Source organism: Quercus robur, chromosome 6, assembly GCF_932294415.1.
Source record: "Quercus robur chromosome 6, dhQueRobu3.1, whole genome shotgun sequence".
Lineage (NCBI taxonomy): Eukaryota > Viridiplantae > Streptophyta > Magnoliopsida > Fagales > Fagaceae > Quercus > Quercus robur.
In genome coordinates, this window is record NC_065539.1 from 36,156,968 (window position 1) to 36,228,898 (window position 71,931).

At 35.2% G+C, this 71,931-nt stretch overlaps 5 protein-coding genes and 1 long non-coding RNA gene across 11 annotated transcripts in view; 1 reads left to right on the forward strand and 5 right to left on the reverse strand.

Moving 5' to 3' along the window:
- Positions 1-12,758: 12,758 nt before the first annotated feature.
- Positions 12,759-16,227, forward strand: LOC126688608 (polyubiquitin 11-like). Its single transcript, XM_050383364.1, has 2 exons — positions 12,759-12,985; positions 14,806-16,227. Exons 1-2 carry the CDS (start codon positions 12,896-12,898, stop codon positions 15,916-15,918), a joined length of 1,203 nt encoding a protein of 400 aa, XP_050239321.1. The 5' UTR covers positions 12,759-12,895; the 3' UTR covers positions 15,919-16,227.
- Positions 16,228-24,946: 8,719 nt separating this feature from the next.
- On the reverse strand, positions 24,947-26,170 carry LOC126688611 (uncharacterized). The gene is made up of 2 exons (XR_007644321.1): positions 25,598-26,170; positions 24,947-25,404 (listed from the first exon to the last, which is right to left on the reverse strand). It is a non-coding gene; the product is annotated as an uncharacterized LOC126688611 (long non-coding RNA).
- Positions 26,171-31,569: 5,399 nt separating this feature from the next.
- Positions 31,570-33,111, reverse strand: LOC126689709 (CRIB domain-containing protein RIC5). The gene is made up of 4 exons (XM_050384905.1): positions 33,054-33,111; positions 32,602-32,699; positions 32,171-32,249; positions 31,570-32,089 (listed from the first exon to the last, which is right to left on the reverse strand). The coding sequence occupies exons 1-4, from the start codon at positions 33,109-33,111 to the stop codon at positions 31,614-31,616; spliced, it is 711 nt and encodes a 236-aa protein (XP_050240862.1). The 3' UTR covers positions 31,570-31,613.
- An 8,537-nt stretch (positions 33,112-41,648) lies between these two features.
- Positions 41,649-46,385, reverse strand: LOC126688612 (glycolipid transfer protein 1). Of its 6 annotated transcripts, none has more exons than XM_050383372.1 (8): positions 46,237-46,362; positions 46,130-46,147; positions 44,739-44,865; positions 44,353-44,408; positions 43,789-43,919; positions 43,006-43,141; positions 42,551-42,679; positions 41,649-41,851 (listed from the first exon to the last, which is right to left on the reverse strand). In XM_050383372.1, exons 3-8 carry the CDS (start codon positions 44,854-44,856, stop codon positions 41,816-41,818), a joined length of 606 nt encoding a protein of 201 aa, XP_050239329.1. In that variant the 5' UTR covers positions 44,857-44,865; positions 46,130-46,147; positions 46,237-46,362; the 3' UTR covers positions 41,649-41,815. The 6 variants fall into 6 exon arrangements, with proteins under 6 accessions (XP_050239329.1, XP_050239328.1, XP_050239324.1 ...); XM_050383371.1 differs by having other exon boundaries at positions 44,739-44,868; positions 46,237-46,338; XM_050383367.1 differs by lacking the exon at positions 46,130-46,147 and having other exon boundaries at positions 44,739-44,868; positions 46,237-46,385.
- An 18,014-nt stretch (positions 46,386-64,399) lies between these two features.
- On the reverse strand, positions 64,400-65,629 carry LOC126688613 (uncharacterized). Its single transcript, XM_050383373.1, has 2 exons — positions 65,413-65,629; positions 64,400-64,753 (listed from the first exon to the last, which is right to left on the reverse strand). The coding sequence occupies exons 1-2, from the start codon at positions 65,548-65,550 to the stop codon at positions 64,529-64,531; spliced, it is 363 nt and encodes a 120-aa protein (XP_050239330.1). The 5' UTR covers positions 65,551-65,629; the 3' UTR covers positions 64,400-64,528.
- A 4,650-nt stretch (positions 65,630-70,279) lies between these two features.
- The window catches only part of LOC126688614 (cysteine-rich receptor-like protein kinase 26), a 4,136-nt gene continuing 2,484 nt past the window's right edge, over positions 70,280-71,931 (reverse strand). Inside the window, exons 4-7 of the mRNA XM_050383374.1 lie at positions 71,700-71,910; positions 71,370-71,607; positions 70,933-71,083; positions 70,280-70,827 (exon numbers count right to left, since the gene is read on the reverse strand). Of these exons, the coding sequence (XP_050239331.1) occupies positions 70,549-70,827; positions 70,933-71,083; positions 71,370-71,607; positions 71,700-71,910 (879 nt within the window). The 3' untranslated portion in view covers positions 70,280-70,548. The remainder of the gene's footprint in view (positions 70,828-70,932; positions 71,084-71,369; positions 71,608-71,699; positions 71,911-71,931) is intronic.

Below are 71,931 nucleotides of genomic sequence, written 5' to 3' on the forward strand. Positions count from 1 at the left end.
ATAGGGTTGACAACGACAGGAAATGACTTACAAAAAAACACTAGAGTCAATCTAACTTTACACAATTTAATTTACCAAAAAACAAACTTATAAATTTTATGTTAAATATAAAGAAGAAAGAAAATGTAACACTTGCAATAGTTTAGGGGGAAAAGTTGTCTGAAAGTTTAAGGATAAAAAGTGAACTATAAAGTCAAGAATTTATATACATATTATTAAATTTTTACATTAGAGTTTTTTTAATTATTATTCTTTATTCTCTTAATTGTATTGGAAAGAAGATAAAACAATATGTTCAAGTCTAATTTATTTAATATTTTATGCATAAAAGGGTTCATATTTAGCTGACATGACCTGTGAAAGATTGGCTAAGAGTCATAAATTTCGTAACATATTTTAGTTCAAACAATTTTTAACATTTATATGCAACGAAACCAATGAAAATATATGAATTTGAATCTCTCTCTCTCTCTCTCTCTCTCTCTCTCTCTCTCTCTCTCAGCAAATAGTAGGGCAAAGGAGAGTAGGGCTTGAAATAAACATGGTAATAAGTTGGATTAATTAGGTTTGGGTTAAAAATGGATCATCCTAAACAAGTTGCAAGTGGGTCGGGTTGATTGGGTTACAGGTCAATCTATATTTTTCACACGCAAAAATAAAATAAAATAAATGAATAAATTCTAAATGTCAAAAATAATAAAATACACAAAAAAATAAAAGTTAAATAATATATAGATTCTTAAGTTTGCTGAATTTAAAGTTTCCTAATGATATCATCACTATAAAAGTTAGTTGGTTGTGTTAAGTGCCTATAAGCAACATGCTTTTGGTTTAAACAAATTCTTGAATTTAAAAAAAAAAAAAAAAAAATTAGAAAATTATAAGTGTCTATAACTCAGGTGGCATTATCAAGTGACAACAACGCATTTCTTTGACTCTCGTCCTCTTAGATACATACTTTGTTTCACTTGGAAATACTGAAAGAGATACTGTTTCACTTGTAGTAGATGAGATTGATAATGATAAGTGATAGTTCCTTGGATATCAGTAGGTTGATAAGCCTCGAACGCTGATGATCTTTGGGCTATATCCTATAAATAAGAACACTGAATCAGAGGAGACCGGTGGGGATCGGCCAAAAGTCCTCCAATGATGAAGTTAGTGAACTTGGAATTCTCTGTAAGAAGGGAGTATTTTCTTGAATAAAAATGTATGAATGCCTTACCTCTCATCGAAGAATCCTTATATAGTATGTGTGGAACGGTTATCTGCTTAATAACCGTTCCTAATGTCGAGGAGTCCGGAGAATTGGGGGTAACTTCCATAACCGCTATGGAAGTTACCTTAGTTGGACAGATCGTTCCATAATAGTTAATGTAGAATTTGGCACTTAGTAGTTTAATCCAGTGAACTCGTCCATCTTTCATTAAGGATGGACGAGACTATCTAGGACGGCTTGTCCTTGTAAAAATGATTAAGGATGGATAAGATTCCCATGGGATCTCGTCAGTCCAAAGACGAACGAGGTTAGCAAGGATGCTTGGGACGATCACTTCGTTTGTCTGATTCGCCCTAGCTTGTCTTTCATTGGACGAGCCATATGGACGAGTTCAGGAGTTGATGTTTTTTGTGACACCATCAGTTGCCCCCTTATCCATGTGGGTCATCCAACGAGTTGGGTAAGCTGCCGACACGTCCTTGGACGTATATAATTGGTTAATAAATCAATGTGCCACGTGTTATTTTTTTATTGGCGACTGATCTCGTCGATTTAGTTTTCTGAGGTAGATGCCACATGTCATTTTCGTATTGGTGGTGTCGTTCAAATGCCCAAGTCAACATCCTATAAATAGTGGAATGCCTCCCTTAACCCTTCTCATTTCAGAAATTTTCTTCCTTGACATCCATCGTCTAGAGCCTCGTCTAGGAGTTTCTCTGCGTCTAGAGTCCTCTTCCGTCTAGAGCCAGGTATTCTTCTTCTCTCCGTCTTTAGGTTCTGAGTTTCTTTTGTCAAAAATGTCAATTGCTTCTTCGTCTACTGATAGCCTTGATAAGGCTATAGACGAGTATTATGAGGATAGTAGTGATAGGTCTAGTTCTAGCAATACTAGTGACGGTAGTGGAGGAAGTATAAACGAGAATTATTCTTCTGGAGCCCCTGGGTTCCCTATTGAAGTCGTCCAGGAGCAACTTAGAAGAGTTTCTGGCTCTCAGGCTGGCTCCTCGTCCAGCGTCCCTCAATCTAATCTGACGGACGAGGAGGAGACCGTCTTTAGTTGTGCAGTAGGCATTCATTCTAAGATGGATGAACAAAGATTAAATAATCTTAAATCCTGGTATCAAATTTCGGACGAGTTTAACCCTAGGCTGCTCGTTCGTGGAGAGTGGTGTTGTGATCCTCACTTTGGAATAGGCGTCTATGAAGCTTATTTCCTTGGTTGACTTAGGTTTCCATTAAATGCCTTTGCTAGAGAGTTGTTGGTCAAGTTAGGTTTAGGCATCTGTCAATTTAATCCTAATGCGTGGAGATTAGTTATCTCCATGCAAATTTTGTGGAGGGAAGTTTTTGGTGGGGATCGTCCTTTCACTGTGAATGAGTTCCTTTATTGTTATAAACCTTCCTAAATAAGTTAGTCTGAGGGTTTTTACCAGTTCACTGCTAGGGGGAATGATTGTAGGTTAATCAAGTCCCTAGTTTCGTCTGATAGAAAATGGAAGACGAAATTCATCTTTGTCTCTGGTTTCTGGGCAGGGAACCCTGTGGACATTGGCAGGGATCCCTTTCCTCCTTATACTGGGGACTTAGGGACCTTCGTCCAGAAGGTACATCCCTTCCCCTTGTTTATCTTTATTTTTCTCTTTCTATTTGAACTGTTTACAATTGCTAACCTTTGTTTACTCACTGTGTTGTAGCCGCCAAGCGTCCGTCTTTAAGCAAATTTCATTGTGATCACGTCCACAGGGCTCGTCTTCACACAGACAGGAGCTTTCATTCTCTTGTCACTCTTAGACGTCTTGCCAAGTGGGGTTTGGGTCCTGAGCCATCAAACGAAGCTATTGCACATGAGGTTACTGTGCGCAAAAGTAAGTTTTAAGCCTAGGGTTTTTTGTTTGTTTTTTTTTTTTTTTTGAAAGTTCTATGTTATACATTCCTGATCTGCTTATTATCTCATTTTAGGAATGTCAACAATGAAAGAAAACAAAGGGAAAGAAGTTGTGGGTGAGGGAAAACGTCCTGAGGGTCAGTCCCAGGATCGTCCTACGGCTAGGGATAAATATTTTGCCTAACTTTTCTGTCGTCCAGAGGTTGGATTGTTTCAGCTGGCTTTTGATTCTCACCTTTAAATTGGACGAAAATGCTCTATAAGGCTTTTACTCGTCCATGAGTTGGACGAGTGTACCTAAGGTTTTTTCCTTGTTTTACTTAGGAAAATTTAGACGTTACATCTCTATGTCCAGAGAATTTATTCGTCTTGAATCTTTCAGTCCCCTTGTGGGTTGGCTTGGACGAAAATAGCATGGAGATGTAAAATTCACACAACATTTTGTACATAACATAAATATCGTTTACAAATAAGGCACATGCATACTAATGCCTTTTTATTTAATAAGTACAAACTTCATAACTTTGTCCATAATCATGACACAATCATAATAAATAATAAGGTAGTAGTTTCAAACACAAACAACATCAAACATTAGTATCAAACACAAACAGCATCAAACATAAGTAGAACATAAGTAGACGGACAAGGTCCAAGCTCGTCCATAGGTTCACTTTTACTGATAGTACCTCCTCAGGTGCTCCACATTCCAAGGATGTTCCAATTTTCTCCCGTCCAGGGCCTCCAAGTAGTAGGATCCTTGCCTTTTACAGTTGATAACTCTATAGGGTCCTTCCCAATTTAGGCCTAACTTCCCATGTGCTGGGTTTTTGGTTGACAAAGAGACTTTTCTCAGGACGAGATCTCCTATGTTGAAACGCCTTGGCTTCACCATCGCATCATACTGCCTAGCCATGAGGTTCTTGTACTTTGCTGCCCTGTGTTCTACGTCTGCCCTTACCTCGTCTATCAGATCGAGGTTCAAACAGAGTTGCTCCTCATTATCCTTGTCTTGATATATCATCACCCTATGATTGGCCATATGTACTTCTACAGGTATGACTGCGTCGCTTCCATAGGCTAGCTTGAAAGGAGTCTCTCTCGTAGGGGTTCTCACTGTGGTCCTATACGCCCATAAAACTCCTGGTAACTCGTCTGGCCATATTCCCTTTGCCCCCTCAAGCCGAGTCTTGATGATTTTCAACAAGGATCGGTTTGCAACTTCAGCTTGGCCGTTGGCTTGGGGTGTGCAGGTGAGGAATAATGGTTTTGAATTCCAAAGTGTAAGCAAAAGTCCCTGAACAGTGCATTATCAAATTGTCGTCCGTTATCAGACACCAATACCTTCAGTACTCCAAATCTGCACACAATGTTCTTCCACATGAAATTTTTTACATTCTGTTGTGTGATATTTGCTAACGGTTCAGCTTCCACCCATTTTGTGAAATAATCGATGCCCACCACTAGAAACTTCATCTGCCTTGTGCCTAGAGGGAAAGGACCCAAAATGTCTAGTCCCCATTGTGCAAAGGGCCATGGTGCCACCATCGGGGTGATGTATTCTGATGGTTGTCTGGGGACGTTACTAAACCATTGGCACTGGTCGCAGACCTTGACGTATGCTTTAGCATCAGCTTGCATATTTGGCCAGTAATACCCTGCACGGACGACCTTGTGGACAAATGACCTGGCTCCTAAGTGATTGCCACATGCTCTTTCATGAACTTCTCTTAGTACGTAGTTTGCTTCGTTTGGAGCTAAGCACCTAAGATAAGGTTGGGAAAAGCTTCTCTTGTATAGCACTTCGTCCATAAGAACGTACTTAGCCGATCTCACTCTCAACTTCCTGGCTTCGTCCTTCTCTTCTGGTAGTCATCCATCTTTCAAGTATGATATAATCGGAATCATCCAATTTCCTCTACTATCCACCTGTTGTACTCCCGGGATATCTATACTTGGCATATACTGAACTTCATCAGATTCGTCCATTGATTCATTCGCTGAGGCTTCTTTTGCTATGGTATCAACTTCCACGTTCTCCTCCCTTGGGATTTGAACGAAGTCAGCTTTTTCAAATCTTTTCATAAGGCGCATCACCCTACTAAGATATTTCCTCATCCGTTCTTCCTTTGCTTCATACATCCCATTTACTTGCCCCATAATCAACTGAGAATCCTTCAGGACGAGTATAGACTTGGCTTCCACAGACTTAGCTAATTCTAGCCCTTTGAGAAGGGCTTCATACTCGACTTCATTGTTAGTTGCTTGGTACTGTAAACGAACCTTATGTTTCAGTTTGTCTCCTTCTGGGGATTGTAGGACCACACCAATTCCACCTACATGCCGTGTAGACGAACCATCCACATGGACGACCCATCTCTTACTATCTTCTGTCTCATCATGACTTAGGGTAAACTCCGCAATGAAATCTACTAGTGCTTGAGCTTTTATGGCATGCCTTGGTTGATATCTAATGTCAAACTCACTGACCTCTACAGCCTACTGGATCAATCGTTCTACAGCTTCCAATCTATTTATTGCCTTCTTGAGCAGATAATCTGTCATGACATTAATGACATGTGCCTAGAAATAATGCCTCAGCTTCCTGGAAGCGGTGATCAATGCGAAGGCTAATTTCTCCATTTGTGGATACCGTCCTTCTGCTCCCCTCAATACCTTACTCGTATAATACACAGATCTTTGCACTTTATCTTCTTCTCTTCTCATGGCATGCGGGGTTACTGCTATGTATAAATATAACTCCTCTCCTACTACTGATGAACTTAGTAATGGAGCCATGGTAAGGTATGCCTTCAGATCTTCGAAAGCTCTCTGACACTCATCGGTCCATTCGAATGCTTTACTAAGAACCTTAAAAAACGGCAAACATTTGTCAGTGGCTTTAGAGACAAACCTGTTGAGTGCAACAACTTGTTCAGTAAGGGATTGGATTTCTTTGGTATTTTGCAGAGGCTTCATGTCCAGTATTGCTTGAATTTTATCAGGATTCGCTTCAATTCCCCTGTGGGAGACCATAAAGCCAAGGAATTTCCCTGATGATACTCCAAAAGCACATTTGCTAGGATTCAGCTTCATGTGATATTGTCTCAATGTGTCAAATGTCTCCTGCAGGTCATCTAGATGCCTTCCCTCGTCCTGACTCTTCACTAGCATGTTATCTACATAGTCTTCCACATTCCGCCCAATCTACGGGCGAAACATGTGGTTGACCAATCTCTGATATGTCGCCCCTGCGTTCTTTAAGCCAAATGGCATCACCTTATAATAGAATAAGCTTTGACTGGTGACAAAGGATGTTTTCTCTTGGTCTGTCTCGTCCATCCTTATCGGATTGTATCCAGAAAAAGCATCCATGAAGCTAAGCAACTTGTGCCCCGCAGTTGAGTCTACCAGCTAGTCAATGCGTGGCAGCGGATAACTATCCTTGGGGCAAGCCTTGTTTAAGTCAGTGAAATCTACGCACATTCTTCACTTGTCGTTTGCCTTTTTGACCATTACTACATTGGCCAACTAATCCGAGTAGTACACTTCCCAAATAAACTTCGCCATCATCAACTTTTGAACCTCGTCTTTGATAGCATCATCTCTCTCAGGGCAAACACCCTCTTCTTTTGCCGCACTGGCTTGGAGGAAGAACATGCATTCAGACGGTGGGTAATGACACTAGGGTCTATACCCGGCATGTCCTCATGACTCCACGCAAACACATCAATATTTTTCTTCAAAAACTGGACGAGGTCCTTCTTAATCTTCTCTTCTAGATCTACTCCGACCCTGGTACAGCTCTTAGGGTTATCTTCATCCAAGGAAATATCTTTCAATGCTTCAGTAGGCTCTGCTACAACTCTCTTTTCTTCAATATTCATGGCTTGAACTTGTTCATCCATGGCCAACATGGCCAAGTAACATTCTCTTACTGCTAGCTAGTTGGTCCCCTTGTACCTGCCCTACTCCGTGTTTTGTTGGAAACTTGACTGATAGGTGATAAGTAGAGGTAACAGCCTTCCAACTATTCAAAGTTGGTATTCCAATTATGGCGTTGTAGGAAGATGGACAATCTACCACAAGAAAGTTCACATCCTTGGTGATTTGTCGTGGGTATGCCCCAACTACCACTGATAAGGAAATAGTACCCACGGGTTGCGCCTTCATTCCACTAAAACCTAATAGGGGGAGTTTACTGGACGGAGCTGGTCTCGTCCTAACCTCATCTGCTAAAAAGCTGGATAATATAAAATGTCTGCCGAGCTTCCGTTGTCCACAAGCACTCTTCTAGTTGTGTAGTCAACAATTAATAAGGTGATGATGAGAGCATCATCATGGGGGTGATGAATTCTCTCAGCGTCTTCATCCGTGAAGGTGATTGCTTGTTCATCCGTCCCTGTGGTCTCGTCCAAGGAAATTCCTCAACTTCCCTTGCCTTATGAGATTTTCAATTTGCTGCTTTAAATCAAAACACTCGTTTGTATCATGACCATGATCCCTATGGAAGCGACAATACTTGTTCCTGTTGTGCTTATTGGGATCTCCCTTCATTTTCTCTGGCCACTTCAAGGAAGGATCTGCATAAGGACCTGCTCAAGTGGGATGTTCAAAGGGGTATATTGCTGGTTCCGTGTTGAAGAGTCTGGCTTCTTACTATCTCGGTCTTTCCTTTCTTCCGTCTGTCCCTTCTTTGGACGAAGGCCTTGCTCAGGATGGCAACTGGGGTTTGCGTCTACTCTCTCAGACCTCTTCCTCTTCTTAGCAATGATCGCGTCTTCTGCATTCATAAAATTTTGAGTCGAATGGACAAGTTCGGCCATGGACTAGGGCTCTTTTTCATAGAGTTTATGTATAAACAAATCTGAATTCACCCCATTATGGAAGGCCGCCAATAAGAGCTTATCATCTGCTTCGTCCACACTCAGGGCTTCTCTGTTGAAACGGGTGATGAATGACCGCAAGCTCTCGTTCTCCCCCTGCTCTATGATCAACAAGCTGGACGAGGAACGCTTGTGCCTTTGTCCCCCAATGAAATTGTTAACGAACAACTTGCTCAACTCTTCAAATGAACTTACTGAATTTGGGGGTATTTTGCTGAACCAAACTCGTGCTGGGCCCTTGAGGGTGGTAGGGAAGGCTCTACACATTATTTCGTCAGGCACCCCTTGAAGATGCATGGTGGTCTTAAAGGTGGCGATGTGATCAAATGGGTTGCGTGTTCCATCATATGAATCCAGAGAAGGCAACTTGAACTTTGATGGTAGAGGGTGACCGTTGATGGAAGCCATGAAGGGGGAATCAGTTCTGTGAACCAAATCTTCTATCGGATTCACCCTCCTCATATTCTCTTTCATTTCCTCCATGACTTTCTTCATTTGGTCTATTTCTTCTTTCAAGTGTGGTACCGTTCGTGAAGTGGTGCCTCTGAACTAACTTCCAATTTCAGTATTCTCTCTATCACCATGACTCTGTGTTTGTCCTCTTTCTTCACGTTCTTCACGCATCTGGCTCCTCATATTAATCTCCATTTTTAACTCTTGGTTTTGGCGAGTCAACTCCACCATAGCGGCCGCCATAGATTGCGCATGTTGGACAGATGATGTTTGCATGATCGGTGCAGATTGGCGATCGCGATGAGGGTTGCTACTTCCCTGATGGCCTGGGCTAGTAGCCCTTAATCTAGTCCGAACCATCAACCTTTTGTCATGGAGAAGTAAACTGTAAAACAATCTCTTCCCACAGACGGCACCAATTGATAGTTCCTTGGATATCAGTAGGTTGATAAGTCTCGAACGCTGATGATCTTTGGCCTGTATCCTGTAAACAAGAACACTGAATCAGAGGAGACTGATGGGGACTGGCCAAAAGTCCTCCGATGATGAAGTTAGTGAACTTGGAATTCTCTATAATAAGGGAGTATTTTCTTGAATAAAAATGTATGAATGCCTTACCTCTCATCGAAGAATCCTTATATAGTATGTGTGGAACGGTTATTTGCTTAATAACCGTTCCTAATGTCGAGGAGTCCAGAGAATTGGGGATAACTTCCATAATTGCTATGGAAGTTACCTCAGTTGGACGGATCGTTCCATAGTAGTTAATGTAGAATTTGGCACTTAGTAGTTTAATCCAGTGAACTCATCCATCTTTCATTAAGGACGGACGAGACTATCTAGGACGGCTTGTCCTTGTAAAAATGATTAAGGATGGATAAGATTCCCATGGGATCTCGTCAGTCCAAAGACGGATGAGGTTAGCAAGGATGCTTGGGACGATCACTTCGTTTGTCTGGTTCGCCCTAGCTTGTCTTTCATTGGACAAGCCATATGGACAAGTTCAGGAGTTGATGTTTTTTGTGACACCATCAATAAGGATGTTATAGGTTTTATTGCAAAAATTTGGGGTTTAGACTAATGCACTGAGCCTTTTTATCAGATCAAAGTATGTAGAGATGTTATTTCATTCTCTTTTTTTAGTTGAGAAAAAAAAATGTTATTTCAGTTTAAGCTACCTGTTGCTTTCAAAACTGGGTTTTACTAACCTATGCCCTTAAAATATATGTTAGCAAAATCATTTTAAGAATTTTTTTATTGAAAATTGAAAAAAAAAAATTGACACATTTTTCAATTTCTAATAAATTTTTTTTTAAATAGATTTTTTTTTTTTGAGAGAGAGTTTTAACCTCTAGCGTTTGCTTCTAATGATAGCTCTTTATCAGCAGACCAAGACATCAATCAGTTTTTGGTGTAGGTAGGGATTGAACTCCAAATCTCTTATTCAACTATCAGAAACTTTACCAGTTGAGCTAGCTAGAAGTACTAGGGCTGTGCAAACTAGTACCAGAGCTGACAAGACCGACCAGCGTCGACCTTCCTGCACCGCCACTACAACCGACCGATAGAGCCGATGCCGGCGAACAGAATGCGAAGAAAGTTCCGACTTCGGTGCAGTGCAGTAATTGGAGCAGCAAATCCAAAACCAAAGCCTTGCCGAACCATACCGACCCCTGTTTCAGAAGTTTGGAACTTTGGATATGGCGTCGTTTTACCGAGATTTTGTCTTTAAAAAAAAAAAAAAAAAAAAAACTACAAACCCATTAATGGTCTCCACCATGTTGCATGCCGTCGTTCTTCTTCTTCTTCCTCTTCTTCTTCTCTTCTTCGTTTTGCACCGGTTCTTCTTCGTTCTGCAGTGCACTGGTCTAGTCTTTTATTACTCTAGTAATTCCTAGTTTCTATTGTCTTCTAGAGAGATTAGTACCCATTTAAAGTTTTAGTCTTTTAATGTTTCAACTTTTATGACCCCCATAAGTGTCTAGCTTGGAAATGACAAAAGAAAAGTTTAAAAGAAAAATCCAAGTGTCAGACTTAGATATAACTCAATTTTCCCACCACTGTGTAGGTCTACTGTGTAGGTATAGTGGTGTATAATATATACTAATATTTATCTATACTTAAAAAAAAAAAAAAAAAAGAATAATTATTAATGCTACGTTTACAATATTTTAACAATAGAAGCTATAAACTATAAACTTAGTAATATTTATCATTTTTTTTTAGTAAAATGTTTTTTTTTTTTTTTTATCAATTTTTCAGCACTTATTTGGACTTTGTAGTGTTACATTGTTACTTTAGTCTCATTGAACACTGAATAGGTTGAAAGGATTTTTTTATTTTTATTTTTTATATATACATAAAAATAAAAAATAAAAAAATAAAAACTAGAATTTTTAACGTTTCAAACCGACCAAACTGATTAAATTGAGTCGACCAAACTGCACCACTATAGGTTGGAAAACCGACCTTAATCGGTATGAATTGGTTTTAATTATGAGAAAACTGATCCCTATCAGTTCGGTAACAATTTTGAGAAAAAACTGAGCTAATCGAACCGCGCACACCCCTAGCTTGAACCCACTTTTAAAATATATTGTTAATGTATGTTCTGAGAGCATACATTAACCGGACTTCTCAAAATTTGTATTGTAAGCTCAATTTCTCTGAATATTATTGCCTTGTGGTCAAATTAGAAAGAAAAATTTTGGTAGTTGTTATTTTATTTAACAAAATCATTATCTTTGGATAGTTGACGTCATGTCACTTTTACATGATTTAGCATAAAATATAATTTTCGATCAATTGATTAATACTTCTTAATATGTAAATGGCCATTCTCTCTATCAAATTTTATATTAAAATATATATATAGAGTCGGATCACATCAACTCGTTTTTGCTTTAAATAAAAAATTTATGGGGATTTTGAGTAGGCTATTTAAGCTGTGGGGTTTGGTTAGAGTTAACAGGTTTTGTCTGGTATAGTTCAAATTTCAAAACCACAAAGCAAAAACAGCACAAAGGACAATGGAGAATGACTTGAACCGTGGGGCCTACTAAAAATATTTGATAACATTTTATTAGTATGGGTACTTAAGGCATGCTTAGACATGCTTGCAATGTTCTTGGCCATCCTCGGCATGCTTTACAACGTCCTTGGCATGCTTAGCAACATCTTCGGCTGACCTCGGCAAGTAGTGGTACACTACTCCTTCACTTCAAAACTTATAAGGTAGAAAGTGGGGGGATTTCTCTTCGATGTGGGACGCTTAAGACGTTGCAAAGCATACCGAGGTCGGCTAAGGACGTTGCCAAGCATGCCGAGGATGTTGCAAAGCATGCCAAAGACGACCGAAGATGTTGCAAGCATGTCTAGGACATTGCAAGCATGCCTAAGCATGCCTTAGGTACCCACAATTAGTATGACACGTTAACGAAAGTTAATTTTTTATTTTGACTGGGTTATCAATTTTTATCCAAAAAATAATAGTAAAGACTAAATTGACACGGTACTGAAAAGTTAGGGACCAAATTGATATAATTGAAAAGTTAAGGACCAAATTGAAATATGGTGTATAGAATAGGGATCAAATTCGTAGTTTACCCTTTATTTTTGCTAATCTGATAGCATTTATTATTAGTAGTACATAACTCCAACTCTTCCAATTGAGCCCGTTTGGTAGAAAAATTTAAGTAATATTGTTTGGGTATTTTTGATATATATATGTGAATAAAAAAGTATGTTAAAATTTGTGTAAGATTATTTAAAATATGAAAATATGTGTTTGAACTAACTAACCGGCCAAGTCCAGTCCAGTTGGAACTTGGAAGTCTTGTAACTTCACTGAAGTTGTTGATATATGTAGTGTATTTAAGGAAGGACAAAATTTAGTTATAAAATTAGTTGTAATCTTAGGTTACAAACTTACTTAATATTTTTTTATTGGATGTGAATTTTAACAAATCCACCATTAGATTACATCTTCTTCTTATATCCTTCATGCTTGCAAAATTTCAAGAAAATTAAAGATCAATAGCTATGTCATCAATAAATTTTTTAAATTGCAAGTTTTTATAATTTAAAATTATGTACAAAATATAAGCTTATAGATCATATAGTAAATGATATCCGATTGACACAAAATTTAACATGTGTATTAAAGGTGTAAAGAACATGCAATTCAACGGTTAGATTTTCAAAATATATTGTAGTATTTATTTTATTGAGTGAGTTTATAACCTTAAGTTACAACCAATTTTGTAACTAAATTTTGTCTTTTTAAGTAATACATTTATTTAGGATTAAAAAATACTAATAATTATCGAATTCGAAAGACCAGAGGAGTGGTCGACTTCATTCATTGACGATCCGATCCATCTGAGATACACATACAATAAAATACAATACAAATTCCAAGGATTTTTATTTTTCTTTTCAGTTTTGCTTTCCATGGGAACTCGGAGAAATCCCAATCGTTGGTTCCCGTCAAGCTCCTCCAACTCCAACTCTACCGCCGCCTCCACCTCTACCCAAGAAGAGGTTCCCTTTTTTATTATTATTATTATTATTATTATATGGTATCAAATTCCTCGTTTCAGTTACCCCCATCTGTATTTGTTTGCATTTTATGTGTTTCTGTGTATCTATGTTCCAAGTTTAAGACTTTTTCTTGTTGTTATTAATAATATTATTGGGTTTTTATTACCTAGTTTTTGTGATTCTTGAAGTGCGTTCATTGTTGACACTCTTGAGTTTTTTTTTTTTCCTCTGAAGTGTTTGGTTTGAGAGAAAATAGGGGAAAATTATGGAAAATGGAAGAAATTTTGTATTGAAGTTGAGGTGACCATAGGTATTTTGAAGATGAATATTCAGTACGACTTTGAGAATATCAGGGTCCATTTCTCTTTTTTGCTGGTTATAACTTATAATTTACTTCTTTGCTTTTTCCATATATATGGGCTAAACTGTTGGATTACACAGTTCTCTGTTCTTGCTTAGCCCGCTGAGTTTTGATGTTATTTTATTATTCAATCAATAAACTCATTTATGTTGTGTAAAATTAAAATACAAGGAAAAAAAAAAAACTTAAAATTTAAATATTTTATGGATGAAATAGTTATTGATCCCTGGTCATCTTGATAACGTTGTAAGCGCGGAGAGTAATAAGAGGCAATGTGATCAAAACAGTGGATTTGTTAAAAAAAAAAAAAAAAAAAAAAAATTAAAAAAAAAACTGATCCAATAGATATAAGAAATAGAATTGAGTGAAATGAAATTTAATGATATTCACAATGATCTTTATAGCTTATGTGTTTGAATTGTAGTTAAGCAGTTTGATGAAGGATGGATGATTGGTGTGGTGCCAAATGCACTTCCTCCTTCCATAATAATGAGATGGAGGGTAAGGTCTTGGGTTCAAAACTCACTGGGTGTGTATAATTTACCAATAAAAAATGGGTATGGTGAATTAATTGGCACATATACAAGTTTTTTGACTGTGGTAGTCAGTAGTTAAGTCATCCCTGCCCATTTCCATTAACACTGGCTTGAGGTTTGAGATTTTAGAGATTGTGAAGTGTATAAAGGGTGGAAACCCCAATTTAAGGGTTGGTTTTAAATGTGCCACTGACATTTTGAGACAAAAATAACTGCAGTAAAACAGCATGGTTAGCATTTGCTTTTATACTAAATTAAATGAATAGACTTAGGGGTGGGACATGGATATATGATCTTGTAATGTGTGAATTTTTGTTTGGTGTTTGATTCTTGCATCGCGCAGACATTTTTGCACAAAAATGTTGCTTGTTTTGTGTGTGATTGGCATGCCAATCTTTCTCTTAAATATCTGATTTGGTCATACTATCATTTTGCCATTATCTCATCTCTAGAATATATACATGTACAGATAACAATTACTTCTATCTCATCTCTTGATTATGTACATGTACAGATGACAATTTTGTTTGTACATGCATATGTTGTTTCTGCTTCTTCTATTTTTTTCACACATATCAAGAGGGAATAGACACGTATAGAAGTAATTCTTCTCTGTGGATATTTTGTATGAACTGAATTTAATTTCCCAGATAATTCCTATTATTATACATGCTATAAACTGCAGCTAAGTTTAGCTTCCTAGGTTTGTTGGGTTTCTATAACAGTGGTGGTCCTGCTCAACAACTCTAATCAATCTTCTGTTCTCATGGTTACAAGGCCTTCAGCAGTATATTCTTTTGTATTTGTCTCCCCCCCCCCCCAAAAAAAATGTTTGTTGGAACATTAAGTCTGTCAAAAAATATATGCTTCTTTTAAATAATCTTTGTGCGCTCTTAGTAAATTATACTAGCTTTTGGCCACAGATAAGTTTATACTTGAAGATCAAAAAGACAGTGGGCTTAAAGTTTAAACGGTATGGGAAAATTAGTGAACTCAAAGCATTTTTACGTGAGAAGGAAGGCATTTCTGAGAGTCATCAGCAGCTCTTTTTTTCTGGTAATCAGCTCAAGGATGACCAAAGGTTGCTGGATTATGGTATACAGCAGGGCTCCACTCTCCACCTTGTTAGCCAGGATTTAGCTGGAATGAAGATATATGTTAGATTACCATCAGATCAGAGAACCATTGTAGTTGAAGTGAGGACTTGTGATACTATCCAAAACATCAAATCAATCATTCAAGCCAAGGAGGGGATTCCGTCAGATCGGTACACTCTTATTTATGATGGAAAACTACTTGAAGATAATGGGATTCTAGCCTCACTCAATATTTCAAATGAGTCAACCCTTCATTTGGTTTTCAATCCAAAAGATGCCATACAAATTTATGTGGGAGTAGGGACTGAAGAGATTGTGAAACTGGAAGTTAAACTTTTGTTTACCATTCATGATGTCAAAGCAATAATTGGGGGCATGATAGGTGTCCCGGTGAATGATTGGGATCTGGTCTATGCTGGGAATAAACTTACGGGTTGCAAAACCTTGGCTTCTTGTGGCATTAAAGATGGAACTGTCTTATCGATGTTTCCTGCCATGATCCAGATATTTGTCAAGACATGGAGTGGGAAGACCATTACTCTTTATGTACAACATCATTATACCATCAGGAATGTCAAAGACAGGATTTTTCGGAAACTGAGGATTCGTTGTGATTTTCAGAATATTTTATTTGCTGGAAAAATGCTTGAGGATAACCGTGATCTAGCTAGTTATGGTGTCCAGATGCATTCCACTCTTAGTATGGTTTTTTCACCTTCACAAACAATCATTCCAATGCGAATAGATTGCATTGTGAACCCAATTCAGAGATTTACCACCATTTGCAATTTGAAGGCTATGATTGAGAAGAAAAGGCGATTTCCAGTGAAGGAAATATTCTTTCATGAAGAAGCGCTGCAGGATCACCGTTCACTGGCAGATTACGGGATTAACAGTGATTCAATTGTAAGGGTTGTCACATACAAAAGTAAAGTTTAACCCTGTAATGGAATCTGCATGGCGTTTGGAAACATTAACTGGACCTATCAGAGGTGGGCCGTGATTTATAGGACTTTGTTTTAGATGGTAATATTTGAACGGAAAGATTATTAAGGTTCTTTATTTTCTACTTATGTTTTCCTCATGTGCTTTTGTTTGACATGCACATGGTTTTTTGTTTGTCATCAAACGAAGCGTATGAGGTTCACTAGAATCACTACCTAAGAAACTTGTTTCTCTTTATATACCCTTTCGTTTTCCACTATAATATTTATTCAGTAAATTCGAGGAATGCATGTTTCTTATAAATTTTGAAGTTATTCAGGTTCTCTCTCTATTTACTCTTTGCTTTTCTCTATAACATTTAGAAAGGTAAAATATTGTTTGTACCTGAAATTTGTATAAAGTTCGATTTTCATCTCCAAATTTTCTAAAATTCATATATATATATTTTTTTGTCCTTACTATTAAAAATGTTAACACTTTATTTCTCCAAAAAGAGCTTTTCCATATTTGGATGAAAATAAAAATTATTAAAAAAATCACTAAAAACACTCAAAACCCAGATGATAGTTCAATACATGATCCAGATATTTGTAAAGACATGGAGTGGGAAGACCATTGCTGTGGAGTCTTGATGTACAAAAACGTTATACCATCGATTCAGCGATGTCAAAGACAAGATTTTTCAGAAACTGAGGATTCTTTGTCATTATCCTTTTGGTTATCAGAGAATTGTATATGCTGGAAAAAGCCTCGAGGATAACCGTGATCTTGCAAGTTATGGTGTCCAAATGAATCTATGAAAAAATACAAATAGCTTAGAAATTTAGCATAGAGACTGGATGACTTTACTTTTGGGGAACTGATACACGAACACAGCTCCTAGACCCATACCCACCACGTAATATTAGTGGTTTTAAAGTGGTATTTCTGTAATATTAGTGGTTTTCAAGGCTATTTTATATTTTTATAGGGGTATATTAATGGTTTGCAAGGGCATTTTTGCAATTTTCGTTTTATAGGGGTATGTTTGCAAATTTAATGGTTTTATAGGGGTATTTCTGTAATATTAGTGGTTTTCAATGGTATTTTTGCAATTTTCTTTGTTTTATAGAGGTATTTTTGCAATTCTATTGGTTTTAAAAGGGGTATTTTTGCAATTTTATTGGTTTTAAAGGGGTATTTTTGTAATATAGTGGTTTTCAAGGGTATTTTTGCAATTTTATTTGTTTTTAGGGGTATTTTTGTAAAATTAGTGGTTTTCAAGAGTATTTTTGCAACTTTCAAGAAGATGAAAGATCAATTACTATGTTATCAAACAAATGTTAAAATTTCAAGTCTTTGTGATCTAAAAATGTGTATATAAAATAAGTTTATTGATCGAATAGTAAATAATATTCGATTTGAATGAAATTTGATATGCATGTTAAGAATATAAGGAACATAAAATTCAATAATTAGATTTTCAAAATTCACATTCAATATAAATATATATGAGAAGTTTAAAGAGTTTCTCTTTAAACTAGTTTGGAGAAAAACTTTGTTCCCACGTGATGCCATGGATCTATTATGTATAAAGTACAACCATTCCCATTGAATTTGGTTTTATGGGTTTGTGTTTTTTGTATATGGAAATGAAAAGGAAGAAAGAAGAACACATTGCCCCAATCTTCTTCTTCTTCTTCTTCTTCTTGAAGTGTTCTTTGTGTTTGGGTTTAAAAATTTAGTGATGATTGATGATTGATGATTACTTCTCATCCTGGATTGCTAGTAGTAGCTATCCTTCCTGGGCTAGCCAATCATCGCCAGTCTCCTTCCTCATTGTACACCGCCATGAGCCATCATCAAGGTGGTCTCCTCGCTCTCTCCCTCTATTTCTGCTTTTCTTGGACTCACCCACTTGGTCTCTCCTTCTTTGATTAGTGATATATCTAAGCTATGGTTGAAATTTTATTTTAGGGTTGGTGGTGATGGATTTTGTAGTGGTGGATTTGGGTTTGGTGGTGGCAATTCAGTTTTGGAGGTGGTGGATCTAGGTTAATGGTGTTGAAGGCTGAACCTAATGCATGTGACACTATTTGGTTACCATGAAATTGTAAGAAAGTAAAAAAGAAAATTGAGAAAATAAAAATGAAGATTTTTTTTGGTTAACAAGAAATAGCAAGAAAGTGAAAAAGAAAATTGAGAATATAAAAATAAAATATGCTTGGCTACCGAGAATTTGTAAGAAAATTAAAAGAAAAAAAAAATAAAGAAAAGGATAATTTTGTTTTTGATTAATTGGTTAAAAAAATATATTTTTAAATCTTGATGGGCTATTTTTGCCATCTAAGAGGTGATGTTGACACAATGGCGGCTCCACATGCAAGCCAGGGTGGTCATAGGACCATTCTGACTTGCAAAATCATGTATATACACACTTGCCAATATATATATATATATATATATATGTTAAACTAATCTATTGTGACCACTTTAATAAAAATGTTGAACACGCTAACTTGAGAATTACAAAAATTTGAGTTCAACAAAAATAAGAGTAATGCTATATTCAAAACATTTTCACAATAATTTCGCAACAAATTCAATGTTGTAGACTGTTATTGATTCTAATTTAGGCCTAATACTGATATTATTTTTTTACCCACTAATAACAGCTTTTTGCATAAGATTTATTGTAAAAATGTTGTGGACGTAACATTACTCCAAAATTAATTTTTTCCCCCAAAAATAATTTAATTCCTTTAAAAAAAAATTAAATAACAACAATAAATATTAGCCCAAATAACAACAAACATAAACAAACAATAACAAGGCAAGACCAAACACCAAAAAGTGAACAAATTCTTCAACAAAAAGCCTATTATAAAACAAAAAAATAAAACAAAATTTTTAGCTTGATCAACCTATTCGATAAAAAAAAATCTCAAAAAAAAAAAATCTCTAACTTCATTTTTCCTTAAAAAATGGTACTAAGAAAGATGTTGTGGTTGTGAGTTTTCCTTGATGGTGACAACAGTTATATTCTTTTTGACTTTGCAATCGCAATAATTTTGCTCTTCTTAGCAACTCAACTTGCAGTTGTAGCAAATATTTAAGCTATCTATTAAATTTTGTATAATTAAAATTTTTTAAGGACCACCCTAAAAACAATTTTTAGAGCTGCACTATGTTAACACTAAAATTTAGACACATCAGCATTAAACATGCCAGCAATGCACACCGTTAGCCACGTAGGTATCAAATTGACTGTAAATAAAAAATAACAGTGATCAAATTGACTATTACCAAAATGTAGGGTCCGAATTGACTATGATCATAAATATAAAGACCAAAATGGTATTTTCATCTATTCTTATTTTTGACTAGCTCAATCCGTCTTCTCATAAAAATTCTATTTTATCTTGTGAGCTCTTGTGACTGTGAGCCCACTAACTGAACCTTGCTTCCTTATCAGCTCTTCATTTACTTGATTCTCAAGAAAAAAAGAAAAAGAAAAAATCTTCATTTGCTTGGCATGTATGCGTGCGGTAGATTGCAAAAGGAATGACAGTTAGTAAAAGAAGAGAAACACAATCGAATTAGGGTTGTAATTTGTTGTATGAAGAACAAAAAAATTATTAAAATAATAATAATAATAATAATAACAACAACGAATATACATGAGCAAACAAAAAGCCAAATCGACGGCTTCATTTTGGTTGTTAAAGACACAAATTATTTTATAAATTTTTTAACAAATGGTTGATGTGATAATTGGTTATTGGTAAGTAAAAAAATAATGTTAATAGTGAGCTCAGATAATAATCAGTAAAGATTTAACACATCAAAAATTTGTAAAATAGTTCATAATGGTTACATTACTCATAGGGGGCATTTGGTTTGCCGTGATGTGCCTTTAATGTGATGCGCATTACTTTAATGTCATATTAGGTGTTTAGTTTATTTAATTTTTTTTTAACATTACCGTAATCTAATATTACAAAATATATCATATTATCTTAATTATATTACTTTCTTAGAGGTGATCTTACATTATTCATGATAAACTCCAAATATGACATTAAAGTAACATGCATCAAGTGCATATCATGGACACATGGACACCACCACCAACCAAATGCCCTAAAAGGCTAAAATGTGATTACAGCTCATGCTCTACATGTATTAATACAGAGAGAGAAGTTTTGTTGGAAGAATTAGGGAATCTAAAGAGAGATGGAGGTTGACTAATGGAATTATCATGCTAGGCTACTAGGATACCACTCCACTAATATTATACTCCCTTCGTCCCAGTTTGTTTGTCCTCTATTCTATTTTAGGATGTCCCAAAATATTGTCCCGTTTCTAAAAATAAAAGTTATTAATTTACTAATGTTCCTATTATACCTCTTCTTTATTTTCAAAACTATTTGAAAAAAAAAAAAAAAAAACTAACAAATATTAAAAAAAAATCAATCTAATTGGGGCACATTTTTAGTTGCCTCATTAAGAATAACTCTTTTAAAAAAAAAGGATAATTACATTTTACCCACTTGTGGTTTGCCTCTAATTCTATGTGCCCACCCATGGTTTAAATTTTGACACTTTGCCCACCTGTGATTCTGACCGTGAGTGCTCCGTAACCCACCTCAATATTTTTCGTTACTCTAACACCAAATAAGTAAAAAACACATCCCAAAACGGATCAAAACTCACTCTCACTCCCAAAACTCACTCACTCCATCCAACCCAACGAAGATCCTACACAATGCAATGCGCTTCGCTTGAGACTCTAGACCAAGAATCATCTGGGCTTTGATCGTGCAAGTAACCCGAGGAAGAAGGAGCTTTGATTCTGGGTTCATCTGAAGCTTGGGTGAGTTCGGGTCAGTTCATTGTGCAGTAAATATTTTGTATTTGATCCGTTTGTTTTCTCTTGATTCTGGGTTCATCTATTGCTTGGGTAAGCTTTAAGTTTTGGTTTTTCTCTGTCCATATGCTCCGTTCATCTGATTTTTTGAAACCTAGGGTTTTAAAATTTTTTTTCGAAATTGGGTCATCCTTCAATTTGCTCTGTGCTTAGCTTTGTTTACTTAATCTTGTACTTTTACTTAATGATATTAAGATATGAATATGGCTGGTTGTTGTTACATATGTGGGGTAGTTTTTTTTCCCCCAGAATTTTATGAGCTAGGAATGCTATATACTTGCCCTTATTTCTCCGAAATGATGTACATTTATGAAGTTGCATTCAGATTTCCTGAGTTCATGTATATTTTTTTTTTGTAAAGGGAAGAAAAGCTCAATGCAGAGATGCCACTAGTGAAACTTACTATAGTATGGGGTTTACAACTTTTGAATTATAAATATGTTTTGTATTGACATTAGCCAACTAGTCTAAAATAATTTGTATGCAAGTTATATAATCTGTTTTTAGCTAAGAACTATATGGAGTTTCATCATGGCTGGGCAGTAACAGAATTTATAGGTTATAAATTGATTTGTAGTATCATGAAAGTGCTTAGTAGAGTTTGACTACTAAATAACCTTATATTCCTTTTATATAACCTTATTTAGTAGTCACTGTGGATTATTACACTGCAATTTTGTAATCTTATAATGACATGGTATGCCATAGTGTACTATCAAAGGTTATGGAGTTAATTTTGGAACTTGGGCTGTAATGAAGAGGAAGATGGAATAAGATGACATTGTAGCAAATATTGGAGTCACTTGCTTAAATGCAGGGTGGGACACGAAATTGGGAAGTAGGTGGTGTGTATGGAAGAGTGTGGCTTTGCAGTTGGTATAAATAGAGAGATTAAAGGCCCCACACTACAGGTAAGGTGATAAGTTAGTTGATGGGGGAGTTATTCATGTGGACAAAGTGTGTATACAAAAATTGTGCAACTTGTTGGATGTGCTACTCTCTTTTCATTCCTTGTAGTGACATTGGTTTAGTGGGCATCTTTTACATCTCCATCATAAATAGAGAGATTAGAGGCCCCACATTGTGCAACTGGTTTAGTGGGCATCTTTTACATGACACTGATTAGATTAATGCTGACAGAGATGACTAAGATAGCTAGCACTAGATCTATATCTGCATAGTTTTTTAAGCCTTATCAAATTATAAGGGTTATAACAGAAAGCATTGACATGGGATAAAGGTGAAAAGAATGGAAAGTCATTTATACAGCCTCTGTATGTGTATGTTTTAATTTGCCTCTGTTTTTGTAGTTGTAATTGAGTCCACAAAATATTACACATACAAAACCACAAATTAAAGCCAGATGGCAATACTAAGTGGTCAAATTGTTAATCAGTAATTGCTTCTTTCTTGGAATTTTGGTGTTTCTTACAAATTTGAACTATGGTTTATGCTATCACACATGCTGAAAATTTGAACTATGCCACTTGTAATAGATTTGTTGGTCTATAAGCTTGTAACAAATTTTTGTTATGTCTTCATCAACTTGCAATGGCTCTACAACTAGTGGTTTCTACCACGCCGAAGATGGTCATTTATGTATCCTTGAGAATTGTGCCCTACGAACAAGTCAAAAAGCTAGTAACTATGGAAGAAGATTCCTCGGTTGTAGTCAATTTAATGTAAGAAACAATTACATTGTTGTATTTGAATTGAATTGAATTATTAGTTGTGATTAATTGTGAACTGTGAAATTAATTGTTATAATTGTAATGATTAGGTTTGTAAGGTTGAATTTAATCAACCATCTTGTTGGCTTTATTCCGTGCCAAATTTGCTTGTATTTCAGCATTTAGTAACCCTGTATTTATGTGGGTTTGTTGTAAGGGTAGTGAGTGAGATAGAGTGATTGAATGCTCAAGAGTGTGCAAGAAAACAGAGTCTCGCGGCTTGATCTCACGGGTGACTCGCGGTTGTAAGCCGCCAGAAGCAGCACACGTGCCAAGCATGCCAGAAGTTGAAGCGTCATGCTAACTGAAGCACTACAGGACAAAATAGGACAACTGGCCGTTCTGTTATCGCGCGGCTGGATCTCGTGACTCAGTCAAGCTGCGAGCCACCCCTGTTTTGAAAAACCTGACGTTTCACATTCTTCTCTCACCCCAGTATAAATACCCCTCATACCCACAAAAGAATGAGAGCTTCTAGAGAGAATTTTGAGAGAGAAACCCTAGAGTAAAACAAGATTGATTCATCTACAATCTTTACATAAGAGTCTCTTCAAATTCCTCAACTCTTTTCCTCTCCATTGTCAAATCCTTGAGAGGCATTTTACCAAAACCTTTTTCTCACCATATCCATTACTGTGAGAGAGCTGTTTGGTGTTCTGGGAAACAGTTAGGAAGGAACCAATTTACATCGGTTGATGCTATGGTCAAGTAGCAGAATCCGGGAAGTTAGAAAAGAAATAGGTTCGGCGCAATCTCGTTGGAGCAAGAAGCTTGGAGGGCTTAGGTGCACTAGGTAGATTAGGCTTGGAGGGTCTATTGCTGTCCATGTATCTCAACTACATTTTCTAGTGGATTGTTTACCGCTTGGAGAGCGGCGGAGAGGTTTTACGCCAAGGGCTTCGGTTTCCTCTTTGATAACACATCGTGGGTTGTCCTTGTGTTTGCATCTTCCTTCCCTTTTATCTTTGCCTTTTATTATCTGCTGTGGGTTGTGGTTTTAATTTGGCTTAGATTGTTTTCCAATTCTGTTTTATAGCTTTTGTTCATTTTCCGCACACTAGTTGTTTGACATAAAGCTTGAATTGATTAATTTGTAAATTGAGGGTCTAAACGTTCAAGGGTATTTTTACACTATTTGAACTTTCAAGGTTGGTCCCAAATGTGGCTTCTTTCAGTGGGTGGATAACGAAACTTGTAAGAGTAACTGTGAAAGGATAAGTATGCTTGAGAATGAATTGCAGCTTGCAAATCAGAGAGAAATGACAACTAGGGAAATAGAAGAAAGAGCTAACCGGAGGGAAAGAGAAACTCATGAGCTTTATGTAGAAGCTAGGGAGAAACTTAAGAGGGTTAGAGAGAGTGAGAGATTGTACAAGGTGGCACTAGTTTTGTCATGGTTATTTTTCATTTTTGTAATGTTGTTGTTGTGTTTTGCCTTAGTGAACAATAATGTAAGGGTGAGGAACCTTAATTTGCCATGATGCTTGGGGTGGGGGGGGGGGGGTGTTGAAATGTGATTGGGTAATTGAAATGTTATTGTATCTATCTCTTGAAATGGGGATGTTGAAATGTGATTGGGATGTTGAAATGTTATTGTATCTATCTCCTAAAATGGAAGTGTTGTTTTTGTGCAAATATTCTTTAGTATAAATTTTTTTTTACTTCATTCTGTGATTGATATATATTGGCACAAAGTGTTATGTGGAAATGTTAATAACATGAATGGAACATGTTATTACATATTCATTTTGGTTCAATACATACGCATGTGTCAATGCAAGAATAATATTATGCTTTACAGAGGCAAGTTGGAACTTGGAACTTGCCAATGATTAATAATCTTCCATAAAAGCATTCTCATTTGGGTTTGTCAATTCACCTTTTATTTTGTGTTGGAAAGATTGTGCAATAATATAAAAGGAGCTGGGAACCCCATTGTTTTGGCCTATATAAATAACTCTGCACATTTCAAGGCTATGAAAATACTCTATCAAACAAAAAGATATTGTAGGTTGCATATAAACTTGTGGGATATATAATGAATAAATAATTGGTTCTAGACACAGTGTCCAATTTTTTTAGAACATACCAAAATAATACATAAAAATCACTCCTGTAACAACAAAATAATTTTCTTTGCCACCTATCATCTACACATAATGTAAACTTCACATAGACAAACAAGCTCAAAGACATAAAGTTAAGGTATGGAACATGGCACATTAACTTTGCTGTGTCATAATTTTGCTATGACATAATTTTCTTTGCTGTGTTAATGCACACCTATGTAAATCCACCAAAAGCACAACAAGACAAGCAAAACACAGTCCTGTGTAAATCCACTAAAAGCAAAGACAAGCACAACACAACAAAATACTTTATCTTGTGTCAATGCACATTAACTGCTTTTAATAGAAGTGAACAGTCATTGTAACTTTATGTCACATGCATACATAATTGCCAATATTGTTTTTGGCACATCCTGTGACTTTACACATCTTCCAACCAAAACCCAACTACTAGTCCACCACACATTAGACATATACATCTTCCAACCAAAATTGCCAATATTGTTTTTGACACTTGACCATGCTCAAGCAAATACTTTAAGCAAATACATTAAGCGTGGGAACTATAACAAAAAAAGTGGTTGAAACTTTAACTTCTTCCATCTTTATTTACTGCTTTTGGTGCTCTTGCCAACTACCTTCTTGCCCTTTCCACCAACTAGTTAAAATTTTGTTGGCCTTGATACACCAAACGTTTTGCCTTTAAACCCCCTAGCAGCACCACCACCACTTCTTGACTTGGTACACCACTAGTGCTCACAGATACACCTGGCTACATAACCAAAATCTAGCAGTTAGCAAGATGGTCCAACAATAGCAAGAGGAAAAAAAATAAACAAAATAGAAGAAGGCAGAGGTGCTTGAGATGGTAAAGAATCCCATGTCTCTCTAGGGGTATGGAAGCTCAGTTGTGAGGATGAAGAGAACCAGTTGGCCCTAAATCTAGTTGGAGGTTGAGTTGCTACCTCAGATCTATTGTTTGGTACAGGTTGAGATGCAATTTGACCAAAAGCTCTATATGCAAGCTGAGATCTAGTACTTGGTGGCTGAGATGCAGTTTGAGGTGTTGCAGTCTGCTTTGTTTTTGTAGATTTACTACCCTGTGCCTACAAAGAGGGTTGTACAAATTACATACACATGAAACATAGGAGGAAATGAATATAGTTCAAAGCATGGAAATACTTACAGCTTTTGATTTAGCAAGTCTATCTCTTTTCTACCATGGAGTTTCACCAGTGATGCCTACCTTGCACCCTCTTCCATTATATCCTTCTTTCTTGCACTTCCCACACTTGATTGTTTTGTTCATCCTAGAAACTCTATAAGGGTTCCTTAGCTCTTCAGGATCTCTTTTTCTTTACTTTGGTGGTCTGCTAGGTGGTTTATACACATGAGGAGCAACAGGAGCAGGTTGGTTAGTCTCAACCCACTCAGACTGGCCAGGCATTGGTTGTATTATCTCTTTGTAAGTTTCAACAAATGTCTCTTTCCAACAACAAGGATGCACATATTCCTTCACTTTCTCCAGGTTCTTAACAATAGCAAAGATCCCATGTTTGCAAGGAAGTCCTGTCAAATCCCAAATCCTACAACTGTATGCTTTCTTAGCCAAGTCAACCATATGTCTCTCACGACCATTATCAACCTCATACATGAAGCTGCCTACTGGAGTAGCACTGAAAGGTATAGACTCATGTTTTAACTTCTCTAATATGTCTTGAATATTAGGACACACCGTTCCAGTGTATTTTTCTATACCTTTTTGTTTTTTGTATTGTTTGGTCATGAGCCTAACTTTGATCCACTCCAACATTGCTAAAATTGGCTTATCCCTAACTTCTAAAATCATGGCATTAAAAGACTCACTCAAGTTATTAGCTAAACAGTCACACAAAGCTCTACTACTAAAGTGAGACTTAGACCATTGTGCAGGGTTGATGTCAGCAAGATACTCCCATGCCTTGACATCCAAATCCTTCAGTTCCTGCATTCTTCTCTCAAACTTCCTGATTGTTGTGGCTCCAGCGCATCTCCACAATGCATCCTTCAACTCCAAGCCCTTATGATCCACTTTAAAATTATTATAGATATGCTTCACACAATACCTATGCTCACAAGTTGGGAACAGCATCTCAATTGCAGATATAAGGCCCTAATTCATATACAAAACAGATCAAGTAAATATGTTAGTTAAACATGTTGAAATGAACTCAGGCATGTATTATTGAACTTTAAATATGTGGGTTAAATATGTTAGTACACTACTAAAGTCATACTTTTTGTCTATTAGTGATGAAGACTAGATTAAGTTGCTCTAGATTCCCAATGTAATCTGAAAAATGCTGCAGAAACCATACCCATGAATCTTTGTTCTCTTACTCAATAACAGCAAATGCAACTGGGAAAATGTTATCATTTGCATCTCTAACTACAAGAGAAAGTATTTGCCCCCCAAACCAATGATTGGTCTACAACCTCCCAAAAAACCAACTTTTTGTGCATTATACCTAATATACATTCTCTTAAATTTGGGCAGTGCATTTTCATCTTCCATTCAGTTTGCAAAATAACCCTACTTCCTTTATCATTCAATCTTATCATCTCTGCATAATCATTAAGCTTCCCATATTGCAGCTATTCATCCCCAGTAATCAAGTCAGTAGCTTTCCTTTTTACCCTATACACCTGACTGTAACTTATGTCAATTTCAAGTGCTTGCTTCACATGATGTTGAACACCAGCCACTTTCCAATCAGGATTTTTGTCAAACTCCTGCATAAACTTCTTTGCAACATAACTTGAAGTCACTTGGCTGTGTTTGAAGGATTTAGGGCAGGTGCACTCTAGATTGAATGTTTTTATTTGGAATGTTAACTCCCCAGGTAGTTGAGATGCATAACACCTCCATCCACATTCATTTATGCAATAAACTGATATCTTCTTCTTCTCGTTTAGCTTGAACTTGATATCTACTAGCTTCTTTATAGCATATTCCCTCAATGCCTCCCTAAATACCTTAGAGTTTGGAAACTTCATTCCTTTCTTTAACTCTGGTTTTCTTATGTCAGTTTGGGCATTAAACTCAGGTTCTTTTGCAGCAATTGGTGCTGGCTGATCATCATCAAACCCTGCTAAACTTTCCATGTCATCTTCAAGAGGTGGGTCAATCCATTCACCCTCTTCAAGAGGTGGGTCATTGTCAGCTGCAGTAGTCCTATGTGGAGCTACATACACAAGTGGATCCTCATGTGTAGATGACCCATCATCTCCCTCAGAGGGCCTATGTAAGGTTGTTGCATTGATACTAACTCCATCATGTGTAGATGGCCCATCATCTACATTTCCAAATACATCATCATCAAAATCTGGCCCCTCAAACCCTTCCTCCAACCAATCAAAATCTTCTCCACCACCTCCTTCAGCATCCACATTACCTCCCTCATGCAGCACAGTAACATCATCATCATCATTCTGACCCACCTCATGCACATCATCATCATTTGCTACTTTCTCATTACCAAATGGTTGTTCAACTGCAAGTGGCTCCTCACCACTCTCAACATATAGTATTATCTTATCTGTAGGCCATGCAGCATGAATCTCACACATATAAACTACATCATTATCTCCATTTATAAGCCTGAACCCTTGCTCCAAATTACCTCCAGGAATAGATAATGATATCTACTTGTATTAACTACCCTCACATCATAACAAATATCTTGTATTTCAAAATAACTAAGTTTATCTGGGTCAACATTATCAACAAAAGAAGTACTACCTCCTAAATATACCAAATCTGGGTTCCACACAAACTGGCCACCATGATGAATCTCAAAATTGAATGCCAAGTCAACCATTTGCATATAAAATACAACAGAATAAAGTATGAGATGGGCTTGCATGTGAAAAAGTATCATGTGGTCTTGTGGTCCACACAAAGCACAACACAAAAATAGACAATATTATTAAAAGTTTTTGTTCTGTTTTTGGGAGACAAACCCTTTTTTTATGACAAGCATATTCCTTTTTTCACATTTGGTTTGAAAAGCACAGTATATATGTTGGCATATATACTCTCTCTCTCTCTATATATAACTTAGAATAATGAAGTGCTTTGTATGGGAGGAATGGGACCAGAGAGGAAATTTCCAAGCTAATCAGTAATTTAATTGAGTGCATGTGTATAAAAGGCACTTCCATCCATTTTTCTTGTTCAGATGATCATGCAAATATAGAATGGAGTGCATGTGCTCAACTTTCCCATCCAAGAAAAATAAGTATGCATTGTATGCATAAATGCAAGAGTTGATGTTACTTGAGAATCAACTTCCATTTTTTATTCTTGAAAGCTTATATAATCGAAGTGGGTGTACAGACAGTCATGTATCCTTTTTTACAACCAAAAGATGGTGAGTGAAAAAAGAACAATATGCAGTCTAATCAGTAAGAGATATAAGAACTAAAAGAGGCTGAATGAAAAAAGAATAATACGCTTAAGAAGAAAAATATTTTGGTGTTGCCCGAGTTTGTGAGAAGTTGTCTGAGTTAGAGATGAAAATGGGTCAGATGCAACACTCTTCATCTCAACAATTAAAAACCCAATTAAAAACCCAAATGCAACACTCTTCATCTCAACAATGGGTCAGATGCAGCACTACCAGTTTCATGGTTTCAAAAATTAAAAACCCAATTTGGAAGAAAGAATTAAAAACCCCAATTTGAAACCCTAGGTTTCAAAAATTAAAAAGTAAAAAAGGTTTTGATCTACCTGCAATAGTTGAACAGAGGAGGATGCACAATCAAAACCCAGGTTCAATACCCATGATCAAAACCCAAGAGCATGCACGATCAAAACCCAAGTTCAATACCCACGATCAAAACCCAGGAGCATGCACGATCAAAACCCATGATCAAAACCCAGGAGCATGCACGAATCAAAGCCCATTGTAGGATCTACCACAGCTAAACAGAGGAGCAACTGTGTCTTTCTTCCTCAGCTCAGATCTGCCACAGTTGTCTCAAGCGAGTGGGAGTGAGTGAGTTTTGGGAGTGAGAGTGAGTTTTGATCTGTTTTGGGATGTGTTTTTTACTTATTTGGTGTTAGAGTAATGGAAAACATTGAGATGGGTTATAGAGCACTCATGGTCAGAATCAAAGGTGGACAAAGTGTCAAAATTTAAACCACGAGTGGGCACATAGAATTAGAGGCAAACCACAGGTGGACAAAGTGTAATTATCCCAAAAAAAAAAACTGATAAATTTATTTAAGAGTAGTTTTGTAAACTTTTGCATTTTTATAAAGCAGACAAGATAATAAATAATGTTCCCTTAAAAAATTTGACTTTTCAAAAAAGACAAACAAATTGGGACGGAGGGAGTATATTTTTTGGACAAGGCTGTTGCTTTTGACACGATCCCAACCCTTAATTTATGGGGTGATTCCACTAATATTGCTCAACATGAGTGGCTGCGGGTAAGATATTAGCTATCATTTCCATTAAAAAAAAAATACTAGCTGTCATTAGTTTAGGTAACCGTTTGGATTGCACAACTACACGTCCACATTTTAGCATTTTGCATTTTTTTTTTTTACCAGCACTTGTTTAACTATTCATGAGACATTAACAGTGTATTAAAGCAAATGAACAGTATTTTCATTTGTGAAAAGTAATCGAAAATTATTTTTTTATTATTTTCAGTTTTCAGCAAAATAAGTAATATTCAAATACACCTAAGCTAGTATGAAAAGAGCCATGGTTGTGGTCACGTTTTTTATTTTCTGAACGCATCCAATTAATTTGTACCATTGGTTATATCCGCCACCCCACAACGAGGCATCATCATGGTGGATACCGTTTTGGCATCCAAGGTACCAGTGGCCTTCAAATGGTAATTTAATTAGTTGGTAAGTTTTAATGGCCAACTCCAAGAGTTCATCGAAATAATTGACATTGGCCAGAGGTGGAGGTTTGGTAGACGACTTACAAGGTTCACGCCATATAAAAATAAAACATCCATTTCCAAGATCCGATTGGACGTAACCTAATTAAAAATGTGGTTTATTTTATCTAGGATCTATAAGATAATGCATGGTTCAATAAAGTTATGATCTAATTTTCAATTTTGATTATGGAATTAAAAAAAAAGGTAGAAATTGACAATTTACTATATAGAATATTGGTTTACAAAAATTAAAACCTCATGTTGTATCGAGAAATAAATTATTATTGATGATTTGGCAGATTTACAACATTTTTTATCAAACAGTATGAGATTTCAATTGTATTAGATTTCTATTAGTATGTATTTAAATACCACTTATTTTACTGAAAACTGAAAATAATAAAAAAATAATTTCTGCAACACTGTTCATTCTTTTGACATTGTAGCTTTGCCTTAATGCATTGTTCATGTCCCATGAATAATGCAAGAGGAGCTGGTAAAAAAAAAAAAAAAAAAAAGAAAGGCAGATGCAAACGTTAATGAGAAGGGAATAATAGTTCAAAACATTAAAAAAAAAAAAATCACTAATTTACTAATTGTTTTCATAAAATTTTGGGCATTTTTATAATTGGAGATGGATCCTTTTCATAAAGGGGTCTTGCTGGTGCGTGCATGGTCAACATAAATTTGAGAGTTGGGTAAGGCTTGGCCGCTCAAGTACAGTGGAGGTAAGCTGAAGCTAAGTCCTTGGAAGTTATGTTGGAAATGTTCACTAGTTTCTTTGTGCCTGCGTTTGAAATCATTGATACAGATTCCAATTTGAAAACATCTAATAGAGTGTTAATATCAGATCAAATAGGTGATAACTGTCGAGATGAATGAGTCTTCCTCTTGAAATGAATGAGCTTTTCAGTTAGTCAAATTGAGAATTTATTTTTATTTTTTTGATGAATATAATAGTGAGTGAGAGAGAGAGTAATGAAAAAGAAGATCAATTATAGTCACGTCTTCAATTAGATTAGATTAAATTAAAAATCACATATGTCCTCCTCCCTCTTCCTTCTCTTCCAAAACTGAGATTAGATTACTCTCATTGTTCTTCACATCATGCCCAGATCCAGGCCCGAATACCGTGTCCGAGAAAGGAATGTCTGGTAATGAATTCTGGCCTTTACTCCTCGACGACCTTATTGAGCCACCACTAGATCCAGATGATCCCTTTGATTTCCTCCGTCGAGAGTATTTGGGGACAGGAGGCGAGTCTTGTGATGGTGAGTCATGTCCATGGTTTGAATTCCGGAGACGCCTCGTGTGTCGTGTTGTGCTAGATGGTGATGGTGATGGTGATGGTGATGGTGTTGGAGAATCCAACGAATCCATTAAGCTGTGATGCCTCGAGGACTTTTGTGCATCTAAGCTCCAGCGTGGGGAGATACCAGGTGAACCATTACTTGATGATCTAATATTTCCAAGCAGTGGTTCTTGAATTTCAGGGCCACTTGGCTTTTTATCTATAAATGTGGCAACAAGTAATGCAACATTTAGTGTTAAGTCTTTGTATTGGATAAATGATTTTAGAAGAAGAAGCAAACCTTCAAATGACAATGTGGCTTCTCCAAAAGAATCCAATGTCCCGGATGAGTCTTCTTGGGTAGATTTATACTCCCTCATCTGCACAAATCATATTATCATAATCATAGTTTTTCAGATAAAGTACATAAAATATGTTTATACCTAAGCTTGGTTGTTAATGAAGCATGGCAAAGACACTCTTGTTTTTATTAAAGAAGTGTGGCATCCACTCATTGTGCGTGAGATATCCCGAAAACTCCCACTCCCACGAGTCGATAGTGTGGTAAACGAAACTTAGAACGTCTGGGTTTACAGCATGTTTTTCATGTCTATTGAGCTCACTACTCGGGCTATCCCTAAAGGGACAAGTGGCAAAGACTTTGAATTGGTTTTGTTCATAACAATGAATAAATTGAGGAGGCAAAAAAGAGGGAAAATGAATGCAATATACCCAGCTCGGTGAATCTGCAGATGGACCGTCCCATCCAATATGCGCAACGTGTTTTACATCTGTGGGATAGCCAATTTGCATTTCTGGTTCTTTTTCATCTGCAAAAAATGACATTTTTTTTTGTCAGCCCATATTTTTCAACTGCAGATTGAGGAAATGATTTACTCATTATTGAGGATACTAAAATTAATGCCCATTTTCCATAGCTGATTAAACAGAAATATGCAAGACAACCAAGAAAAAAAATTAAATTAAATTACAATGGTACGTACAATGATATTTTATAACCTGACCAAGAAAGATTGAAAAGAATAATTACAAAAGAAAAATGATATACCATAATTGTAGATTGCTGGTTAATTTTGACAACATAATTGAGAGAAGGAAATTAATATAGACCAAGTACACTTTTGACAAAAAATATTTCAATTCAGAATAGTTTTCTTACTTACCAAATATTTGTGATATGTATCTTAGGCCTTTAAAAATACCCTTCACCTTGGTCGCCATTTTTGCTGAAGGACTTGGCTATATACACCAGAAAACTTACACTAGGGAAAAGTGCAGGTGAGCGTTCGCGTTGGGGTATCAAACTTTACACTGCAATATTTTGGAATTGTTAATAACAATGGTGTAAACATAAACAGAATATAATTGCAACATGAAAATTTTGTTGTCCCACTTATTTCCACTTGATATTATGTCAATTATCTATCACAATAATCTTAAGACATCTTTGTTTATCTTGCCATCATCCCATTAGCTATTAGATCTTTTGCTCATGTGATTTGCAATGCAAGATTATCCAATTCAGAAATAATTCCATAATTTTTTTTTTGGTCAATCTATGCTTTGTGGAAACTTGACAAAAAAATTGGCAAACTTTTAAAGACTGCATACATGATGCCCAAGATCAATTATAAGAAGAATATCTATTATGAAGAGGGAAAAGTGTCCAACAATGTAGGTGTCTCTCTTCAATGTCAATGACACTTCCTTCTTTGTGATCAAATATCAAAGAAATTTTCTCCGAGGATCAGACAATCGGTCCAGGACCAAGCCACATGAAACGGAGGTCATTATTCAGTAGTTCAAATCTCCCCCTCCACCTTTCTTTGGGATCAAAACTTATTAAAAACTAGAATTTTATTATTGATGAATATTAAAAACTATATAATATATACAACTTGTTCATGTTTATGCATTTATAAGTTACCGCAACTCTCTTAAAGGAGTTATGGATTTCTCATCAATCAAGAAAAAACAGAAAAGGTCTTTAAGAGAAATCATACCTTTAGACCAAAAATGAAGATGAACCTAAATTGGTAAAACTGCATGATATTCTTGGCTTTTCCATCTGGTGCTAAAATCACATCACATTTTCTGACCAAACCCTCACAATACTTGATTCTAAAAGCCTCACTATTGTGACCAAACGATAAATTTTCAAGTTATAATAAGAAATTCAAGAAAATAAAAATGCAAAATTATTCTATAGCAATTAATTCTTAGTTGTAAATTGTGTATGGTCAATCCAGAAGAGAAGAGGGAGGAGACTTTGAATTGGAAAATCCAAAAATATGGGTTTTGATCGATGGACCCGTGACGCGGTGTTCGTTGGGTTCCAAGTCAAATCAAAACCATCAGCTCACCGGATTTTCAGGTATAAAATCCAGAGAGGTAGAGCTAAAAACCCCCAAGGACATGGCCTAAATTTGAGCTGGTCTCTTAACTGTCATTGGTGTAAGCGTGGGAAAAACGGTTGTGAAAAAAGAAATGTAAGCCAATTAGGGAATGGACAAGAATAAATAAAAAGAAGATGAGTTAGTGTGGGTTGTAAAATCAGTACAAGAATTCTATTTTTGGTAAACGAAATTTTTTTTTTTTTAATTATTATTTTAGGTTCACAACAACAAGAAGTTCTAATAATTTACTTAAAGATTGTTCGAATTAAACCAAAATGGTGATCCGGTTTTGAATGAACACGTTCAACATATCTAATTGTAATTGTTAGATAGAACTTTGGAGCTTTCTTTCTTTTTCATTTTATTATAAATTATTTAATTTTTTTTCTCCGACCATGTCAAAGGTATACAAAATTTTTTGGTTCAGGTTTAAGTCTAGTATCCAGTGGTACTTGACCCATTGAGATGGCGACATGTGTCCACTTTTAGACACGTGTCACGATTTAACCGGTTCCAATGCACTGGATGCATCAGACCTAAACCAAGTCCAAATTTTTTTTGGGGCAAATTATGTTCTTCCCTTATATATAACTAGACGATGTCTCGCGCGATGTGCGAATACGTTATGATTTTATTTGAAATCATTTTTATGTATATTATGACCTACTTATAATACTTATTTTGTTGTATAATATTTATATTTGCCCACAATGTTGTTGAATATTTTGAAACTTGATTTTCTTAATTCATATATATATATATATATATATATTTAAATTGTATAATACTATAAGACTATAACATATTATAATATTTACTGTTAAAAGTTGACTTTATTTTAAGCTCATTAAATGATTTTGAAATCTATAAATAAGAATTTAAAGCATAAAATGCTTTTATATCCTAAAATTAAATAAATTTAAGCAACCTCACAAACACTTCCTCAACCACTTTATTCTCACAATTAAATATGGAGACTTCAATCTCAAACACCCAATTCATTAACTCAATGAAATTAAAGAAATCATTTGTAAATATCAACATAAAGTTAACATGATTAAACAAAGATAAATTGGTTAAAAACACATCCATTTATCAAAATTTAATTGCCTTTAGTTGGGTTCCTGTATCCTTTAAAAAAAAGAAAAAGTAAAAAACACTTTGAAATCATCATCAATTTTTATTTTTATCACTATGGCTCATATCGCAAAAAATTAACAGTAAAAAAACTACAAATAAACATACAAAATATGAGTTCTAAAAAAAAAAAAAAAAAAAAGCTAACTTTATAAATAATCAATTAGAATTTTCTTTTTCTCTCTCTTTAGTTCTCAAACAAAATACATTTATGATTTTTCCAAACCAAAATCTCAAGCATCCAAAGACTCAGAGAATCATAACTTTCACAAAATTCACAACGTTTGACTTCAACATCAAAACCATTAACTATTGTCACTAAATAAAATTGCAAGCCCCCTTCCTTCGTCATCCTACTCATGTGGGTTAGGATCAAATGGTATGACAATATTGGAGTTATGTAGGTGTCGTTGAAAGGTTGAAGGTAAATGAATTAAGTGAAAAGAATATATATATATATATATATATATATAAAAGAGTAAAAGTGAAAAGAGTGAATGGAAAAGTCTTGAAATATTGAACCAAATGAAATATATAGTAGTCTTTAAACATTGAACCAAAGGAAATAAAGAATCTCTATTTTTAAATTTATTTTTATCTCTGATATGGGCTTAAGAGTATTTCAATTCTTCTTCTCAAAAAAAAAAAAAAAAAAAAGTATTTCAATTCTCTTCATAAAGTGTGCCACATGACAGAGTCTCATGCTCTCACGCATGAGGTCTCTTCTTTTATATATATTGATTTGTGGGTGATTTCAAGTTGCTCTAAATTTTAAGAAGTTTAGGAAATTATATTTTATCACCCTAAACTATAGCTCATATTACACGTTGCACTCTATAATTTTCAAATGCACATTTTGTACCTTAAACTATGACAACTATTACACACTTACATTTTGTACTCTGATGTTAAATTTGTTGTTAACTTGGATGGAAATTTAAAGTTTAGGGTGCAAACTGTAATCAGGAATATAGTTTAGGATGATAAAATATAATTTATATTTTGTTTTTAAAGGATTGAGAAGAGAGGCAATTAAGTACTTTCACATGGTGACATATTTTTCCACCCAAATTAATGGCAAACTTGATGTCGAGTTACAAAATGTAACAATGATCATAGTTTATGGTGCAAAATGTGCATTCAAAAAATTTAGAGTGCAATGTGTAATTAGGAGTACAGTTTAGGGTGGTTAAATGTAATTTTTCTAAAATGTTTTAATTAAAGTCTTAAAATTTTAAATTGTTTCAATTCACCTTCAAAGCTACGAAATAAAAATAATAATAAAATCAAGTAGATTGTACGTGAAGCATTTATCAGCATTTAAAAAAATGAAAAAAAAATAATAATAATAAAGAATCGTCACCTTAACACCAGGTGGTATTTTGATACCAAAAAATCTCATCACAATTTCATTGAATTGGATTTATTTATTAGGATAGTTTATTATTGGGTAAAGGTTATAAGAATAACAACACATTTTAGTCTAGTAAGGCTGGGTTTGGATAGCGTTTGACGTCTGCGTCTGGGCGTTAGGTGTTTAAATAGTGGATCCTATACACTGTTCACAGAACTTAAAAAACTCTTTTTTCACTAAAACTTTCATTAAAAATGAGTCTCACGGCACTATTCACACATTTAAAAATTATTTTGCTATAATATTTTCAGTTTTCAGCAATAAGTGATATCTAAATACACTAAGTTTCTAAGACTGGATTAAACCCAATCTATCATACTTGACCTGTTTGCCAGGTTTGCTTGGACAAGTCCAGATGTGAAATTTTTGGGAACTATTTAGGGTATGTTTCCTCTAGCAGGGCCATATTTCTATTTATAGTTTCATTTCCATGCAACTTTGAGAGTTTTTGCAAACTAAATAAAGACAAAAATGAAACTACCCCCTCGAAATTTGGGACAGTATTGAATTGAGACCATTTGCAATGTCGTCCTTTAATCCATCCTTATCAATGATGTAGAGGTTAAGTTCTAACTAAGCCTCCTTTTTTTTTTTTCTTTTTTTTTTTTTTAAGAAAGTTTCAATTTATGCCATCGACTCATAATAATAACTTTTTGTCATTGGACTAAAATACCAATTAGTTTTTTGTGTAGACGGGGTGCTAACTAAGCATGTGATCATCACAATTGCTCTAGTTGAAGTGCACAATATCATTTAAAATGTGATTATCTAAAATAATATATCATTTAAAATGTATCGCTCAAAAAATAAAAAATTTTGGGGGAAAAGCTAATCTCAAAAAAAAAAAAAAAAAAAAAAAAAAAAAAAGGAAAAAGAGGATAAATAAAGATTCAAATGAAAAGGCTATCCATCAAGACCGGTTCAGTTCATTTTAGGGCCTAAAGGCTAGAGCAAAAACTTTGAGTTGGGTCTTTTTTTTGTATATTTATATATTAATTAAATAATATTTATTTAAATTTTGATAATGTTGAATTTTGGTAATAAATTTGTAAAACTATTGATTTTGAAAGAGAGAGAGAGAGAGAGAGAACCAAATAATCTATTCACCTTCTAACTATTTGGAAGATTAAATTTGTTTTACACTCTTAAACTATCCCAAATAGAGTAAAACACATTAGTTTCAGTTCAAGTCTCTAGCCCTTCCCATGTATTTTGTCCTGAGCTTAATGATTTGGATTTTAGCGGTAAAAATTGTGGGTGTTGGTGATGATGATGAGGGGGGTCTTTGCGAAAATGATAAGGTTTGTTATAATGATTGAGTTCTCAAAGTCAATCTAGTTGATCGACATCTCATTTAGAAGAAAATGGGATTGGGGTTTTTGATTTTGAGGAGGCTAGTCCTAGATCATGAACATGTTCAAAAGTGAAAGAAATATGCAACAACGTTAACTTCCAACTACGTAAATATTGTCCGTTTTAGAGACTGCTATCCATTAAAAAGATGTCACTCCTTTTAATCACATTACCATGTGCTTTCCTAGGCAGTGTGGAATTCCATGGATTACAAGACCTCCCTTTTGGTTCTCTACAATCCATCCCCTTATGGGTACACGCGTCTTCACACATGAGGCCCACACTTCTGGCTAGGGATAGCTCTGATACCATTTGTAACGACCTTAGCTGCTATATAAGGGAAACAATGAATCATATAACATGGGAAATTATTACAAACTTTATGGATTAAAATTTTAGTTTTTAAATTTCAACGACCAAAATTAAAATTGCCACAAGCTTAAGGGGTACATTTTGTATATTAGTATTAAATAAATATTACTATTTGTCTCAAAATCCATGACAATGCTTTGGTTTTTAGAGCATTCACTAGTATAACCAAAATTTTCTCTATTTAAACAAAATTTTACTTTTTGTACATTAAAAAAAAAAAGAAAAAAGAAAATCTTACATCCAACTCTTTATTTCCTTCTCTGTTTTATTAAAATATTAACTTTTTTAATGTTCATTAATTTTTCTCTCTTTACAAAACCTGCCTTCAAATCTCTCAATCTTAACCGTCTTGGAAACCCACCACAACAACCATACCCAAATCTTGTTACCAAAAAAAAATAATAATAATAAAAAAAATCTAAAATAAAAATAAAAGAAAGGCTTGTCTTTTGGTTGCGGAGAAGACCTCGTGAAGAAAAGACCTCCCCAATCTCCAAGCATATTGCACCACACCAATCTTGGCGGCACCTCATTGAGAGAGGGATGAGATGAGGGGCGACATTGAGAGAGAGAGAGAGAGAGAGAGAGAGAGAGAGAGAGAGTCAAATATAAAAATATATTTTTGCCTAAGCTACAACATTCTATATTTTTAAAGAACCTCTGAAACTAAATGACATTTTGGCTAATAGATTGATAATTGAATATGGGTGATTTTTGGAGTCTTTTAGGAATATTTTGACTGGGTTAGTGTTTTAGCTCAACCAATGTGCACTCTTAGCTAGAAGAAATTATAAAGCCTCTTTATAAAACGACCACAGTACAACATGGAATGGCTTTAATAACATGCATGCCCAAGCAAGTTGTTCATTTTGCCTTTTTATCTATATATAAAATAATAGGTGAAGCAGAGAGAGTGTGAAATTGAATTCCAAATTAGAACTCTAATTTTGTGCCATGTGTCTAAAATCTGAAATTGAAGTTGAATTTTGTATCACGTGGCTAAATGTATGTGGGCTCATTCTCATTAAAATCACTTCTATGTATCGGGTCAAGTGGGTTACTGTGCTAATTAAGTTTTTTCTTGATTTTGTAGTCAAACGTGAAAACCAAAGAGATTAATATCGGTGATAAGAACTTGGTTTGGGTACATTGCATAATTTCCAAAAAGATAGCAAAACCAGAGTTTGCATCTTTGTTATAAATTGCTTACAAAGTTTGTATCTTTACATTTGCACTGAGTTTCGGATTAAAGTGCTTTCTTCTTGGTTCTGACACTGAGTTTTGTTTATTATTCACTTACGAAGTTTGCATCTTTACATTTGTTATAAATTGCTAATATGTGATTAGATGCACATTATGCCTAAAATTCACTATCCTTATATTTGGCTTTTTGTTCAGGTTGGACACCTATAACAATGAAGAAAGCACTGCTGTGGACTGATGGATGATACTTTTTGTAGGCTGCAAAGGAACTTAGTGATCAATGGAATCTCACACAAATTGGAGAGGACCTAGCTGTAGATGTCTGGATGGCAAGTGTGAGTCATTATGTTTTTAAAATGTTCAGTGAAGGTAAATGTTATGAACAATGTAAATTTTCCGAAGAGAGATTTATTATTTTATATTTACGCAAGTTTGGTCGCCTTCTTGGAGTGGATCACTCCACCCTGTCTTTCTACTGGAATTTTTTATTTAGATTGTTACAATTTAATTCGAAATTTTATTTGAATTTTCCTATTGTTGTTACTATCATATATTATCATTCCAATTGTTCATTCCAATTTTACTATACAAGTGTACAATCTAATTATTTTTAATTTTGCTATCATGTGCAGAAGCCAATGAGATGAAATTAATAACACATTAAACACTCATGCTTTGGGAATCGGTAGTACCAATCTAAATTCATTGGACCTGCTTCGTGATAATATAACTATGAAGGATGTATAAAAACACGCACAAACCCATCTCTCTATAAAAAGAGAGTGGAGAGGATTTCTTTTATCAGCCATGGAACTTTAGAGGTCTTTTTTTCACACAAATGCCCATCATGTTACAAAATGACCCATCATAAAACTACAAAATGAGTACAACTCTGAGGATTTTTTTTTTTTTAATTTAAAATTTTTTAAGCTGCGAAAATTTCAATCACAAATAGAGATTGAAAATTCAAAAGCGTGAATGGATCTTTTGGATAAACATTATCACCAAGGTTCATCTTTCTGTGTAAAATATATATACTGCTAAGTTTTGTTAATGAAATTTTCTAGTTTATAATAAAAATAAATCATTCAACATTCAACCCCCACCATCTAGCTTACATATTATTTCTCTCACAAACAAGTAAACCGCACACTATATAGAATCCACATATTGTAAGAAAGAGATCATATATATTTAATACACCAGATGCTTTCAAGAAAGAGTCGATCTAAGCATCTCTACCTCCAAGAAGAGAAAATAATTAAATCTAAAGATGAATTCCAACTAGGTCAATTGAAAAAGTCTCTTGTCGTCCACTACATGACCTAGATTCAAATCAAGGAAGCCCCAAAATAGGATCCTAAGTACAAGAGCTTTGCTTAAAATTATAAACCAAAGTCAAATCATAGGTCCAATGATCAATCACATTGAATTAAGATGAATGTCTGCCAATAGCAATAGTTAAAAATACTGGCAACATAAAAACCACAATTCCATCTCAGAAAGAGTTGTATACCATTCTTTTCTTTTACTCATCTTTCCCACATTATCCCTAAATTCAAACATGAGTCAATCAAACCTTAATTGCAATCTAGATATACCTTTCCTCCTAGCTAAAATTTTTCTGCATAAGCAGCTAGCAATTGGTTAGATGCTAATTTGTCTGAATGAAAACATCAATTGGTCAACCATCGATCTTCAGCACCAATGTTGACTAAAGCATTAGCACCTAAGCAAGTAGAATCTCAAGCAACTTTGAGTAGCATATTCAATTTCTGGAGAAATTTTAACAAGAAATAGCTGATTAAAAATAGATAACCACATTAATGCCAAAATAGAATAACCAGAAACAAAGACTTGAAATGATTCAGGGCAAATTAAAATAAGATTCAAAGGAGCTGGAAGTTGACTTATATAAGGTTTCAAACTTTAGAACCAAATACAAATTATTCAATAGTCAAAACTGAAAGGTTAAATAAAAATAATAAAAAAGGTGTACAAAAACACCATCACTTGAAGCAAGAGCCACTCATCAGGAGACCTTGTTTCCTCATGAAGCCTTCAGATCATCCAAGCCAACGCTAGCCTGTGCCAAGAGAGGAATTTTAATGAGCCTCAAATTAAAATTTTTTTAAAATGTAAGATTTTTTTTTTTGTAAAAAGACAACTCTTATGTACAAAGGACATAGAGAAGCCTAAAGAATACAATTAAAACAAAATATCTATTGAAAACTCAGCACAATCTGTTTGCTTTACAACCTAAGGAAATAAAATTGAATTAGACTATATGACATTATCCTTCTGGCCCAATGTAGTATTTTTGCGTTCTTATTTTGTGTGTCCGTTTGACATGATTAATTTTGCCACTTTTATTCTACTATTCAACTTATTTTTGCTACTAGACATAGGTTACACTGTACTATTTCAGCTAACTTTTACTTTTATCTATAGTACTTTTAACAAAAAGTTTTTAAGTCTCAGCAAAATAAGCAGATCCCAAACAGACCCTTAAAACACAACTTTCCACTCCACTATTTCAGACTCAAACCTCAAACTCCCATTCTCACATTTGCTTTCTCCCTTAATCCAGGAGCACATACATCATTTCAAAAGTTGCTAAGAATAGAAATTATTTTTCCCTCTACTTTCTTCTTAAAGTTTCCTACTCAGTCGCTAATCATAAATTTTTGCAATCAAAATATGCCCAATCTCCAATACTCAAACTTTAACAACACATTCTGTTAAAGCAAGTCAATCAGCTCCATAATAGCATAGGACATCTTACCAGAAACTTGTGATTCTCTTCAAGAAAAGGATAAAAGTTGGTGCAAAATTTTTCTATGTCACCATAGATATCACCGCTGCCTATCACCTCCATGAACTTCTTTCTATCTGGAGCAAGCTTCATGGCAACCTGCAAAGTATGAAACAAATCAAAAACTCTGAATGACAATATTCCCCTTTTACCTAATTAATACAATTCAAAAGTTCTAAAAGGTCACACCAACCAGAGAAAAGTCTGTAAAACAGGGGACATATTGGAGCTAATTCTAAGTAAATACTATCCAAAAGTTTAAATCTATCCTTCCCCATCTCTTAAGGCCAAAACTTACTTATTAAAAAAAAAAAAAAAAAAAAAAAAAAAAAAAAAAAAAAAAAAAAGAAAAAAGAATCCCAGTAAAGTTTCTACTTGTATAAAATAATTTCAGAATCACATTGAGGGGGCATCAAAGTCATTACAGTGAAACTTGAACTAGCAAGCCAGCCATGCCATTTTTTCAGGGTCTTTCCGTAGGAATCTGAACAGGCCTGTGACATTGTCCAATCCTTATGCTCAAGTAAGTTGCGAAACAATTCCACCAAGAAATCCATCGCTCTGAAGATTTAAAATTGAAGGTATCACAATTTGAAAATAAATGAAACAGCAAATGGCAAGCATAAAACAAGCTCCCTCTGAGATTCTCTGTCTACCTGCCTAAGATGATTTCAGATAAAAACCTTCCAGATAACAACAATGTTAACCATTACCTTTCTAATTGAAATCAATACTTTTTGGTTCAAACATGGATGATGAAGTCATCGCTAATGGAAAATTCACAACTTAGTTTGAGCTTTTTAGAGCTCATTTTCAAAAGAGACAAGGATCACACACACACACAAGCATGCGCACACACACAGAGTATGGGTGCAAGCCATAGCGTGTGCATCAGTTTACTAATATCTTCAAAGTATTTTCTTGCACATTTGTGTGTAGGTTTGTTAAGATTTAGAATAAGACCTCAAAGTTCTGTTTCATCCAATATACTTCTCTATAAGTGAACTATGTAAAGATAGGCATAAGTGAACTATGTAATGATACACATTTCTAATTTCCTGAGTGCCTTACATGTTAAAAAAATGTATTACTTCTCTTTTTTGATAAATAACAAGCTTTATTAATGAAGTATGTATTACTTCTCAATTTCACTGTGTATTTGAATGTCCAGATGCAACAAACAGGCAGAAATTATTAGTATCATTCACCTTGTCAACCAAAGAAGACCATTGGTGCAACTGGATGATCCCTTCGCTGTTTTAGATGCAACCTCTGTTCTAACCATGCTATATAGGTGGTTGAATTCAGATGGATTTGAAGAATATTTAGACTCCAGTCTCTACAAGAAAAAAAGAAATACATATGGAGTAGGAACATATTGCCTTTAAAACTCAACAAGAAAAAAAGGTTACTTTAGTTTAGATATAACAAAAAGGTCATTCTAATCACATTGATGCACTTATTGCAGATCATTCTATATGTCCTAGTTTGGTGACCTATAAAAGATATCTACCATTTCCCAAGCAAGCACTAAGTTAATGCAGAAATAGCAAAGGAAAATGAACTCTTAAAAAATATTTAAATTGCACTAACAAAAACAAAAGTGAAGCTCAAAATCTCCATCTTTATCAGCTTTTGCAGTTCAAGGCAAGCTAGGCATGCATTCAATTGAAATGTCACCAAAAAAAAAAATCTTTGCAAGGAAGATAAAAGTAACTCATCCTCAACTACTGTGCTTGAATGGATAAAAAGACATGATAAGGACATCTTACCGAGACGTTTCCACCAATATCACTTTTGACAAGGGCCATAGCAGCTCCAAACTTTTCTGCCATCAGAAAGAATGGAAGAGTTCAATTTTTTATCTTGGAAACAAGCCCATAATGAGCAAGCACCCATACCATATAATCTGTGATTAAGTAGACTTTATCATACTCGCATGACAAAAACATCAGTTAAATAACAGTGGCACAAAGTTGTAGAAGTGAATGTTCTAGTGTTAAAAAAATGCCTGATTCAAATCAGAATAGGTCTTGAAAGTTTAAGACTAAATTGCAGTTGCCATGTTAGACGTTACAAATGACAATGGTTCCACCTTTGGATATTGTTTCCCAATATACCCATTATGCTATGCAACTAAAGGGGTTGGAGAATGCACCTATAACAGGCAGTATCTGCTTGCACACTTCCAGGAAAGGCTGGGCCAGGATTTCCCCTTGCTCGGACTTCACATGCTTCATTCCTTCCAAAGCAGGAGTGAAGACTGTTCCCTCCATCTCTATGCTCTGCTGCACAAATCAGCCCAAGTAATTTTAAAAAGGGGAAAAGAGTCAATTGGCCTCTGATTTCAAAATCAAGGAGAGAGGAGAAAGGCACAAGGCTTCAAAAGAGGGAGAAGGGAATCATGGCTAAAATAATCAAATTCAAAAATTGAAAGCACGGTTATTAAAATCTTACAATTTTAAATACTATGATTGTACGGATCCACAAAATTGTTAGATCTTGAACTGTATCTCTATAGATCCATATACATATATATATATATATATATATATATACATATAACGTGTTTAAGGAACACCAAATTAGATTTTAAAATTTTATTATTAGAGCCAAAAAAAATTTATAAGGGGGTGTTTATTCTTTTTATAACAAAAATTCCAAATCAATTAGGGTATTATATTTTGTCACAATTGAAAGTAAAGAGAAACTTTAGCAAAGAATCAACCTATTTTCTGATGAAGCTCAATCAAGTAAGATAGTAGCTTCATCTACACTAACAGAAGGACCTTGTATTAAAATTTTTCCAACCCCATAGTCTTGTTCTTCTTGTTTTAGGCTAATTTGGGATAATGGATGCTCATTAGTTTGAAACATAAAGTTATACATGCTAAATTTAATAGCTTTCAGCATTTTTACACTTTCAGCTTCAGATTTTCCAAAATTATATATATATAAGATACTTAGTCATCTAGCTATAACTAGAAGTTAATTAATAGAACTCTAAGTTTGTAAAATCTTAGGATCCTTGACTTGATCCTAAGATCCCTAAAAACCCTCAAACCGATCATAGGTAAATTCCTGGTTTTAACAAGAGAGGTTGAAATTTTGAAAAATTCACCAAACCCATGATTTTGAAATTAAATTTACAAAGCAAAATTGACACAGATAATAATTCAAACTAATCTAGACCTGAATATTATTAGTTTATTGAAAGAAACACAAAAGAAAGTGAAAAGGCATTTTTGAATCAAAATACGAACTATATATAGCGCCCAAAGCTGTAAAAAAAGAAGAAGATGAGTAATCATCGTATTCGAAACAGCATGACATTATGCGACGGACATTGATCTATAATTATCGATAATTTCCTATAAATAGCGTAAATATAAACATTTTTCATATTTACAAAATTTGAGTAATTCAGTTTGCTTAGAAACCAAACAAAAGAAGAGAGATCAGAAAATTGATAAGATGGATCATCAATAATCACAAAGATCAAAATAATAATAATAATAACAAATTATTCAGAGAGAGAGAGAGACATACAGTTGAGATTAAGTCGATCTGAAAGAAAATTACAGAAAGGAAATATGAATTTATGAATACGAGAAAAGATGAGAAAGGCAGAGGAAAATGTGGGTTTTGATTCGAACCTTTTTTCTTTTTTTTTTTGACGATGGGGAACCTGTGGAAGACCGATCGAGAGAGAGAGAGAGAGAGCGAATCGGATTCGAATTCGAATTCGGTTTCTATAACTGATTAATTTATTTATACCTTTTCAATTAAATTAATTTCAGAGAAACCGGTCGTGTCGGTTACTCGGTTTCACGTTAGTAGACCATGTAAAAAGTGTAACATTTGTTTTAGAGATCTGCTCCCAGCTTGCAACGCGCTAAGGTTTCAGTGACGTCAACGAGCGGTCGTTCGCCCCACCATGATAAAGCGTAAACGGGTGGGTGGTATTAAATATAAATATCTTCTTCATATTCTAATTTAATTTTCTTTTGTTTCAAAAAAAAAAATTAATTTTCTTTACTTTATTTTTGGTAGGGAAAAAAAAAGAAAAAAAAAAAAAGGAAAGTCTGAACAGCATTCAGTAACAGAATTAACATCATGCGTTTCGATACCACTTATTTTACTGAAAACTAAAAATTGAAAACTAAAAACAATAAAAATTTACTGTTCATGCTTGAAAGTACTGTTCATATGCATTGCATTGTTCATGTCCTATGAACAGTGCAATAGGCGCTGGTTTTACAATAAAAAAAATGAAAACGCAAATAAGCTGGATGTGAACGTGCAAACCAAATCGATCCTTAATATAAACAAGCTAGGGGGGGGTCGAGGGGAGGCAGTTACCCCCCAGCCCGCACAAAAAATACCCTTAGTTATTATAGCTAATACTTATTAAATGCTCCTACCTACTTTTTGTTTTTGGGTTTATTAAATACCACTCTGTTTCTTTAGTCTTGAAATAAAACACAACTTCTAAATAAACCATTGACGAACCTTAAGTCCTCCATTAGCATGTCTTGCACTGAATTTTTTAGTTTGTCCCTATCATATTATAATTTGAACCTATTATGAGTCCACATTAACCAAAATAATAAAAATTCATATATATTACACTTAGTATTTATCTAACTACTAATAGTTTCATTCATAACTTGAGTTTTGGCTCTAAAAAAATTTAAAATATATCATTCATGTGAGAAATATCTCAATAGATAAATACAATATTATGAATAAGCATTTTTTTGTAGAGTTTTTTTTTTTTGGGTATAATTACATTAAATATCACTTAGTATTTAAATGAATAGCTTTTAATTTTTCAAATTGGTCTCAAATATTATATATTCACATAATGTGTATAGGTGCGTGCATCATATATAAAATCCCCCCCCCCCCCCCCCCGGCCTCCCTTCAACTCAAATCCTGGCTCCACCACTGATCCTAATCTCGAGTTGAACATTTTCTAGCCAATGCATCGACACACTTGTTTGCTTCACAAAAATAGTAACTCATTTTCACTTGAAAAATCTAGCTAACGAGAGTCTTGCAATTCAATATGAGAGAAGCATGATGTAAACTATTACTATTCTCCTTTGTTATCCAACCAAACATAAGGTAGAAAATTTCTTAGTTTTTTAATAAAATTGCAATTTGTATTCTTACAGTCTGGACCATTTTTAACCATAGTAATATGGACTCTAAAGTTTAAATTTTGGATAGGTTAAAACATTATTTTAATTTTTTAAATTTTATCCGAAGTTTTTTTTTTTTTTTTTTTTTGGGTTCTTAGACTTTAAAATGTTTGCTTTTTCTCTTTAAACTTTGCAATAAAGAGCTTTTTCCAGTAGTTTGAGGGAAAAAATAAAAACAAAAAATTTTAAGTTGAAAAACAAAAAGTGAAACATTTTCAATAATTTAAGGACAAAAATGAAATTCATGTAAATTTTTAGGATGAAGATAATATTTTTAGCCTTTTGGATATGTGCTTCTAGCATTTGGTAGAGTTTGAAAAAAGGCTCCTTCATCCAGATTAACTAGTCGCTAATCTGTGCAATGCACGGGAAATGTATTGAGTACAATATATAATTTAATCTTTGTTTATTTTACTACAACACCAAAATTGAATTTGTAAAATAAAATCATATAGCTAAAACATTTGTTAACAGCTATACGTTTTAGACATTTATTAAACTATATTATTATTATTATTATTATCAACTTAACAGTATTTTAATATATGATACCAACATGCTTCAAGAAAATGTCCAACACTGAAAACAATTTCGAAAACAAACTCAACTAAACAGTTTGATGAATAAATATATTACAATCTATAATATAAGCCAAGAAATAAACTTTGAAACCAATATGAACAAAATCCACGTCAAACAAAACCATTTCGATCATTAAGAATATGACTCACTAAAGTCATGAAAAACACAGGATTCATTACCAAAAAAAAAGAAGCATATTTAGTCTTTATAGATTTTGCCTAAGTACCCAGATACGATGACACATACTCACACAAAAATCATTAAAGAAAGAATCAAAGAACATACACAACATGTACATACGCTATGAAAGTAAAAATAAGAAAAACAAAAGAGACGTAAACATGGACAATTAAAGAAAAAATATAGGAAAAAAAAGTTAGGAATAGAAATATAAGATAAAGATGGTTTACCCTCAAAAAGAATAATCCATGGATATTCATTGAAATCTTCTAGATAATTTCTAATAATAGAAAAAATAAAACCCAAAAGTTATGATGTTAAAACTTCCAAAAGGCCAAATTTTTTTTTTTTTTTTTTAAATCAGAAGATTCAAAGCTTCAAAAGTATTGAAATAAAACAATATATATATATATATATATATAATTATGCAATAGAGAAATACAATAGAAAGAAGGGAATCAATGATTATAGCTTTTCTACTATTGAAATTGGCCAGACAATTAAATGTATTGCAAAAAATGAACTTAAAAATTCATATGTAAACCAAACAATTAGAAGATTTTGAGCCAAGAATTTATTAAAACAAAACAAAAGAAGATAATAGGAGATCTAATCATAAAATCTAAAATAAAAAGAATTTAAAATAAAAATAATAATAAAATAGTGGTGACCAATGGCCATACATATAAATATAAGATATTGACCAACCTTTATAAAAAAATGTCAGTTTTAATATTCACTTTGTGGTGAGGGTCCTCAAACATCATCTTCTCCGTGAATAGTTTTTGGGACTTAGGTTTTCTACGCAAGCAATTCTTAAATAGGAGAGAGTAGAGGCGGTGGGAGAGTGTCCTTATTTGGCTAGAAGTCTAATTTGCATTGGAAAAAGAAAACAGTGATGAGGTGGAAAATTTAATTTAAATATTGTGCTAATATGAAAAATTGTGGGAGCTTCAAAAGCTTCGGTTTTATATATATATATATATATATATATAGATTAGTCGATAATTTTTTTTTTAATCTTTTATTGATTCGTTTTCATTTTATATTAAAATTATTTCATATATTTTTTTTCTTCTCACTTGCTCAGGGTAATCAACTAAGTTCTCACAGCATTCTCAAAAAAAAGAAAAAAAAAATCTAAGTTCTCACACAGACACTCATTCACCACCGAAGCTTTCGTATCAAAAGTTATCCACCTTCATTGGTCATAATGGTAAAATTATAAGTCTTTTTTATAGAGAAAATTTTAATTTTTTGTTGACCTGTTTTCATTATATATTAAAATTTTGTATTGTAAATGAAAATACCGAAGAAACTACTCGCCAACTTAAGGTGCAATTCTCAAGAATGAATATTTCCACTACTACATCTATTATTAGCATTGAGTAGATTAAGGTGCAATTCATATTAATTATTTAACTTATTTTCTTTACCTAACATGTTAGGTTTAATTCCTAAAACTTTACATATATAGTTACCTTTGTAGGTAATCTAAATTTATTTACATTTTACATGTATCATATGCACCTGATGAGATTGATAACGACATATCGTGATATGATCCATGTATAGTGTTTTTTTAAATTCTTTAGTGAACAATTTTGAAATATATAACCATAAGAAAATTATTTATTTATTATTTAATCTAGACCGTGTAAATTGAAGATTTTTACATATTATTTAACATTTTCTTTTTGAATGTTTTATTTATTTGTATTGAAAGGAAAATAAAGACAACATAATTAATTTTCTTTCTTTTTTTAATGTGAAATATACAAGTCATACAAGTTGGATTGATCCTTAAAAGACCAAATTATGGTAATAAATTTAACAACCCGTTTAAGGAGAAATTATTAGGTTTACTAGGAGGACTGCTAACATGGTCCTCCATAACCTCCCAACCAATAAATTGCTCTTATTTATGCAAATGTGACATTACCTGATAATTTTAATTTTTTATTCGTTGTGTTGATTGGGAAGTTCACTCACATATTTGCATAAATGACATTATCTTATTGATTGGAAGGACCACATTAGCAGTCCTCCTAGTGAACCTAATAATTTCTCTCGTTTAAGATGAACTATTTTGGCCTGAACTTTATATGACTAGATCTTGATTGGCCCAACCTATTTGCTAGGTCTACTTTCATATTCCTTTCTCTCTGAGAAAATGATGAGGATGAAATTATTATTTTTTATTTTTTATTTTTAGTTTGTGAATTTTTTTAGAGAATTGTTTTAATTGCATAAAGTCTTTTTAGGCTATTCATTTTTTTATGGGATTTAGGTTATTAATTTGATATGACATGAACTAATTAAACAGCTTAAACCAACTAACACATATGGCAAGTTTAAGTGACATTTACTGGCATGCTCATCAATAGATATTGACAAAAGAACATTTTTTTTTTTCTAAATGCTACATAATGTTATGGGTACATATCCAAAATTTGAAAATTTGGGAGTAAAATTAAAATGATTCCAAACTTTAAGAGTGTAAATTACAATTTTAACCTAATATTTTCATATAACTTATGGGTAGTACATTGTCAACAATAGATCTGTATGAACATAATGTTATATTAATCATAATATACATTTAAGCATATTGTGAAAGAAAAAAAAATTAGGTTCCTGATATTGCTCACTAGTTAAATTGATGATGATGCCAAGATTGTTAGTAGAGATGATCGTCTAGTAGGATTGCTGACCAAGGTCATCCAAACTCCCTACAAGAACAAATAACAAGAGGGAACACCGGTGTGGTGTTTGCCACAGAGGCTCTGATGCTTAAGTCAGTTAGCTAAGAGAGAAAGGAGAGTTTTGATACTAAAATATCAGAGTTTCTGTATTAGAATTTCGTACCTTTTCAAGTCTTCGGGTGCTGGTATATATATATGTGTGCCTGTTTCTTCCTTCTAACCATTGGTGGTGCTTTAATGGTGGTTTCAATGTGGTATATGTAACGCTCCTGATGGGGTCTTAATGATAATATATGTCTCTCCAATGGTACGAAGACTTATTATTGTCATGTAACGCTTCGCCATTGAATGGGGGTGAATGTCCTCATCTTTGTCTGGCGGGTACCATGAGATGGACGAAGATTGATGTTGCTCTAGTCCAGTCTTCTCTATGGATGAGGATATAATTGGGTCTATGAGCTACCCCCCCCCCCCTCTATTTCGAGGCCTTCTATCTTTGGGACGACCATAGGAATATGGAGACTTTTTTTTTTTTTTTTTTGGCGGTTATGGCGCTTGGGGTTCCACTGCCCACATTAATTACTCAGTGGCACCATGGCACGCACCATGGCCACGTGTCATATTTTAATTAGCTGAGAGGTCTCGTTTCCGGCGAAACCTTTCAACTTTCCCGTGCTTTTTGAGGCAAATCTTTTTAACCCTTGCCTTTCTCCTCTCATTTCTTCATTTTTCCTTTGCGTTTAGTTTTTCTGACTTCACAACTACTCCTTCCTCCTTTGTGTGTTTTGCTCTCTATCTTCTCAGTTTCTTCCTTCTCTCAGGTACACCTTTTTCCTTTTGGAGTTTTACTGCTTTCCTTTCTTTGCGCTCCTATTTCCTTTTTAATGGTTGATTATTCTGCAATCAAGCACACTTCTCCCTCTATTGCCTTCTTTTTTGCGCGTTTAGGGGCACTATTAGACTCCTCTAGTGACCAATTAGGTGCGCTTTCAGACTACTCTAATGACTTGCGCCTATAGATTGGGGATTTTGTTCTAGGCAATAGTAACCTTGGTTTGGTGTTGGATAGTTTGTGCCCATTGTTGTGCCAATCTTTAGCTTGGTTTAATTCTGTGTGTGGGGTTTTAAGGATTGAAACTATGGGGTCTGAAATTATATCAAGTGACTTAGAGACTGGCTTGTCTTCTAGTGTCGATCCGGTTGGGGCCGGGATAGACATCACTACCTCCATACCCTCTTCGGTACCCTCGTCTTCCCATCCTTCTGCCTCTGATACATCTCGGCCGTTTCACGCCCTTAAAGAGGAGTGTTCTTTGAAAAGAGATACTTTTAGGAGGTTTAGGGATAGGTTTCAATTCCCTGACGAGACTAGGGTTCGTCTTCCTAGGAAGGGTGAGAAGTCTTGTGCTTTTGCCCATGGTGAAGTCTGTTTCTATGAGATTGCATTCTTGTGTGCCCTTAGATTTCCCGTCCATCCATTTATAATGGAACTTCTTCATTATTTGAACATAGCTCCAAGACAGATTATGCCGAATTCGTGGAGAATCTTCATAAGTTGTGTGGTGCTCTAGACGATCGTAGCTGACGGGGATATGATCACTTTAAATGAGTTCGTCTACCTTTACCGTTTGAAGGAATCTAAAGAATTTGGATATTATAAGCTCGTGCCTTGGGATAGGAGGTCTCAACTCATTGTCGATCTACTTTCGTCCTTCCGTTACTGGAAATCTAGGTACTTTTTCATGTTGAGTGATGGTTGGGAGACCCTTTCTGACAATTTCTAGGGGGATGTCCTTAGGCTACTGCGTCAGTGGGAGATTCCTCAACTTGGTGCGTTCACTTCTTATGTGATGCATTATTTTCCTTTTGATATTGTTTGCTTTGATCGTCCATTTTGACCTTGTGTGTTTTTCTATTTTGCAGCTAAAGAACATCTTAAGCTTGAAAGCCAGTTTGTGGAGCGGGTCCAAAAGGCTATAAAGTACACGAGCACAATAGACAACTTTGACAAGTTGGTTGATCCTTGGACCTTAACTCATCACTATTTGGGACTGGAGCCTTCTAATTTCGTCTTTCGTGCTATTTGCCGAGAAGAGAAAAGTAAGTCAACTTGGGGCAAAGGTGGATCGTCTTTCTTTCATTTCTTCTTTTACTTCTCTTCTTCTCTTTTTAACTTTTTATTTATTTTTTATTGTGTAGAGATGACGAAAAAATTTAACCGAGAGTTGTATGTTAAGATCAAGTCGAAGAAGAATGAGCCCCCCTCTAGCATTGGCCAATGGAGGGTGAAGGTTATTGAAAAAGAGAAAGAGATGGCAGAGAATGGTTTGTCCACCCCTGCCTTGGACGAAGGGCGAACTGCTTCCCCAAACCTTTCCCTTGAGGAGGTTACTCCTCATGCAAAGAAACGCAAGACCGAGGACAAAGGGAAAAGGAAGGTAGGGGCCAACGTCTGGACAGATGCTGGGACGGCCTTGGTTTGTGCCACTGAGGTCGTGACTCCTGATGAGCTGAAGGAGATTTCTGGCGTGCCTTCTCACGAGGTGGTTGACCACCACGTTCACAAACTCGTCCAAGTAACCTTCTTTCATTTCTTCCTTTCTTTCATCCTTAAGTGTCAATTATCTCAATTGGTTTTGACTATTGCATTTTTGGTTGCCAGGTGTTGGGAGAGGCGATGCACATTACCTCCCAATACTTGGTGAACAAGGAGAAAGCTGTGGTGGCTACTTCCAAGGTGGAGGCACTGGAGGTTAAAGCTTTTGGTTTAAGAAAAGACTTGATAGCGGCAAGGGAGGCTAACAATACTTCCAAGGAAAAGATCAAGACTTTGTTTGAGCAGCTGAGTGCGGAGAAACTATTGGTGAAACAAAAGGACGAACAACTCGCTGTGACCAACCTGAAAATGAAGAGCATCATCACCAAAGCCGTCCATGCCTTCCAACTTACAAATGAGTACAATGCCATCTTATTCGGCTGGTACTTCAAAGGTTTTGAACTGCTGAGAAGATACCTGGTGAAACACAGTCCTGGAATAGATTTGGAGGATCTGGACTTCGAAGCTATTGACAAGGAAATTGAAGTAGACAAGGCGGCGTAGGCGTCCCAAGCTGCTGCAATTGCTGGCAATGATCCTTTAGAATCCAAGAAAGATGGAAATGATGCTCCTACCACATAGTTTTATTACCTGTTTCTTTTCTCCCTTTTTTTTAAATGCCCTGTTTGTTTTGGGGCTATTAAACAATTTATAACTATTGGGTGCCCTGCCTATTTTGGGGTTGTTTGAACAATTTATAACTTTTTCATATATATATATATATATATATATATCTGTGTGTGTGTGTGTGTGTGTGTGTGTGTGTGTGTGTGTGTGTGTGCATACCATCCTTGAGTTCATGTAGTTTGTGAATGCTTCTGGTTTACCTTTCCTATTTTGTTATAACTTGCTTAGCTGAGGTATGTCTTTCATCCATCTTGGGACTTGGGGAAATTTTTGCTGAGGCGTATCCTTCGTCCCTCTTAGGACTTAGATGGGATTTTTGTTGGGGCATGCTCTTCGTCTTTCTTAGGACTTAGAAATTTTTCTGGCCCAATTACGAGTTTCCATCCAGAGTTTTGACTTCTTTGAGGTTTCTTATAGAGAAAGATGTACGTCCTTTCAAGGGACCTTTTCGTTATTAAATAATGTGGTCGACATTCGTCCTTCCAAGGAATCTTGTTGTCATTGCTGGGTGTGGAGGGTTTACATCCACTTAAGGAATCTTACCGCCTGGATGACGTACATCCATTTAAGGAATCTTATCGTCTTTTTTTATTTATTTATTTTTATTTATTTTTATTTTGTGTGTGTGTGTGTGTGTGTGTGTGTGTGTGTGGACAATGTACATCCATTTAAGGAATCTTATTGTCGTTTCTTTGTGTGGATGACGTACATCCATTTAAGGAATCTTATCATCTTTTTTGTGGACGATGTACATCCATTTAAGGAATTTTATCTTCTTCTTCTTCTTCTTTTTATTTTTTTTAATTTTTTTATTGTAGACGACTTACATCCGTTTAAGGAATCTTGTTGTCTTTTCTTGTTAAAATGATTTACATCTTTCTTGAGGAATCTTATCATTTTAACTAGGTCAGGAATTTTTGTATCCCATTGGCAATTTAGTTTCGACATGAGTGAAAAATTAAGCAAAATGTGTTAAACATTGGATAATGATTTTATCGATCTTTTTCGAAAAGGGAAACATTAGTTATCACTAATTGCTTACAAATGAGCTACAGTTTCAATTTGTAATACCTTTTCAGATGCTCAACACTCCATGGATGAGGCAATTTGTTCCCATCCAGATCTTTTAGGTGATAACTTCCACGCCGAGAGTAGTGGACGACCTTATATGGTCCTTCCCATGTTGGCCCTAATTTTCCTTGTGCTGGATTCTTTATTGCGGGCATTACTCTTCATAGGACGAGGACTCCGATGTTGAATCTTTTGAGCTTTACACTCTGGTTGTAGTACTCGATCATCTTCTGCTGGTACTTGGTCATCATTTGAGAGGCTTGGTCTTTGACTTCGTCCAGACAATCCAGGTTCAGCTTCAACTGGTCATCGTTGCTGCGTTTGTCAAAGAACTCCTTCTTGAGGCTGGTAAGTCTTATTTTGGCAGGGATGACTGCCTCTGTGCCATATGTCAAATTAAAGGGTGTCTCTCCTGTTGGGGTTCTTTTTGTGGTTTTGTAGGCCTACAAAACGCTTGGTAACTCTTCAGGCCATGCTCCTTTTGCCCCCACTAATCGGGCTTTAATGATTTTCAGCAATGTCCGATTCATTACTTCGATCTGCCCATTGGTTTGGGGATGTCCTGGGGATGAGTATTTGTTCTTGATGTTGAGACTGGAGCAAAACAATCTGAATCCTTGACTGTCAAATTGATGACCGTTATCCGAGACGTTCGCCTGTGGGATCTTGAACCTGCACACAATGTTTCTTCATACAAAACTTTGTACCTTTGCTTCTGTGATCATGGCAAGTGCCTCTGCCTCCACCCATTTTGTAAAATAGTCAATAGCGACAAGCAAAAATTTTACCTACTTCTTTCCCTATGGTAGAGGTCCCATAATGTCAATCCCCCATTGTGCAAATGGCCAGGGGGAGGTGGTGGCTATCATCCTTTCTCCTGGGACTCATTGGACATTCCCATACCTTTGGCAGCTATCGCACTTCTTCACGAAATTTGCTGCGTCTTGTTGCATTGTTGGCCAGAAATACCCTGTCCTCATGATCTTTCTCACGAGGGACTTTGCTCCCATGTGGTCACCACAAATGCCCCTATGAACCTCTTCCAGAACATACTTGGCTTCTTCTTCGTCAACACACCTCAAGTAAGGTTGTGAGAAGCCTCTTTTGTAGAGTTCGTTATTCAGCATCGTGAATCGGGCAGCGCGTTTTTTAGTATGCTTGGCTTCGTTAGAATTTGGTGGTAATTGTCCATCCTTAAGATAGGATAAGATTGGGCTTATCCATCCTACATGTGTGTGAACTGGGAAAGTCTGAAACTCATCGATGCTGGGATAGTTCTACTCTTCCAATTTCCAACCATTCACTTTTGCTTGATTGTCTGTTGACGCACTTCTAGCCACTTCGTCAACTTCTACATTTTGATCTCATGGGACTTGGGCAAATTCTACCCGATCAAACTTGCTTACTAATTAGTTCGTCAACTTGAGGTATCTCTGCATCCTTGTCTCATTTGCTTCAAAATCTCCCTTGACCTACCCTATGACGAGCTGTGAATCACTTCTTAGTAAAGCGTTTTTAGCTCCAAGCACCTGGGCTATCCTCAACCTCGTCAATATAGCCTCGTACTCTGCTTCGCTATTGGTTATGGGGAATTTAAGTTGAATTCCATACTTCAAATTGTCCCTCTCTAGGGAAGTGATGATGACGCCTGCTCTACTTCTTTTCTACGTGGACGACCCATCCGTATGTATCGTCCAGAGTTCTTCCTGGTTATCTTCGTGTTTGGGGGAGGTGAATTCTATTATGAAATCTGCCAGCACCTGAGCTTTTATGGCTGTTTGAGGTTGATATTCTATATCGAACTAACTAAGCTTGATGGCCCACTGTACCATTTGTCCAACAGCTTCAGGTTTATTCATTGCTTTCTTGATGGGTTGGTTCGTCATTACTATGATCGGGTTAGCCTGAAAGTATGGACGAAGCTTTCTGGAAGCTACTATTAGGGCAAAGGTGATCTTTTCTATTCGCAGGTATTGTGCTTTGTTTTCTTCCCTGATCAAGGCTGTGCTCACCGCGGTTGTGGACACGGTTAAGTACAAGAACAGGTCTTCTCCCTCTTTGGTCGGACTCAAGAATGGGGGGTTGCTCAGGTAACGCTTTAGCTCGTGGAATGCTGCTTCACACTCGTCTGTCCAGATGAAAGCTAACTTTAAGATCTTGAAGAAAGGAAGGCATTTGTCCGTTGCTTTGAAGATGAACCTGTTAAGGGCTGCTACCCTTCCAGTGAGGGATTGTACTTCTTTGATTGTCTTCGGGGAGGACATTTCGAGGATGGCACTTACCTTTTCTGGATTTGCTTCTATTCCTTTCTGTGATACCATGAAGTCGAGAAATTTTCCAGAGGAGACCCCAAAGGCAGCTTGTTCACCTCGTCCATGACTGCTTTGTTTCGTTCAAGAGCAAAAACTCTTCTTTTCTACTGGACAGGCTTCTTCTCAGGATTCACGTTCAGGTGGTGTTGAATGATGTTTGTTGGTATGCCTGGCATATCTTCATGACTCCAGGCAAACACGTCCAAGTTATCTTTCAGGAAGCTGATGATTTCTTTCTTTGTCTGGGGGTTTAGACTCATCCCTACTTGGGTCATCCTTAAAGGATCTCCTTCGACCAACTCAACCGTCTCAAGTTTCTCGGCAATTTCTGGTGTCTTTTCCTCAATTATCCATGTGTGGTTTTCTTTTGACACTAAGACTGCCTGGTAACATTCTCACGCGAGCACTTAATCTCCTCTTATTTCCCCAATTCCCTGTTTTGTTGGGAACTTCACCTTTAGGCAATACGTAGAAGTGGCTACCTTCTAACGATTGAGGGTAGGCCTTCCTATTATCACATTGTAGGATGAAGGTGAGTCTACTACCAAGAAGTTGTGTTTATTGGTTACCTGGAGGGGGTACGAGCCAGCCTTGACTGTTAGTGTTACTATTCCCGGTGGGTACACCTTATCTCTACTAAAACTAACAAGGGGGGATTCGAATGGACGAAATCTCTTTGGGTCTACTTTTAACTGCTAGAAGGCAGAGAGGTAAATGATATCTGCCGAGCTTTCGTTATCTACCAAAACCCTTCTAGTATTGAATCCTTCAATCATGAGCATAATGACCAATGGGTCGTCATGAGGCTGTTTCTCCCCTCTGGCATCTTCTTCCCAAAATAACATATCTTAGTTCGTCTGCCTTTGCTTCAGAGGTGGCATCCCATAAACGCTGTTTACTTGCCTTTAAGTATGACTTCCTAAGAGACTCGAATGAACCCCTTGTAGACGATCCCCTTGCGATTGTCTTTATCTCCCCTATGGCACTTTGTGGATTGACAGGCAAGTGGTCTTCATTCCTCTAAGGGACTTCGTGTTGACCTTGGTTGTCATCCTTGGATTTGTTGGAGTCTCCCTTCTTCACGAACTTCTGCAACTTCACTTTTCGTATAAGCTCCTTTATTTGCTCCTTCAGGTCTTTGCAATCCTCTGTGTAATGCCCGTGATCTTTGTGGAAACTGCAGTATTTTATCTTGTAACGCACGTTGGGTGACGAGTGTAATGGCCTAGGCCATTTGAGGTAATGTTCATCTTTAATCTACGCCAAAATCTGGTCAACGGGCATATAACTAAAGGAGTGAACTTTACCGTACGAGGGTTTTTGTCATCTTTTCATCTGTTCCCTTCAACATTCTGGCGATCTACCTGATCCCATTTTCATCCTCTTCGGTCATCTTCCTTCTCTTTCTTCTTCTCCTTGGGCTTCTCTACCCCTTCTATTGCTGCCAAGGCGTCCTCAGCATTCATATACTTTTGCACCTTCAAGAGCATTTCCGCCATCGTTTTAGAAGGATTCTTCGCCAAGGAGACCATAAACTCCCTAGATTTCAATCCAGCTTTGAAGATTGTCAGTTATACTTTATCATCTGTTTCGTCCACCTCCAATGTTTCTCGAGTAAAACATGTTACATACGATCTTAGTGTCCTTCTCTCCTTGCCTGATGGTGAGCAGATGGTCTGCTGACCTCTTTAGGCGTTGCCCACTAACAAAGTGACGGAGGAAGGAATTGCCTGGCTACTTGAAGTTGTCGAAGGACAATGTTGGTAGCTTAGTGAACCACTCTTTGGTTGCTCCTTTGAGAGTAGTGGGAAAAGAATGACATAGTATCTCGTCAGGGGGCTACTGGAGTCCTAAAGTCGTTTTAAAAGTGTTGAGGTGATCCAAGGGATCCTTTAGTCCATCAAACGGTTCGAGCTGTGGTAGATGAAACATTGAGGGTATCAAGCACTCCAAAACAGCCATGGTGAAGGGTGAGTTTGTCCTCCTGACCATTCTGTCTAGATGTTGGTTTGTTTGCTCTTGATGGCATTCCTTAACTCATCCTTCTCTTTTCTCATTTCTTTGAGAAGGTCCGAGCTTGCCCCTTTTGGAGTACCTGGTCGTCTTTTCTGACTGTCTCCATCATCATCTCGGTTGGTCTTCGTGTGATTGTCTTCCTATTGCAATTGCAGCCTCATCTCCTGGTTCGGTCTGGTAAGCTCCTCCACGGTGGCTGCGAGCATTTGAATTTGCAGAGCTAATGTTGCAGGATCTTGGTTAGCATTGGATTCCATCTAGACTTGTGAGTTGAGTGGAACTGTGCTTTCGAATCTAGGTGTGAAGAAAGTCATCCCCACAGATGACGCCAAACTGATGATGCCAAGATCGTCAGTAGAGATGATCATCCAGTAGGATCACTGACCAAGGTCATCCAAACGCCTTGCAAGAACAAATAACAAGAGGGAACACCGGTGTGGTGCCTGCCACAAAGCCTCCAATGCATAAGTTAGTTAGCTGAGAGAGAAAGGAGAGTTTTGATACTAAAATATCAGAGTTTTTGTATTAGAATTCCGTACCTTTTCAGGTCTTGGGGTGTTGGTATATATATATGTGTTTGTTTCTTCCTTCTAGCCGTTGGTGGTGCTTTAATGGTGGTTTCAATGTGGTATATGTAACACCCTTGATGGGGTCTTAATGACAATATTTGTCTCTCCAACGGTACGGAGACTCATTATTGTCATGTAACGCTTCATCATTGATTGGGGGTGAATGTCCTCATCTTCATCTGATGGGTACCATGAGATGGACGAAAATTGATGTTGCTCTCGTCCAGTCTTCTCTATGGATGAGGATATAACTGGGACTATCAATTGATTTGGTGGATTACTTAGGAGGGACGCTTAAATTATACTACATGTATTCTATTCTTAAAATTATCAAATATGGATTAAGTTACTTACTAGGCTCCTATTATTTCACAATTAAAAAGAAAGTGAATATTAAAACTTACCTAATGTGGTTTGGTTCTAACTACCATCACAGTTTCATTTGCAATATTTCTATTTTTAAGTTTGACACCTTAAAGTTTTGATTAAAATGAAATAGATATAGTTTTATCCAAATTAATATGTTTTGCATTTTTAGGAAAAAAAAAATGCCCCACAATTTCCCCCTTGCGATTCAACAATCACAGTTTAATCTCATAGGCTTTTTAATTTTTAATTGTTTTTTTTTTTGGTATACAAAAATGGGTGTTAGCTAAGTTACGCCAGGCTTTGGGTAGGGTGCTCAGGTTAAGACCTGCAGGCCAACACTGATGGATACCTACCAACAAAGAGTTGTTGGCAACGAGACTCAAACTTAGGTTGGTTAGATGAAGTGATATAGCTTCACTTACTTAACGGTTTCTACTAAAAAAATGATGTGACATTTAACAGAAAATATGGATGAATGGGCTATTGATGTAAACAAAATAAAACTTCAGGGGCCAAAATCCAAATTCTGAAATATTAGGGTGTAAAATCCAAACACTCCCAAACTTTAGGAGATAAAATCAAATTTTTGGAGTTTCAAGATGTAAAATCTAAGCATTCCCAAAATTCAGGAGGTAAAATCCAAAATTTCAAAATTCATGGTGTAAAATCCAAACACCCTCAAGCTTTAGGAGTATAGTTTGCAATTTAGCAAAAAAAGAAATATTACACTTATTTTGTAACTCAATTGGTTAGCACCTCCTAATGTTTCTAACAGAGATATCTAGAATTCTTATTTCCCTTCCCCCAACTATGAAATCATAAAAGATAAATAATAAAAGATATAGTTAGCGTTACATCCAAATTAGCATATTTCACATTTTGGGAACAAATTTACCCCATGATTTAGCAAATTAGTTAATCTCACCAATTTTTCAACTGAAATCCTAAAGTTTGGATTAAAATAAAATTATTAAGGGTCATAGACTCATAATGCCCAATATGTGCAAACAAAAAGTGCTTATTAAAGCTTATCAAGGGTTTGTTTGGATACTGCTTATTTTGCTGAAACTGAAAACTTATTGCTGAAATACTATAGATAAAGGTAAAAGTTAGTTGAAATAGTACAGTGGAACCCATGAATAGTACCAAAAAGTACAGTGAGACCCATAAATAGTAGTAAAAATAAACTGAATAATGAAATAATTTATAATTTTCATTACTTCCCAAACGCACACTAAGCGTGCATTTGCGTACAGAGTTTTCTGCATTTGCATTTTTTTAGTGGGTCCCATGGGTACTGTTCATGGACCACCAAGAATTGAAAAACACAGCCATAGGTTTTGCTACAATGTTTTGCCTTTAAAAAATTATTTTACTATAGTGTTTTTAGTAATAAATTTTCAGTTTTCAGCAAATAAGCGGTATCCAAATAGACTCTAAGGAAACTACCCTTTTCCACGGTAAACATTTTGTTTTGTTTTGTTTTTTAATTTATTTTTTATTTTTATTTATTTAAAATTAGAAAGTAATTTATGGAACAAGATATTTGACTCGAATGATTGAGTCATGAAAAGATTGATTTGACATAAAGTGTACTATAAACCAAATAATAAACGGAAAATATACTCTTTTCCAGGCCAAAATGTTAATATAATACCGTTGGACAAAATATTTAGTGTAAGGTTGAATTTAATCAATCATCTTGTTGGCTTTATTTCGTACCAAATTTGCTTGTATTTCAGCAATTAGTAACTCTGTATTTAGGTGGGTTTGTTGTAAGGGTAGTGAGTGAGATAGAGTGTTGAATGCTCAAGAGTGTGCAAGAAAACAGAGTCTTGCGGCTGGATCTCGCGGGTTACTTGCGACTGCAAGCCGCTAGAAGCAGCACACGTGCCAAGCATGCCAGAAGTTGAAGCGTCATGCTAGCTGGAGCACTACAGGACAAAATAGGACAACTGGCCGTTCTGTTATTTCGCGGCTGGATCTCGTGACTCAGTCAAGTCGCGAGGACAGGCCGCGAGCCAGCCCTGTTTTGAAAAACCTGACGCTTCACATTCCATTCTCACCCTAGTATAAATACTCCTTATACCCACGAAAGAATAAGAGTTTCCAGAGAGAATTTTGAGAGAGAAACCCTAGAGTAAAACAAGATTGATTCATCCACAATCTTTACATAAGAGACTCTTCAAATTCCTCAACTCTCTTCCTCTCCATTGTTAAATCCTTGAGAGACATTTTACCAAAACCTTTTCTCACCATATCCATTACTGTGAGAGGGCTGTTTGGTGTTCTGGGAAGCAGTTAGAAAGGAACCAATTTACATTGGTTGATGCTATGGTCAAGTAGCGGAATCCGAGAAGCTAGAAAAGAAATAGGTTCGGTGCAATCTCGTTGGAGCAAGAAGCTTGGAGGGCTTAGGTACACTGGGTAGATTAGGCTTGGAGGGTCTATTGCTGTTCATGTATCCCAACTACATTTTCTAGTGGATTGTTTACCGCTTGGAGGGCGGCGGAGAGGTTTTATACTGAGGGCTTCGGTTTCCTCTTCAATAACACATCGTGTGTTGTCCTTGTGTTTGCATCTCTCTTCCCTTTATCTTTACCTTTTATTTTCTGCTGTGGATGTGATTTTAATTGGCTTAGAGTGTTTACCAATTATGTATTAAGCTTTTATTTCATGTTCCGCACATTAATTGTTTGATATAAAGCTTGAATTGGTAATTTGTAAATTGGGGGTCTAAATGTTCAATGGTGTTTTTACACTATTTGAACTTTCAATTAGTAATATACTGCTGTTTGTAAAATATTTAGTAATTTATCACCTTTTAAAATTCGAGTTTGTCGTCAAATTCGTCGTGTTATTTTTTATGGAACTCGAGTTCTTGGAACTCAAGTTACATAAAAAAATTTTCATAGAACTCAAGTTTGTGAAACTTGAGTTTCACAAACTCAAATTTAAAAAAAAATGATAGATTTCTAATGATTTCGCAAATAGGGGTAGATTTATATATATTTTACCAAACAATGTACTTGGCCATTTTGGCCCTCTTTTCCACTCTAAACTTTTTTTTTGGGGGGGATGAAATTGGAGTTCATTACTAATCAACCAAAGTCACAACGTTACAAAATCATTCATGGTACATTACCAAAAGGTCTAAATGCAAAAGTAGAAAAAACATCAAACTGACTGAGGGCTGTCACAAAATCCTGGTGTTGCTCGACCCCCTTTCTAGATAGAGCATGAGTACACTATTTTACTTCTTTATAACAGTGTATGATTCCCTGTGGTATTTGGCTCAACAACTCCCTGCAGTCATCAACAAGAAAATAAATTTCATCATTGAATTCGGTTCTGTAAGTCATCAAGGATACTATTCCTTGGTCATTTATTAGCATCATCATTGTACATGCCCAATTTATGACATTTCTTTTACTGGATCAACTGGAAAGACAAACTTGTAAACCCAAAGTATGATTCAATGGACCTCCTGGTCCAATTTAGTGCCTGCTCTAAAAAGCCCGGTTTGTTTTGTGCAATAGTTTCATTACACCTTTGGCTTAATAAAGGTTTGCAAAGCAAAGAAGGAAAATGAATCAAGCATTAATCATCAAATTCCAAAATGGAAAGGATAGTTTATTGTAAATTCTCCTTAAGGATCTGATCAAAACGTTTCCTTAATCTCACTGAACAAAAATGGCGGATACAATATTATTTTCATTGAGCATTGGCTGGGTATTTAATTGCATTCTTGACAATTTTCTTGGAGGCAGCATCACCAAGATCAATGCCACATATATCAGCCAATCTGATGAGGTATAGCAGTACATCAGAGAGCTCCTCACCCAAATGCTCCTTATCTGATTCCTCCCAATTGGGCAAGCCTCTGTCCACCTCTCCCCTCCATTGGAATATTTCTGACAGCTCTCCCACTTCACCAACCTACACATGATAAGACATAAACAATGAACAAGAAAGGAAGGAAAGTTGAAGATACTTATCAACCATTGATTTACTTAATTACAATTGACATCATTGTTAGCAGTAAGGTATGCAAATGTACAATACTGGAACATCACAAGTTTATTTAGGTAGGTAGATAGTGGGGGAGAGGGAGGTAATGTTTGAATCACAAACATGAGGCACCACAAAGGATACCTTATCACCAGGCTATCACTTGAAACCTATAACACCCCCAATTTAATGGAAAAAATAAAAATAAGAAGAGATTACACATAGATAAGAGAAAAGGTCCACAGTCGCACAACAATATACATTATGCACCAAGATGCTTAGTATCACTAAGTAACTGGCAGAAGCTGCCCTTTCAAAGGGTGTAAAGTATGATCTCCAATCTTATCCAAGCATGTTCATTTGCAACAAAATTATAAAAGCAATAGCAGCCAAGCATGTTCCTGATGCCTTAAATGAGGAAAAGTATGGGTTAAGCCATGGACCGAGTGAAAGATTAATCAATTAATCAGCATCAGATACACATACGCGTGCTAAAAAGTAACAAATTGATGTGAAATTAAGATTTTCAACACTGATTAACTAGAAAGAAAACAGCCTATCAACACACAAGTGGTAAGAGAGATTACCATAGCAAGAAGTAAATTCCTGGGGCTATGGTACTTCTCCCAATCTCTTGCCTTAGCAAATTCCTCTAGCTTCTTTGAGAGTTCTTTCAGACTAATGTCTTTGGCTCTCTCCTCTGCTATCACCTCTCCTTCTCCCATGCTTCAGTTTCTTGGGGTCTGCATGGAGAGAAAGGAGTTCTTATAGCTTTTAAAGAGAAAAAAAGGTACATTGCTTCTTGAGGAATGATATCTTTTGTACGGGCCTATGGCAATAAAATTGAGAAAAACAATGAGAACCAATGCATTTCCCATGGTTTATACATAAGATTCTCTACAACCGCCACCAAGCAAAATGGCCAACTTCAATGCATAAAATTTATCAAGAATATTCGATTTTCTTTATCAATTTTAACATGGCTAATGCTTATCTTTGAAAGAAAAAGGAAATTTGAGCTTACCAAATGTTAAAATAATATTTCTTAACAGCTTAATTTATCACCGAGTGCAACTGTCAGTTTTAAATTTACTACCATATAGACACAATTACACACCATCAATTTGAAATGAGGATGTACACGTTTTTAGTGATCCAACTACTCTTTGATTAGGTGGATCAATGTGTTGGTTATTCGTAAATCCTAAGATTACTTGGGATTTTAAATTGCAGTATTGGAACTAATTCAAACTTGTAAATTTTGACTCCCTATTGGATGATCTTACTCTAATCTAAATGACACAAAGCACCTTACAACCACTTCAGGATGAGAATATTGTCTCCTAATAGAATGGACAGGTGAGCCTCGTAGTTCTTGATATTCCAATTTCCTAAACTAGAATGCAACATGGAAACCATTGGACCAAAATATATGCTAGTAATCTACTAAAAATGTCAGGAAATTTATGTCACGGATTAAACACAAGGATTTCAAATTAATTGATTTGAAAAAAAAATTATATAGTTACAAAAATGAAGCAGAGGAATTTGAACTTTAGTTCACTTATAAAAGAAATCAGGTTGTGTCACTAAATTATAAGACTCTTGACATTGAAAATATTTAATTAATCATAATAGTTGAACTGTTGGTTTTTGTGGTGTTAAATTTACATAGCATTTAGCTTTTGAAAGTGGCTAATTCAAATCATTTTTGATATTGATCTTAGTGTGCAATGAGTATAACACTAGAAGAAGAAACATGTCTTGCACGCAAAGAAAACATATTGCCCTCCTTATTCCTATTCTGATTCTATTTCTTTTGAATTGCTATTGCATATGCGCAATTATGCATACCCCCTCGCCAGTTTTTTGATTGAATGATACTAGGAGTTATCCAAAATTTATTATACAAACCGGTGCATCAACCATTCTTAAAAAAATAAAAATAAATTGATGTATCAACTATTAACATATATAACATAAAAAAGTAATTAAAAAAAGTTTTAATTAATTATGTTGTTAAATGGCACCAATTAAATTTATTGTCATATCAATTTGTAAATATTTTATAATAAAATTGATAAAAGTTTTAATTTATATATATATATATATATATATATACATATATATATTTGTGAAGACAAAATCGAAAAGTTTTTTTTTTTTTTTTTAATGAGACAAGTCGAAAAGTTAGTAACCATGCAACCACAAATTGAAATTATAAATCGGCCATGAAATCCATCACCATATCCTGCACATTTGTAGTTTAATTATCAGATCCACCTATATAAAATCCCATTAGGTGGGAGTGGAGTGGGATATAAAAAAAAGGTTATTGAGACTTTTGATATCACCTTGGCTATTGAAGAAATGAAGATCCTTCCACAGCAACCAGTAAAGGAATATTTCCTTTGACAAAATATATAAGATTATATTTTTCGGGCACTCACAGCCATATCATTTGAATTCAAAGATTGTAAAGTAAGTGTACCGTTTGGAACAGTTTATTTAGTAGGAATTGAAAACTTTTTGCTAAAAGAGTAGAAAAAATGTTAAAAAATAGGTTGAATAGTACAGTAGGACTCATAAATAGTATCAAAAAGTGTAATAAGACCCATAAATAATAGTAAAAATAAGCTGAAAGTAGAGATAAACTTAAAAATTCAGCTTATCCCAAACGCACATTAAGAGTCTGTTTGGGATCCGCTTATTTTGCTGAAACTGAAAACTTTTTGCTGAAAACACTTTAGATAAAGGTAAAAGTTAGCTGAAATTATACGGTGGGACTAATAAATAGTATCAAAAAGTACAGTAAAGTCCATAAATAGTAGCAAAAATAAACTGAATAGTAAAATAAATTGACTTTTTAATTTTTGCCAAACACACACTAAGCCTCCATTTGGATACCACTTAAAAATGAAAATCATTTCATTATCCAGCTTATTTTTTCTACTATTCATGGTCTCACTGCACTTTTTGGTACTATTCATAGTCTCATTATACTATTTCAATTAACTTTTACCTTTATCTACAATACTTTCAGCAATAAGTTTTCAGTTTTAGCAAAATAAGCAGTATTCAAACAGACCTTAAGGCTTCGTTTGGATTGGCATTTGCATCTAAAGGAGTTTGCGTTTTTGGCTTCTTTTTATTTATTTATTTTTTTTAAGGACCAGTGCCTATTGCACTGTTCATAGGACATGAATAGTGCATTAAGACAAATGAACAATATTTTTTTGTGTGAATAGTAACTGGAAATTATTTTTTTATTATTTTCAGTTTTTAATTTTCAGTAAAATAAGCGGTATCCAAACGCATACTAAGTGTCAGATTTCCTGAGACACATCTAAAAGGTCAAAAATAAACTTCAGGAAATCTGACACTTAGTGTACATGTGCGGTATCCAAACGCACACTAAGTGTCTCAATTTAATCCAAACGCACATTAAGTGTCTACTTGTCATGTCATATTTTTCATCCATCAGTTTACACACATATAAAAGGTCAAAAATTAAACTGAGACATTTGAAATATTAGGGACCTTGCTAAAACTTTTTTTTTTTGGCTGAGAAGGACCTTGTTAAAACAAATGACAAAGATCAAGGATCAAATGCATAATTAAACCTATATTATGCGTACCCCTCTTTCTTTAATGTCATTTTTCTCGTGCAATTTGAAACACTCGAACCTTCTTTTAATAAGTAGATAAAAGAGGAATGGGAAGGGAGGATCAAAACATCTTAAAAGAGGACCATATGTCATTCTACTTCAAGCAGTGGAGTGTACATTTAAAGCAATTGGATGTGTAAAATTGTTTAGCAGATTTGTTAAGATACGAAACTGAGAATATTTAATTTTAAAATTGTAAAAAAAGAAAAAAGAAAAGAAAAAAAGAGAGAATAAAGGCAAGAAAAGAGGCTACCATATGATATTACATTACAAAAAATGAAAAAAAAAAAAGAATCATAATATAAGATGAATTCCTAAGTATAAAGGAGGCATAAGTTCTTCAAGCTATTATTATAAAACAAGCAAAAAAAGGACACCCCACCCTCACCTCACACCACGGCACAGCACCGAAAACAGCATCAATAAGGAAGTTGCCACCACCGACACAAATATAGGTAACTAATGGCTCAATTGCACAATTAATGTTTTGTGGTAATGATGTTGCAACTCATTGGAGAATCATTTTTGAACATTTTGAGTTTTAGAATGATTTGATATTCCTTTCAGTGATGTTACACTAGTTGGTGTCGGGCGTGTGAGCTTTAATATGCTGTTTGACCAAAGAAGATACAGGGACAAAAACAAATGTGCATATATTTCATCATCTACTAATTTTATAATCAATACTAAAATTTAGCTTCATCGATCAATACAACATGTATTTGTAATATTTTGACATTAGAATAAATGACTTAGACATAGAAGACCAATCACACTTAAGAAAATAGAGAGAGAACCCAGGAAAAAAAAAATCTAAAATTGTCATTCTAAGTTCTAACAGTTAGGTTGGATTAGGTCGGCTTTGACATGGACACCTATTGCAATACCTTCCTCCATATTTACCTGATACAAATTTTTTCTTCAAGTACAATCTATTTATCAAAGACTTTGACATGTTGATGTTCTCTAATTTCTTCCACAATATCCTTGGCGGAGAAATCTCACTTGATAAACTATAATTTACCTTTTAGAGCAAGACTAACATTATTGCTTTCATCCTAAGCTCTTTATATTCATCATTGGTCAAAATTATCGATTTCTTTGACTGCACTAGGATGTCTTTGATGGTACTTTGCCAAAACTTAAGTGATTCTTCCCATCAAAAGGAGGCTCCACTTCAAACTTTGTGTGTCCCTACGGTATATTATTTTACTTTTTTTTATTTGTTGCGGTTGTATCTAATATATCTAAATTTTATAATGCAAATTTTCTATTTCACTTTTCATGTTACACATTATGCTTCACCAATTATGACTTGTTATGTATTCATTTAACTCTAATTATAAAATAAACAAAGTTTAAAATGGAAAAAAAAAAAAAATCGAACAAATAACAAACTGTGATTGATAGAGTATAAAATCGAACACAAAAAATTGAAAAAATAATTTTAATCACTCAATTGGCAGAATGGGTAAATAGTTAATTAATCCTCTACATAATTAACTAAGTGCTCCGTAAACAGGATTTTTCATTATAAAACCATGAAGGAACCTTTTCATAATCAAAGTGAGACTCAAAGAAACACAAAAATTAAGTAGAAGTATTTGAAACACACACTATCCATAACTTGCAAAAAGAAAAAAAAAAAAATTGCTATGTCATCTCTTGCAAAATTTAAATATGTAAGTGGGGGAATTACTAAAGCATATTACTCTTATGTAAGAAAATGAAGATCTGATCTGAATGTTGCCACACTAATCGATGAGAACTTTTTATAACATGGATGTATATATGGTTGAATAATTGCATCCACTGTCTAATGACTTTCTCCATTTTAGCTCAAACCATATCTAAACATTCCTCTACATGACAAGGAACAACAATAAGGTTTCCAAAGAATATTGTAATTAATCAAATTAATTTTACGTTGTTACCAATTTAATTCCTCTTTGTTGTACTAAATCAGTACATCTTTTCCTTGTCTATCATTTAGGATACAACTCACACGATGTTTCAGTGAACCAAAAGGTATGTCGCCCCATCTCTATCGCTGTATTATTTGGACTTAGAAGCCCCTGAAGTAGACTGTAGCAAAGTAATGTCTCGCTCTATGTCACTATGTATAAGAAATGCAGGTCGTGCAGGTGTTGGGAGGCTTGAGGAGTCACTATTTAGCATTTGAACCACTAATGACATGGTGGGTCGGTATGCTACATTTTCTTGAACGCATAATAACCCAATATGAATGCATCTCGTTATTTCACTTCTTGAACCGTCCCCAAGTGTCTGGTCTATCAAATTTGAAGCTGTCCCTTCTCTCCAATTAGTCCATGCCTGCAAGCAGTACATGAATTCATGTATTGAAACTCTACACACCTCAGAAAAAGAGCACCCTCATAAGAGTAATGCAGCCTCATGAAATATGACAGAGACACTTACATAGCTTAGAAGGAGCTCTACATCATCTGTATTACAAAGCCAACTCTTCTTTCTACCACTCACAATCTCTAAAACTAAGATACCAAAACTAAAGACATCTGACTTCACTGAGTAATGCCCATGTGATATATATTCTGGAGCCATATATCCACTGTTCCAAAAATCATTAATCAGAAAAGGGTTAAACTTGTTGTACAATTTTACACACCCAAATAAAAAACTGAAATCTTGACCTTTTTTTTAATGAACTCTGAAAGCATGACTTATGTAACACTAATAATCAGAAGAAATCTAATTAAGAATTTAGTATGTCTATATAAAATATTCAATGCTTAACAACTTGAACTAAATTTTATATTTCTTTATTAGGACTTGGTTTACCAGCCACTTGAAAATCAGTAATAAGTTAGAATTTATAGGGTGAGCTTGGTACTTACTATGTCCCCACACGTCTACTGGTCTTGTCTTGACTTTGACCCACATCAAATAGCCTTGCCAGTCCAAAGTCTGAAATTTTAGGATTCATAGCTTCATCTAACAAGATATTACTTGGTTTGAGATCTCGATGTATAATCTTAAGGCGAGAATCTTCATGAAGGTAAAGAATTCCCCGAGCAATGCTACAAATGATATCATAACGCCTTTCCCAATTCATTTGGGCACGCTTGATGGGATCTACACATTCATATAATCAATTCCAAGTTGTGTTATTACTAGGAGTTACTGTAGAGGAATATTAATACTTTTGTAGTACATTAAAGTTGTACCATATATAAATTGATCTAAGCTTCCATTGCCAACTAACTCATAAATAAGGATTCTTTCCCTTCCTTCGGAGCAAAAACCTTGTAGGCTAACTAGACACTTATGTTGAAGCTTAGCCACCAACAGGATCTCATTCTTGAATTGCTCTTCAGTATGCTCAGTCTTGTGAAATAGTCTCTTCACAGCGAATTCTTGTCCATTTGGAAGTCTAGCCTGAAAATTTATATGAGCAAA

Excerpts from the sequence above, each read along its gene's own strand:
- LOC126688608 (XM_050383364.1), top strand. The coding sequence starts at position 12,896 with ATGGGAACTCGGAGAAATCCCAATCGTTGGTTCCCGTCAAGCTCCTCC. Across the intron at positions 12,986-14,805 it reads CCACCTCTACCCAAGAAGAG|ATAAGTTTATACTTGAAGAT; the intron begins GTTCCCTTTTTT and ends TTTTGGCCACAG.
- LOC126689709 (XM_050384905.1), bottom strand. The coding sequence starts at position 33,111 with ATGGCGACCAAGGTGAAGGGTATTTTTAAAGGCCTAAGATACATATCA. Across the intron at positions 32,250-32,601 it reads CTGCAGATTCACCGAGCTGG|ATGAGGGAGTATAAATCTAC; the intron begins GTATATTGCATT and ends TGATTTGTGCAG. Across the intron at positions 32,090-32,170 it reads AGCCACATTGTCATTTGAAG|ATAAAAAGCCAAGTGGCCCT; the intron begins GTTTGCTTCTTC and ends CCACATTTATAG.
- LOC126688612 (XM_050383367.1), bottom strand. The coding sequence starts at position 44,856 with ATGGAGGGAACAGTCTTCACTCCTGCTTTGGAAGGAATGAAGCATGTG. Across the intron at positions 44,409-44,738 it reads GCAGATACTGCCTGTTATAG|AAAAGTTTGGAGCTGCTATG; the intron begins GTGCATTCTCCA and ends TTCTGATGGCAG. Across the intron at positions 43,920-44,352 it reads ATATTGGTGGAAACGTCTCG|AGACTGGAGTCTAAATATTC; the intron begins GTAAGATGTCCT and ends TTTTTCTTGTAG.
- LOC126688613 (XM_050383373.1), bottom strand. The coding sequence starts at position 65,550 with ATGGGAGAAGGAGAGGTGATAGCAGAGGAGAGAGCCAAAGACATTAGT. Across the intron at positions 64,754-65,412 it reads GGAATTTACTTCTTGCTATG|GTTGGTGAAGTGGGAGAGCT; the intron begins GTAATCTCTCTT and ends TATCATGTGTAG.